The following is a 72,089-nucleotide window of genomic DNA, read 5'->3' as shown; positions in this document are numbered from 1 at the left end:
CTTCTGGAAATTCATTTTCCTATTCCTTTTCCCAACTGTAAGCTCCACATAAGCAGAGATATTGTATGTTTTATTCACCAATATACACCCAGTAATTAGCCCAGTGTCTGGCACCCAAGAAGTGAGAAACAAAATATCGATTAATTTGGCCGTCCCAGGGCAGGTAACATATTATCAGCTATTGACACTTTAGCTTAAATTAGACCATCCAGTTTAGTTCTGTCAATTGGTACTTTTCAGTTGTGTACAGAGAGTGAAGAGATTGTGATGGGAGCAAGAGAGAGTCAGGGGCAAGAATAAGCTTGGGGGGGTTCCATGGGGACCCATCTACAGGGCAGGCAGCTTTCCACAAAGACTAAAGATGGCATATGGTTATGGGTCACCCAGGAGCAGCCAAAGGAATAGAGACCTAGTCAAGAGACTATAAATGCATAGAAGAGGATGGAAACCAAGACTGGAGAGTCCGAGAGAAGCACAGGACACAAACAGGTGAGATCAGTGTGTCAGCTGTAGAAAAGGTGAAAGAGATGATGAGCACAGAAAACAGAAGAAAAGTACATCGTCAATTAACCGAAAATGTCCTCAACTAGGTTTATTGGTCTGTTCAGGCTGCCAAAACAAAATATCACACACTAGGTAGCTTAACAACACAAATTTATTCTCTCGCAGTTCTGGAGCTAGGAGTCTAAGATCAAGGTGTTGGCACACTTGGTTTATCCTGAAGTCTTTTGCCTTAGTTCTTAGATGGCCACCTTCTCCCATGGCCTTTTCTCTCTGTGAGCACATCCCTGGTGTCAGTATCTCATCTTGTGAAGCATACCAGGCCCACTGGACTAGGCGCCTAAGCCACTAGGGCCTCATTTAACCTTAATTACCTCCTTAAACTCCCTATCTCCAAACATAGTCACATTAGGAGTTGAGGCTTGCACATATGGATCGGGGCAGGAACGCAATTCAGCCCATAACACCAGGCTTGCTGTGCCATGCCTATATGGGAACAAGCTTTTACATCAGTGGTTCTTAAAGTGTGGTCTTCTGTCCAACAGCATCACATCACCTAGGGATTTTTTTGGAAAGGCACATTTCGGGGCCTGCCCCATATCTAATGAATCAGAAACTCAGGGTGGGGCCCAATAACCAGTTTCAACAAACCTTCCAGGTGATTCTGACACAGACTACTCCTGACCTAAAGTAAAACGCCAAATCAAAAGCAATGGCAAAATGAAATTGGTCCTACATCCTAGTGAATGTGATGTGATGGAAAAAGTACTGAAAAAAAAAAACTTCACAACCACCAAAGAAGGTAGGCAGAGAGGATAACCATGAAATCTGTTCTATGTATGATAAGGGGCACAGTTCCATAGCTGAATTACCCAAGGTCACACATCACTGCACCAGAGAGGAAGCATGAGGGCTCAGGTCTCCTGATTTAGTGCCAATCCAGTCAACACTTCCTACCGATCTCCTCTGATACATCAAGTTCTACAAATCACAATTAGCGGTCTCTCTAGGGTAGCTCTTTGGACAGTTTTGCGTGTGACCAAGCCCTACATATACATCAATTATCAACCAATCAAACTATTATCTTTTTCCTTTAAAAAGAAAAAGCTTATTTGTTTATTTTGGGACAGAGAGAGTGTGAGAGTGGGGGAGGGGCAGAGGGAGAAAGAGAGAGATTCCCACGCAGGCTCTCCACTGTTACTGGAGAACCCAATTATGGGCTCAAGTTCACAAACTATGAGATCATGACCTGAGCTGAAGTCTGATTGGTGCTTAACTGATGGAGCCACCCAGGTGCCCCCAAATTATTATCTTTTTCAAATGAAAATTTCTATTTAGCCATGACTTCATGATCAAAATAGTAAAGAATAAATACCACACAAGTCATTAAAATTAATTTAGGACTTCATGTTTATAGTTGAGAATTGGATGTAGAGAAATTTGAATACATCCATAGATCACTGTGGAGGAAATCAATAAACACAAATTTAGCCCCCCAAAGGTAGTACCAGAGCTATGGGGTGAGTTGTGAGAAAGAAGAGAGAAATAGTTGAAGACTGTTAGTCAGCACGTTAAGAAGATGTATTTAAATCTGATCCCCTTCTACTACGAACATCATTTGGCTTTTGCTTTCTTCTGAGAAAATCTCCCGCCTCCATCAGCCTGCTCCAGGAAGTTTGTGATATGCGAGAGCTGAATTTGAACCCTGGGAAAATAAACATTTGGGGAAGCCAAACATTGTCTTGAAAACTGGCAAGGTAAGAAAATTTGGGGGCAGTGCGAAAAAGAAAACCACTTCCTAACTGCTTCCAAGTCCTCCCCATTCGACACCTCTCTGCACGCCAGGGGTTGTGCTGGCTACATTCATAAAACAGAACACACTGCACAATACACTTCTGTGCCCAGAACTTTCACGGAGACTGAACACTCATCCCCTAAATTTCTGGTACTGACTTGCTGATTGACTTAAGGTAGAATAAATCTTCTATTTTTATATGTGTTGGTTTTAATAAATATACTTTAAGGTGGTAGTTATCAAACTTCGCTACATATTTAAATCAAGTGCAGAGCTTTTAATAATCCAAAGCCAAGGCTAGTCAAATCAGAGTGTCTGGGATGAGCTTGAGGGATTGGTATTATGTAAACTTTCTAGGTGATTCCAGTGCATAGCCAACATCTAGAGCCATTGCTTAAAAGTAATAATTAATTTTCTTCATCCCTCTCATGACAGTTATAAAAAAGCAACAAGAAAGGAATTTAATCTAAAAAGAAAAAATTAGAAAAATTCACTCTATAGAGAAAGAAACTAAGTAGTAATTATATCATTTTCAGTCTACACCAGATTAATGACTGTGTCAAATCCAACTTCTTTAATTAGTATAGCCCTCAGTGTTTTATTCTCTGGGTACTGGCTAGAATATAATCTAGAAAGAACAAAAGAAAAATTACAGAAATCTTTCCATGAGATGTGTCTCCCTGTTAGGAGGAGGGGCACTGATCAATTATACCTTACGTAGAAAAGTAAGCAGACCATGATGTAGCCAAAAGGATTTCCTATAGACACAGACTCTCCGTTGGGTTCGAAGTCTTCATTTTAATCATCAATCAGTTTTGATCATTCCTGAAAATACTGCTTTTTCTAGGTCAGTCAATAAGAAAAAAATAAGCAAACCAACCAACCTGATTAGTTTTATGGTCTCATTCCTTCTCATTCTCCTGAAGAAAGATCAGCATCAGGTTTCTAAATCTACAGGAGGTTATGCAGGGATAATTCTGGAATAAGAGGGGACACGGGGTGATATCATTGGAAGCAGGGAGAACTGAAGGAGATTTCTTGAGTTTCTTCTGCTCCCATACTGGAAAGGAAAATTGGAGGAGGAAGAGTTGGCAAGTCCTTCCACTCCTCATAGAGATGCTAGCAGGTGCCAGGACTTGCAATGGGGTAGATCAGGAATGCTGTGGAAGGCTTACAGGCTGCTGTGGCCATAGAGGTATGACTAAAGACCCAGTGCTTGGCCTTGACCCAGAGCAGCAGAGCTGCCCACCCTCTTAGACCATGTGGGCTTGGATACAACACAGTAAGAAGTGAGAGAGTCTCTTTCCAAGATCCTAAACCCCCTGTCTACCTAGACAAAAATAGGAATTTTTTTCTATTATCAGTGAAATGGAATTTGCTGGTAACCTGGTGGGAGGGGGTGTTACAGAAGATTAATCTTGACTTAGGGTTTTTAAAAAAATGTGAAACTTTTCATTCAAAATTGTAGAGTGAAATTCACACTACTGTCCTGGTATTTCAAAGACTGGCCTAGTCTCAAGAGTCAAAAGCTGTACCCATCTGAGCACATCTAAATTCCAGTTCCAAGATTAAATCACAGATGTAAAGGGAATGGACTTCTAAACAGCCAGAGCTTCCCACCTTTGGAGACATTGCCAGACTTTTCAGGATAGGCCTGAGACACAAAGGTTCATCTCCAAACCCAAGAATGCTGTATGTTCTTGGAACACATAATTTCACCTTCACCTCTGGCAGTGTCTCTGGGAACTAAAATGCACGGCAAAGCAGGGAACGTGGACATACCTTGATGTTTCCTCTCTACAAGCAGGTCTCGTTTATTCACCCAATAGACATTTACTGGGTATCTACTAGAGGTCAGGTGCTGGGGAATAAAACCGAGGGCTAAACTGGCTAAGGAAGTAGGATTTAACACAGACCTTCACATCTGTTACCTCTTTAATTCCCAGAAATGACAGCTAACAACATAAACCAAAGGGCAAAGAGCATCAAAGCTGAGGAACAGTCATGAAGATGTGGAAGCCAAAAAGCATATAGGGCAGTAGCGGACACTTGGGACCTTAGATAGCTGAAATCTATGCTAGCAAAAGGGGAAACTAAGAAGCAATGTGATTTGAACCACAGAACCCTAGAACAAATCAGGAATTGGCAGTACAAGCTACCTCTAAAAAGAAGAGCAAAAGTATGGCTGAAAATGACAAAATGGATTTAAATAATATTTAAGAAGCAGCTTGGCCAAAGACTAGAGCTTTACTCTCTGGAAAGGGTGCTTTTCTGGACTGGGGACATAGGACACCTGACAGTGGGTGGGGTTGTCACAGTGAGAATAGGAATTAGGTGAAAGTGTACTAAATGGCAAGATTCCCTCCCACCTCACATCCTCAATAGGCCTCATGGACCACCAGGAGCCAGACCCATGCCCCCTTGAGTAGAAGAGCACAGACAGTTTTCCAGGAAGAATCTGACCAGTCCAGAAAGGAGACCAGTAAGATCACCCAAACCCTGGAGACAAGCCCAACAGGTCATAAACCCTGACCTTGTAGTCAGAACTTCCAATCAACATCTGGATAGCCTCATTCTTAAATATGACCAATCAAATCTTTGGTTTTGGATATTTGAGATGCAAAGTAAATACATAGGGGGAAAAAAGTACTCAGAAGATACAACACAAAGTGAAGGTAATTTAAAAAGGAAGTTTGTCATTAATATCTCAGAGACATTAAGAGATTGAACTGATGATATAGAAACAAAAGGTAGTATTCTGAGAACTAAAAACAAAATTTTAATTAAAAATAAATGCAGAGAGAGTGCTCTTAAAAAATTTTAGGGGCACCTGGGTGGCTCAGTCAGTTGAGTGTCTAACTTCAGCTAAGGTCATGATCTCACAGTTCACGACTTCAAACCTTGCATCAAACTCTGTGCTGACAGCCAGAGCCTGCAGCTGCTTTGGGTTCTCTCTCTCTCTCTCTCTCTCTCTCTCTCTCTCTCTGCCCCTCCCCCACTCATACCGTCTGTCTCTCTCTTTCAAAAATAAATTTAAAAAACACTAAATTTTTTAAAAATGATAGTAGAAAATTTGCCTGGTAGAGATGAAAAATAAAATTCTGAAACTCTCCAAGAAATAGAATAAAATCAAAAGAAAGGAAATAGGAAAGACAAGATAACAACAACTAGAGCCCATGCAAATAATAAAAGTTCCAGAAAAGATAAACAGAATGAAGACAAATGCAAAAATTTTCCCACAAGAATATAAATTTGCATGTCATTTGCTACTCACAATAGGTTAATACAGACCCTAAACAAGACACAGCAATGTAAAATTTCCAAATGTAAGGTTTAAAGAGAAAATTATTTAGAATTTCAGGAAAAAAAAAGAACAGGAAATATACAAAACAGTGGGAATCATACTGATATCAGATTTCTCACTGGCAACACTGGGATCTCAAAGACGGTGACTGCCTTTAAAAACTAAGAGGGAAATATTTCCTTCCAGAATTCTATACCCTGAAAAGCTTTAATCAACCGATGTCTAAATTATTTTGTTACAGGAAACAACTGAAGGATGTGGTCCTACAAAATGGTAGAACAGACCATTGCCCCGCCCCCCTCAAAAATAAAGGACAAGTGAGTAGAAACCAACATGGACTCCAGGGAATGAGGCATCCTAAAAGGGCAAAGGGAACCTCCACAATGCTCGTGAAGGGAGGCCAAGCCTAGTACAGCCGGAGCAAGTGACCAGTCCAGGTTGGAATAAGACAATAGAAGCCATGTTTTCAGAAGGTTGGAATCAAAAAATATGAGGTAACTGTTTTGCAAAGATGGGAACTGGAGAAATGGTTAGAGTGGAACTCAAAGAGCTATACCCTTATTTCCCAGAAAAGAGAGTCAATAGAGAAAAATCTAAATGTAAAAATCAAGACATAGAAATGTAGGCATATTACCTAGAGATTTGGAATACTGCAAAAATGAAACAGCCCAGGCATGAAAGTGATTGCCTGCTCAAGGGGAAGGAGATAGCAAGGCAGGGAGATGTGGAGACAGGACACCTCTCTCTCTCTCTCTCTCTCTCTCTCTCTCTCTCTGTCTGTCTTAGAGGGTCCAGTTAGACTGACAGATGTTTTGGAAAATTCCACCCCTACCTCAGACATCTCTGTCCCTGTTTTTTTTCAGTGGTGCATTTGGTAGTACACACAATTATTCCTTGGCTTTATCACAGCAATCAGAAACAATCAATACATACTAACTATGATGGATTACTGTCAGTGAGGCACAGATACACGACATGCTGTGCTTTAAAATTAGATGTACATTACGTTTTGGGTGAGAAGCTAAAGCAGTAACCTCATGAATACGACTGAGAAACTCTGTGGTTCTAGACCTAATTTAAGAAGCATGTGGTATAACCTGGGGCAAATCATTCTTCTTGCTTGGAAAACAGAGTTCTAAAATAAGAATTATAATAATATTGACCCTGTTCCCAGGAAGGTTATTAGGATTAAGTTAGAAATAATTATGAAATGGCTTTGCGAATATTGCATTAGATCAGAATACCTAACCCCAGGCAACATATCTTTGCAGACGAAATAAAGTTGAAATGTCTTTGATTGTTCAACACGGCCATAAAACAGAATGGAATACAAACAAATTAGCAAATATTAAAGTTGTCCCTAATGAGTTCATTGGTATTAATTGGTTACATTGCTCATGACAGCCACACAAATCAACAAAATTTCAGTTGAATGTACCAGGTCACACGTCAAATCCAGACAATTTTTTAAACGATGGTTGATGGTTTTTGTCAAATAAATTAACATCAGTTTAGAAATTCAGGTAAATGAATAATGTATCAGACAGAGCCCTGGGAGAAAACACAGAATCCAATGCAGGTAGTTTAAGGAGCTTTCATTAGGGGTGCCTGGGTGGCTCAGTCGGTTAAGTGCCTGGCTTCGGCTCAAGTCAGGATCTCCCCTTGAATTTGAGCTCCACGTCAGGCTCTGTGCTGACAGCTGAAGCCTTCTTTGGATTCCGTGTCTCCCTCTCTCTCTGCCCCTCCCCTACTCATGCTCTGTCTTGCTCTTTCTCAAAAATAAACATTAAATTTTTTTTCTTAATTAAAAAAGAAATATCTCAACTTAAGAACATGATTCTGCTGGTTTTAAGGTTAATTATTTTGTGTTCCTGTATCCTAGTCATTGCTAGGGCTTATATTTAATACAAATAGTGCTAATATATTTGCTTCTGAAAATTAGCCCAATTATGCTCTAAGAAGTCTTGTTTAGTTTCCAAATACATCTAGTCTTGGCTCAACTCTATAAGATATGCCCTGCAGATTGCCATGCAAAGGCAGCACCACAGGGAATTACAAATCTGAATTGGCAGAAGTTTTATTATAATTAAAAATATTGAGTCAGATGTCCCTAGATACAGCATTTTGCTCAGTTACGAAGGATAAGATGCCATAGACTAATAATTGCCTTCTATCCAGTCATCCTACCCCCGTGTTAATGAATAGCTGCCGGGGGAACAGTCATTTGACTGAGAAGGGGACACAGAAGCCACCTCTCAGACTTCACTACGGCAGTAATTCATTCTACTTGTACAACTCCAGTGGGATGTGTGACCTTGAGGTGTGATCATTTTGGTGGCTTTCAACTTTTTTCCTTTACCATTGTTTTATTCTGCATTACACTGCATTTATTATTCACACGAGCCTCGGAACAAAGCTAACCTTCCTGCCACATCACCTTATTTTCTGTCATGCTCCCTTTCTGGCCACTTCTGCCCCAGAGTACTCTTGACAGAGCCTTTGTTACACAACCAGCCTACAGTGGAAACCTTGTCCTCTGGGCTTAACTTGGCACTGACTCACAAAGCGGAAGGAAAATCATATTTTGGAGTATAGACTTTAAAAAATCTGAACAATTCTGGGGGCCTTGGGTTGCTCAGTCAGTTGAGCATCTGGCTCTTGATTTTAGCTCAGGTCATGATCTCACAATTGTGGAATCAAGCCCCATATTGGGCTCTGTGCTGACAGCATGGAGCCTGCTTGGGATTCTCTCTCTCCCCCTCCTCTGCTCATGCTCCCTAGTTCAAAATAAATAAATAAACTAAAAAATAAAATAAGATCTGAACAATTCTGGTATATCCATGATACTGAAATAGTGTTTCAAAGGCAGCTTCATGCAAAACATGAAGTGATACTCAATTTAGTAATAATGGTCTGTGTTTTAGTTAATCAGTACTGTTGAACTATAACAGAAAAGATTTCATAATCACAGTAAGCCATAGTAGACTATAGGCTATAACTCTTGTAATGCTTAAAAATTTGAAATGGCCGGGGAGGGTGGTGGCGCCTGAGTGGCTCAATCAGCTAAGTGTCCAACTCTTGATTTCAGCTCAGGTCATGATCATGGTTTGTGAGTTCAAGCCCTGCATCAGGCTTGTGCTGAAAGATTCTCTTGGGATTCTCTCTCTCTTTCTGTCTCTGCCTCTCCCCTGCTCAGTTTCGTACACTCTCTCTTTCTCAAAAATAAATAAATAAAACATTTTTAAACACGTGAAATGTGGTTGTATGATAATGAAAGTCAGTCCCACATTTATTACAGACAAAATTATGTCCAGCATCTCCTGAGACATTTCCTTACAATACAGCTAATAGGACATGCCATTATTTTGCCTTTTTTTTCTTTATTATTTCCCTTATTCTGCTGCTGAGAACATGGCTGGAGCTCTTGGTACCATCTTGGATCATGAGGAGAAAGTTCCCACCTTGGGAATGGTGGGGTAGTGAACTTGAAGGAATCTGGGTTTCTAAAGACTTTGAGGACCAGCTCTGAACTTTCTACTTGGAGATCCCAATGTGAAAGAGAAATCGGCTTCTATTTTTATTAATCCATTACTGCTGTGGGTCTTTAATATTCACAAACACATTGCTAACTCATATAAACTCAGGTGATAACACTAATGATAGCTAACATTTATTGACCTTTTGCTTTATCAGATGCTATGCTAAGCACTTTATATGCACTATCATCTTTAATCTGCATAACACTCTTATGAGGCAGGTACTATTATTTTACAAAGGAGAAAACTAGAATTTGCGGCAATGGGATTAAAGCTCAAGCACCTGATTCAGTACCCATGCTTGAAACATTAACTGTGGTGAGAAATATCTTTGTGGGTTTGACTCATGGCTCCTCTATATAGTTCACCTATATCATTTCAAGCATTATTTTGTTCCATTTTTTGAGCCTTCCCTCCTTCCAAGTGCCCTACCTATTCAACACTTTATTTTTTTAATTAATTTTTTAATGTTTTTTAAAAAAAATTTTATAGGTGATAGAGATAGAGATAGAGGCAGGGAGAGGCAGAGATAGAGGGAGACACAGAATCTGAAGGAGGCTCCAGGCTTTGAGCTGTCAGTACACAGCCCGATGCAGGGCTCGAACTCATGAACCATGAGATCGTGACCTGAACCAGTTGGACGCTTAACCGACTGAGACAACCAGACACCCCTTAAACAAATACTTTAGTAGGTTACAATACTCTATGTTATCTAAGATTAAGGAAGGTATGAATGGCATTTATTCTGATAGAGAATATAGAGATAAGTAGGATATAGAAAAATGTCTTCAAGAATGATTCAGAAAGAAGGGATGTAGTCAGAGAATAATCTGCGGCCAGTAATGTCCCAATGCAATTGTCCACAACATAGAATTTAAAGTACTTTATAGGTCAGAAGCTAGGGAAAGAAAGAAAAAATCAGCTAAAAAATGCAGAAAGAGAAGAGTTTTGTCAAAGTTAACCAGAACAAACTTTGGTAGAGTAGACCACAACACCTTTGTTTCTTCATTATTATAATGAATTCATCATAATGTCGAGCCTGGGATAAATTTCTTTCAACCTCTTCCTGAATTTCTGAAAACTATTTGCAAAATTTTTTGGTTTCCACCAATGGTGTGTTTTTCCTCCATTCATGATTTTTAGTAAATATTTATTGGGTCCTTACAAAGTGCCAGGTATTGTGTCAGCTCAAAGATGAGTATGAAAATAAAGAAGACAGTGCTACTTCCCTCCTGTGGCTGGGGAGACAGACAAGGAGAAGGCAGTGTAGACTGGGGGTCCATAAAGAAGACATATGTGGCAGATGAGGCAGGAGAGACCTGCAGAGGGGCTAGAACTCAGTGGGCTATTCTTGCTGGCTGAGAGGTCTGGACACAACCAATGTCATGGAGAGACCCTGAAGGATTTTAGGCAGAGGATTAACAACAGTGTTGTTTTAAAACTCTGATTCCACACAAGAACATGAACGATGGATTATATGAGATTAGAATAGAGGCAGATTTTCTAGTGAGGAAGCTAAACTATAATAATCCAGAAGAAAGATGATTCGGGCCCAAGCCAAGGCAGTGAAATAGGATGAAAAAGGGACTGAATGCAGAGAGATCTCATAGAGCAAATGAACACGCTTAGTGTTTTAACAGATGAGAGAGTGGACTAGGGAAGGAGAGGAAGGAATCTATGAAGATTTTTGGATTTATGGCTTGCTGGGCTCATTCTGATATTTTACAGGTAACTGAGGAAGAAGATATAGCACCTACAAACTGTGGCTGCTGGGAGTTTTTGTTTCCCCCTTGCCCCTATCTCTTAGCAGCAGCTAAGAGATACAGAGTAAACCTCTGTTTACTCATCTGTAAAATAAGAATATTTTTCCCTTAGGATTTTAAATGGGAATTAAATAAGATAATACAAGAAAGGAACAAACAAAATTGGCCCTGGAACAAAAGAGGACCTATGTCAGTCAAGATTCAGTTCAGGAAAGAGAAACCACACAAGGTATATCAAGCATAAAGGTATCTAGCAAAGGAAACAAGATGCCGGCAAAATATTTACAAAGACTAGAGGAATGACTGACCCAGCCAATAAGCTTTAAGGTGCACCACTGCAACTACCATTGGGAAGTCAGAAAGCTGGTGTCATTGCTACCCAGAAACCAGGCGGCTGTAACAGCTGTCAACATCACAGATGTTGCACAACCACCAAACTAGTAATGAAATGTAAATCCCAGTCACTGAGCATATCTGCCAAGGGCCCCATGTCAATCACCACTGTATCTGGAGAGAATGGCTCTCCTTCACTTTCACCTCACCAACACATATAAGTGCATTTGTTTGGGAGGATATAAATTGCATCCAAAACTCTACATGCAATTCCTAGGTTTCTGGCTCCTCAAATATGAGGCAACGTATAGAAGATAGTGGAACTGAAAAAATGAGCCATAAATAATACCTGGCTCAGTTTGAGAATGACTGGCAATACTTATTCTTTAAATATCTGGTAAAACTCACCATGGAAGCCATCTGGTCCTGGGCTTTTCTTTGTTGGGAAATTTTTGATTACTGATTTAGCCTCTTCACTCATTATTAGTCTACTCAGATTTTCTATTACTTCATGACTCAGTCTTGATAGGTTGTACAAATGTTGGAATTTGTCCATTCTTCTAGGTTGTTCAGTCTGTTGGCATATAATTATTCTTAGTAATCTCTCACGATGCTTCTGTATTTTGCAGTATCCATTGTCTCCTCTTCCATTTATAATTTTATTTATTTATCTCCTGTTTCCTTCTTGGCAAATCTAGCAGAGGTTTGCCAATTTTGCTTATCTTTTCAAAAAACCAACTAATTATTAATCTTTGTTATTGTTTCTCTTTATTTACTTCTCTGATCTTTACTATCTCCTCTCTATTCACTTTGGGCTTAGTTTGTTCTTCTTTTTCTAGTTCCTTGAGGTATAAAATTAGGTTATTTATTTGAGATCCTTCTTTTTTGTAAATATAGGCAATTATCATTATAAACTTGTCTCTTAGAACTTCTTTAGTAGGATCTCATAAATTTTGGTATTTTATGTTTCCATTTTCATTTGTTTTCAGATTTTTTTAAACTTAATTTTTCATCTCTCCTTTGGCCCACTGGTTGTTCAGAAGTGTGTGGCTTAATTTCAACATATTTGTGACTTTTACAGGTTTTCTATTATTGATTTCTAGTTTCATACCATTGTGGTTATTAAAGATACTTGGTATGACTTCAATACTTTTAAATTTGCTAAGATTTGTTTTGTGACTTAATATGTGAACTAAACTGGAGAATGTTCCATATGTATTTGAGAAGAATGTGTATTCTGATGTTGTCAGATGGAATGTTCTCTCTATGTCTATTAGGTCCATTTGTACTAACATGTAGCTCAAATCAAATATTTCCTCATTGTTTTTCTATGTGGATGACCTGCCTGTTGTTGAAACTATGGCATTAAAGTTCTCCTATTGTATTGTTGTCTACTCTCCCTTTAGACCTGTTAGTATTTGCTTAATATGTCTAGGAGCTCCAATGCTGGGATCATATATATATTTATAATTGTATATGTGTTCAATTCACCAAGAGGGGAACCCTTTATCATCATGTAACAATTTTGTCTCTTGTACAGTTTTTGACTAAAAGCCTCTATTGATTTAAATAAGTATATAAAGACAAAGTATATGAATTTAAGTATATAAGTATAGCTACCCTTACCTTTTGGTTTTCATTTGCATGGAGTATCTCTCTCTATACCTTTACTTTGAGCCTATATGTGGCTTTAAAGCTGAATTGAGTTTCTTATAGGCAGCATGTAGTCGGGTCTATTTTTTTTTAATTATTATTCAGCCACTCTGTACCAGAGCAATTAGGCAAGTAAAAGAAATAAAGGTATCTAAACCACAAAGAAAGAAGTAAAATGATTTCTCTTTTACAGCTACTATAATATTAAATTTCAAAAATCCTAAAGATTCCATCCAAAAAACCATAAGAATTAAAACACAAATTCAGTAAAGTTGCAGGATATAAAATCAATATACAAAAATCAGTTGGCTTTCTATACACTAGCAATGAACCATTTGAAAAAGAATAAAAACAATACTATTTACAATAGAAGCAAAAACAATAAAATACTTAGAAATAATTTTTACTGAGGAAATCCATACACAGAAAACTATACGACATGGATTAAAGAAATTGAAGAAGACACAAATAAATGGATATGGAAAAATAACTTGTGTTCATGGGTTGACATAAAAACAGATACGTAGACCAATGGAACAGAAGCAAGACTCCAGAAATAAACCCAAGCATTTATAGTCAACTAATGTTTGATGAAGAAGATGAGAATACTCAATGGGGAAAAGATAGTTTCTTATATAAATGGTGTGGGGAAAACTGGATATCTACACTCAAAAAACGAAAACTGGGTGGGAGAAATGTGTGAAAGTTGTAAAACGGTACGGACTTCCAGTTATAAGACAAATAAGTTCTGGGGATGTAATGCATAGCAATGTGATTATAGATAACAATACTGTATTGCAATATAGACCTATATCAAATCATTATGTTGTACACCTTAAACAAATACAATGTCACATGTCAATTTTATCTCAATAAAGCCGGGGGGGAAAAGTGCTAACCAATGGTCAAACAAACAGACTAGAAAGCTTTCATTACTTTTATCAACATGGATGTCATTGTTTTCCTTGGCAGGTTAAGTGTCAATGACAGAAGCAAAATTATGTTTCTATGCTGTGAGGAATGGGTCTTTGGTTATGGACTCCTTCAAGAAGCATAGCCAGGGAGGAAAGAGACGGGACAGGGAAGAAAAAAGTGTGTTTAAAAAAATAGCTCTACATCACAAAATGAACTACTAAAATGTTAATATAAGTTCTTTTGCCTTCCAGCTATCTTTGGTACCTATGCTTCTGTGTAATGTATTCTAAAAATACTTCCTTAAGTCTGGGATGATGATCACCCAGCATTATAATGGCTCTTCTGGATAGTATCAGTCTCTTTCACTTTTATCATAGCTTGAATTCTTTATAATGAGCATAAATTGTTTAAACCATATAAAGTATCATTAGTCCCTAAAGAAAATAAATTTTCTACATACGTAGGGTGAGTTGGTACTTAGGCTCATTTTATACAAATGGTATTTTGTTGATAAAATCTAGGACAAGGAAACCCAATGTCTATGTAGGTATCAAACTTTTTCCTGGACTCAGGGTTTTTAAAGGTAATTATGTTATCAGAACATCTAAAGAGAAATACAGGATGAAGGAGATCAGAAATTAACCCTAAAACTTATTCCACATGGCTAGAATCTTACATTAAATACTAGCTTCACAATTTAAGATGTAGAATTTTAAGACAGAAGGAAATGAAGAGACCATAGTCCAGTATCTTAAATTATAAATGGAAACTGAGGCCCAGGAAGGAACTGGCCAAGACCACGCAACTGAAAGAATAGGAAGTCAGATCTTTGAATCTCTGAGACTCCACCCACTGGGTCAAAGGGCTCATGAGCGATGCAGAGAATTTGGAGAGCCTCAGAAAGGGCCAAGGACTGGAAAACAGGTGTAGAACAAAAGGCTGGAGAATTTGGGATTATTTAAATTGGAAAAGAAAAGACTGAAAGGTTGCTTAATAATTTCCCAGTACAAAAGGAACAATCATTTTTATCTCTTCTAATGAAATAGATGTTTTGTCCACACTTTGCCCATTCCAACTAAAATACTGCTTCCCTTTACTCCCCACTTACCCAAATATAACTCCCCCTCCCTCACTGTCATTAGAGGAGTCCTACTCTTTCTAAACCTTCCCCAGATGAACTTTATCCTCTCAGTCTCCTCCTTTAGCATTGATGGCTGGGATGGGACCACGAAGAGTGACATATGCATTGACATTATGGCCTGTTCCACTAGACTGTACCTTACCCCTTCTGAGATATCTATCCCAACCCTTCAATCTGTAACCCTCCTGACGTTTGTCATGGCCTAAGAAAACACTGAACTTACATTAGATAATAAATATTTTTGTAGAATGTAACTAACCATGTCATTATAATTATAATTTATGTTAAATATAAAATATATTTTTCTAATAGTAAATATTATTATTAAGTAGGATACAAACACTCTGACTACTACTTAAAAAAAAAAAGAAAGATATATCATCTATGTAGGAAATTTAAGGACCCGAACAACAAGGTTGCACAGATGAACTTCAATCCTTTTTCAAGTCTGAGCCTTATGACTCTGTCATTATCTACATTGAATTACAAAGTATATGTATCTCAAATAACTTCATCAAGAGATGAATGCAGAGATTCCAGCTCCCAGTAAAGTTGATTCAGACTACTGCAAAATCAAGGGTGCCTGGATGGCTCAGCTGGTTGAGTATCTTACTTCTGATTTCAGCTCAGGTCATGATCTCATGGTTCCCAGGATCAGGCCTCATGATGGGCTTTGTGCTGAGAGTGTAGAGTCTGTTTGCAATTCTCTCTCTCCTTCTCGTTCTGCCCCTTTCCCACCTGGGTGCATGGACTCGCAGGCATTTTCTCTTTCTCAAAATAATTAAACATCTAAAAAACCCCCACAAAAACCCCAAAATCAAACTGATGCATTACTCAATTGATATTTGTAATGACTTTCCATAACATATAAATAAAATAAATAAATCAACTGAATGATTCAATGATCATATGATGAGAATATTCTAATTCTACTCCAGTAATGAGAACCACATGCAAAAGCCACCTGTATTGTGACCTCAGCAGATAGAAAGAAAAAAATCACTTATAAGATACTGCATTCCTGCATATATTAGATGATTATTCTGAAGGATTTTTACTGTTGTTTTAACTAAAACCATGCTAATTTCATGTTTCCAAAGTTTTACTTTCACCATAAAACATATGCCTGGGACTTGCCCTTTAATTAGAATGTAAATCTATTAATATAATAAACATGGTATTTGGGATAATTAATTACTTGCTTTCCAGTAGAGCTCACTAAAATGTTGCCTCTAAAATGACCTTCCTAAGAGGCAGATCCCTTTAAAAAAATTAATGGGAGGGGAGCTTGGGTGGCTCAGTCGGTTAAGTGTCCAACTTCAGCTCAGGTCATGATCTCACGGTTTGTGGGTTCGGACTCTGTGTTGACAGCTAGCTCAGAGCCTGGAGCCTGCTTCAGATTCTGTGTCTCCCTCTCTCTCTGACCCTCCCATGCTTGTGCTGTCTCTCTCTGTCTCTCAAAAATAAATAAGAAACATTAAAGAAATTTTTAAAAAATTAATGGGAATCATGAATTAAGTTTGTGAAATTTGTACCATTTCCTTTTAGTAATAGCTACACTTTCCTATAGACAAAGATGGCATTTGGTGCCCTCTGGGATGTTTTCATGTCTAATAATATTAAATATAATATAATTTTAGAATAAGTAGAGCTTTGAAATGTCATTTAAAATATGACACAGCTTAATGAAAGGAAACAGTCAAATGGCCTTTGTCACTTCAACGTATTTCAGGCTTCTACTTTGCATGACTTAAGGTCACTTGAAAAACAGCCATGCTCTGCAGCAGGATTTGAGAGGTGGCCGTGGCTGGAACAGGAAATTCTCCTGACAGTGAAGCTAATGAAGCTGACCCTTCAGGGACCTCCCTTGGACAGTGCTGTGAGGGCCACAGCTGCTAGGCTACGCAGAAGGAAGCCCAAGCCAGCTTCTCATCAGGAAGCATTCCTATGTGCTCATTTTTGGTAAGCTGCCTAAAGAGATCTTTGAATCCTCAAGCCTTCTATAATTTGTTGTGATTTATTTTTCTCATTTTGACTTAGATCGCTTTTGTGACTTTGTGTATTTTTCCCCAAAGGGATCTCCAAATCATGTTTCAGGACCCACAAAACAGCAAAAAGGATTTCTTTGTAAAGAAAATTTGTTTTAAAGAATCTTTTCAGTCGACATTTTCTGAGTTTCATTACTTCACCAAGGCCCCCACTGGAATTTGTGTGAACGTTTGTAAACAAATAGTCTGCACAAATCATCCCTGGGATATCAGCAGTTAAACTCCAAGTGCCAAAGGCAACTGTGTTGCAGAGGCGAACAAAAGCCCTAATTTAGAAGTAGCAGCACAGACCCTCAGAACAATAGAAGGATCAGTGCAATAAGAATGACCCCTCAGACGTTAATTCCAACCTCTAGGCAGGGTACTTCCATAGGGTCTGCCTAAGGTTCTGACACATCAAGCAGAAGTGAGGGGGAAAAGCACGATCTACCTTGAAATGTGTCAGCACAAAGTGAACTCAGGGACACCGAAAATTCAGCAGCCAGTGCACACCATGATGAACAATGTAACACAGAGATTAAAACCAGTATGAGAAAAAAGATGTCAAAAAATCAGAGGGGCCTCTGAATACCATCTATCCTATGGACTCTATGCTGCTGAGCTAAAGGATCACAACTTGAACACGGATCCACCTCTGATGTGCTGATACTTGCCAATTGTCCTATAAGAGGCAGGCTAAACAGCACGCAATAAGAAAAAAAACTCTTACTTTTATTTTCATGATTTACTAGCATGTCTTGTCCTGTAGGAAATTCACCAACTATGACAAGGATATGGCAGTCCTGCACTGTAGTTAAGTTGGAGTATGTTATTTTTAAAAATAAATTATATTTTATTATTTTTATTTTTGAAAGAGAGAGTACATGTGTGACTACAAGCAGGGGAGGGTCAGGACGGGAGAGGGGGAGAGAGAGAGAGAGAGAGAGAGAGAGAGAGAGAGAGAATCTTAAGCAGGCTCCATGCCCAGCGGAGAGCCCCACTAGTGGCTGGATCCCACAAATTGTGATAACATGACCTGAGCTGAAATCAAGGGTCAGCCACTTAACTGAGTCACCCAGATGCCCCCAGCATAAATTATTTTAAAGTATTTTCTATCATCTGCATGAAACAAACTTTCAATATTTAAAATAAGCTTGTTTTCTAAAAATTTTCACAAAACCAAAAAGTCAGAACACCATCTTTCCAAAGAAAAAAATCACAAGTGCTCACTATAATAGTTAAAAGGCATTGGTAGTGAGGGATCTTGGGAGTAGGGATGGGGGAGTGAGAATGTGAAGGGGTGGGGAAGGTATGGAGATGGGAGGTAAAGATCAAGGTTAAATCTACTGAGAAGACTTTTTCAGGAGAAATTGCCTTCTAGCCAATGCCTTAGAGGACAGTGGTACTCCTTGTAAAGGCCAAGAATGCTAAGGGCTCTGAGACACTTTGAGGGCATTAAAAAACTCAAAACTATTTTTATAATAATACTAAGACATTATTTGCCTTTTTCCTTCTGTTGTTTTGCATCAGTGGCGCAAAAGCAATAGTGCGTAGAACTCTTGGTGGCTTAACATGATGCAAGGTGGTAGCCCCAAACTGTAATTAGCAAAATGTACCAGTTTAATGTTACATTATTGTACTGGTATAATATACATTGTACTTCACTGCCGCTCACCGGCAGGGGGGAAAAACAGAAAAGAGTTTCACTTTAAATATCTGTTACAGGCAACACAAATTACCAATTTTATTAAATATCATTCCTTTAATGTATATCATTTTAATATTCTGTTTAATTAAAGGGGAAGTATACAAAAAGCACTTTTTGGGAGGGAGGGTGTCTAGGTAGCTCAAATTTCTTGTCTGACTCTTGATCTCTCTCCCCCTCTGCTCTGCTGTACTCTTTATTTCTCTCTCTCTCAACATAAAGAAATAAACTTAAAAAAAAAAAAAACACAACTATTTCCTCTTGAAGGAGTATGTAAGCCAAAGAGTTTGAAGGGCAAGTAACAGTGTAGTCATTCCTTCCAAACACCCTTAAGTCCTCTGTCCTCTCCTGGCTTCGCACTCATCAGGCTAAGTCTAACCCTGGTTCAAGCCAACTACTTACCAATTCCAGACCAGCACTTAGGCCGCTGTCGCTGAAGAGAAGCCATGCTGACTGGTTTCACATTCAGTCCATGATCACAACACTCTGGAGGATGCACTGCACTGCCTAACAGTCCTACTAGTCTGGCATGTTCAAGTTCCCACTTTCAAACAACTATTTCACTCCTTTTCTTTCCTTGACATTCCTATCTCACTGCCTCCACATCTCAAATAGAAGCTTATAACTTTACCTCATGGCTCCTTGAGAAAATGGTTCAAATAAAATCAGATCTTTCTCATCTTCTCTCCAACAAACTTCATTTGTACCCCTGCTTTGCCTCCCCACTTATCACTATGGTGATGTCGCTCCCGCAGAAGTCTACATTCCCCGATGCTCTGGGCCCTGTCCTCTCTCAGCTCTTTGAAGATATGGTCCCTGATGTGACCTCCTCTTATGTGTATCATCAGCAATACCTCTTTATATCACATCAGACCCATCAACTTAATAACATGCTTTCATATATCCTGTCTTAAAAAACCCTCCTTACACTTGAGACCTCTGTATTACCCTCCCCATCTCTCCACTTTGCTTCATATATGAACTTCTGAAAAGTTTTCTATGTTGCCATTTCACTTCCCTACCTTATATTCTCCACCCAATCCATTCCAAACAGACTCTTTTCACACCACTCTGTGGCGGCATTTCATTAAGGGTAATGATAGTTTCCATGCTACAAAATCCAATGGCTACTTCTTTCTTCTTATCTCCTAGATCCATTCATCACTTCTTCCTACTTGACCTCTAATTCTGGAGTTCTCCCAGGTTTAGTGTTAATTCCTCTCTCCAGCCAACAGACACCTTCTTTAGGTACTTTACCTCGTGGTTAAAATACCACTGTTATGCTAACGGTTTTCTAATCTACATATCGAACTTGATTTCCTTCCAGAAAGCCCTACTTGGCATCTTCATTTTGATATCCAACAGGTATCTTCAATCTAAATTGGAGAACATAAAACTTTGGATTTCTTTTTTTTTTAATGTTTATTTATTTTGAGAGAGAGAAGGAGTGGGGGAGAGGCAGAGAGAGAGAGAGAAAGAGAGAAAGGAAGAGTGAATCCCAAGCAGGCTCCACACTGTCAGCACACAGCCTGATGCAGGGCTTGATCCTACAAACCATGAGATCAAGACTTCAGCCAAAATCAAGAGCCAGATGCTTAATTGACTGAACCACTCAGGTGCCCCAAGGATTTCTAGTATCTCTATATCCGACTCTCAATCCCATACCTATTTTCTGCCTTATATTCAGTCCTACTTAATGGCATGATCATTCACTTAGTTCTTAAACCAAATTAAACCAAAATTGAGCAGTTACCCTTGATACCTCTGTTTTTCTTAATACTTATGTCTAATCTATCAAAAAAAATCTATCTTCTAAATCTTCAAAATATATCCATACTGATTGTGTTGAGAGTTGCTTTATGGTTTATTAAGTGGCTAGTTTTTGAAAATGGTTCATAGATACTTAAGAAGAATATGTATTCTCATTGGTGGGAGTTCATAAGTTTAAGCTTATTAATTGTATTTTCAAGTAAAATCTTCTATATCTTTACTAAATTTTTTGTCTTGATCAGTTTTTGAGATGAGTTTTAAAATCCTTGAATGGTAGATTGTCTTAAGATAAATCCAATAATTTTAACCATTGTATATTTGAGACCTGACTGTTAAGTGCACATAATTTATTTGTCTATTTATTTATTTAAAAAATTTTTTTAATGTTTATTTATTATTGAGACAGAGAGAAACAGAGCATGAATGAGGGAGACACAGAGAAAAAGGGAAACACAGAATCCGAAGCCAGCTCCAGGTTCTGAGCTGTTAGCACAAAGCCCCGAGGCAGGGCTCAAATCCACAAACCATGAGATCATGACCTGAGCCGAAGTCAGATGCTTAACTGCCTAAGCCACCCAGGGGCACCAAGTACACATAATTTAGAAGTGTCTATCAGTCAGTGAATTTTAACTGTGTATCATTTTATAGTATCTCTTCTTATCTATAAACAATAGTTTTTCCTTAAAGTATTTTCTCTAATATTAATGTATCTGCATCAGGACTGGTTTAATAAACTTTCTTCTATTCTTTTGCTTTGGATGATTCTATATCCTTTTGATGTGGGGAACAAAGGGAAAAGGAAATGTAAATAAAATTAAATTTCCTTATAACCTACAGCCCATTGAAAAATACTTGAGGCAGGTAGAGTATAACATTCCTCCAGGAACTCTCAACTGTTTCAATATTAATGCTTTGCTAGAGGGAAGAACAACCTTAGCTTGATAATAGCTTGGCCTGTGAGTCTTCTTTAGCTTATGAAAATCCTTTTGGAAACTTCCCTTGTCTTTACCTCCCCCATCTCACAAGTAATAATTAATTGCTCATCACAATCCTAGTGCAGCTCTTTCTGCTCACGGGTCCTGTACCATACTTTAATAAAACTGCCTTTTTGTACCCAAGACATCTCAAGAATCCTTTCTTGGCTGTCTACTACAGACCTCAACACTTCAAACTACATCACTAATATTTAAGATATTCCTCTTGTAACATCTCTTGTCTAGTTGACAATCTTTGCCTTTCAACTGTAGAGTTTAGCACATTTACATTTAATATGACTACTGGTATATGACTACTGGTATATTATTGCTATCACCTAATCATTTGTGTGTGTGTGTGTGTGTGTGTGTGTGTGTGTGTGTGTAGTTAATGTTACTTGTTTTTTCTCCTTGACTTCATTTGGAATGATTTTTTTTTAATGACAATTTTTCTCAATCACTGTTTGGAAGATATACTGGTACTCTCAATTTCTATCCTCTCAGAGATTACTCTTAAAATCTTAAGCTAGATATTTAACTGAAAGTCTAAAACTATGCAATATACTTAGTCTTCGCCTAATATCTTAGATAACTTGTGTTTTGATAGCTACCCTATCCTATATTTATTGTTTTTTTTTCTATTTTAGTTTTATGTTTAAAACTCTGTTAACATATTTCTTCATGGCTTATATGTATATGTATATATATTTTTTCAAAGTTTATTTATTTTGAGAGAAGGAATGTGAGCAGGGGAGGTGCTGAAAGAGAAGAGGAGAGAGAATCCCAAGAAGGCCCTGCACTGTCAGCACTGAGCCTGACAAGGAGCTTTATCCCATGAACCATGAAATCATGACTTGAGCTAAAATCAAGAGTTGGACACTTAAATGACTGAGCCAGCCAGGCACTCCTACCTTAAGAAGAATTTTGAATTCTATGTATCCTTCACATATCTTTTAAGGTAACATTTAAATTTCAAATTTATGTTGAAATATGCTATATAGTACTTTTGGACACATAATATATATATATATTTTATAACAGTTTATTGTCAAATTGGTTTCCATATAACACCCAGTGCTTCTCCCCACAAGTGTCCCCCACCATGACCATCACCCCTTCCCTCCCTCACACATAATATATTTTGATATACCACTTTTTAGAAAATGTAACTGCCAGAGCCTATTGGTAATGGTATAACAGAATACTACAGACCAGGTGGCTTAAAAACAACAGTATTTATTTCCCACACTTATGGAAGCCAGGAAGTCCGAGATCAGGGCATTGGTGGCTTCAGTGTTTGGTGGGAACCCACTTCCTGGTTCAGAGATGGCCATCTACTTGCTGTGTCCTCACACAGGGGAAGGACAAGGGGACGATCTGTCCTCTTTTATAAGGACACTAATTTCACTCATTAAGCTCCACACTCAAGACCTAATCACTTCTCAAAGGCCCCACCTTTTAATGTCATTACACTGAGAACTAAATTTCAGCTTATGAATTTTAAAAGAATGAAAACATTCAATTTATAGCTGTAACAAATGAATTTTAGTACTATATAAATTTGGTATCCACTATCATTAAAAATACATTTAAAACTGCTTCCTAAATTGAAATTTTATACCATTTTCCTCCTATGTGAACTTATACTTCCAGTATACTTACTCTCCCTGACAACTGAATTTTATAACATATTTTTGTATTCACAAGTTTTTTATTTATCACCTTCACACATTTCTCTGCAACAAACATGTATATAAACTGAATTTTAATGTAATTTTTATATTTTCTTTGAGCATAAGGCTCTCAGTGTTGAAATTTTTCTTCCAGATTAGTTACCATTATATTTATTATTAATATACAAAGAACTAAAATAATTTTCATATATTAGAAACTTTTAACAAAAACATAAATATATTTTAAACTTTGATAAGTAACTATTAAACATAAAAACTAACATTTTATTGAAAGTTCTTCTGTTTAAGGCAAATGAGGAGACTTTTTGCCAATTAATTTTCATCCATAAGTAAATGTTACTTATTTCTAGATTAAGTGATGGGAAATATAGGCCATTAATTATATTTTTATTTTCCATTGTTATACATATATACTAAGAAACTTTGTTCTCATAACTAAGTAGATAGAAAGGGAAGAATTTTAAAGCAATGCCACTCAACTCCTTGAACTCCTTCTGAGGAAAAGCAAAAAAAAAAAAAAAAAAAAAAAAGTCATATAAAGACAAATCATAAAAAACAAAATTATCATCAGACAACTCAATTTATTGTAAGCAAAGAACTGGAAATTTCCTAACTTGCAAAAGGGTTTTTATATCTGGTTATTAGAATCATTTTCCCCCCTCAATTTCTGGGAAGTACACCAAAACAGCTTGCCAAGACTTATCTGAATATAAATTATACTTGCTGTTTTTTCACATAGAGGAATTTTGTTTAATCCAAAATATTCAGAAAGAAATTTTAAAAAGTGAATATTATTAATTTACACCTTTGTCTATACTATATGTTTGATGAAATGCTATCTAACCATGCTTTTTTCATTAAATTTCTTATTTTGAGGTAACTGTGGCTACAACCTGAAGTTGTAAAAAATAATACAACAAGTTCTCCCCTGTCCTTTGTTTGGTTCTCCTCTAATCACATGATTTAAATATGCTTTCATCAGCACCTCCAAGCTGTAAATTTAGCTCATTCAGTACATGGAGAAAGTCTTTCACACAATCCAACTGACAGAGCCAGTACTCAATGCCAAATCAAGCAGCAGAATCAGAATTAGTTCTTTCCAGAAAGAAGTTGACTTCATTTTAAAATAATGCCATATATGTATTTTTAGGATATTATTAAAATATGAGAGAAAACTGCAGCATGTTTTGTCAACTAGATTACTTGTTTTTACAGATAAGACTTAAATGATGTAGAATTAATATAATTATTTTATTATCATTTCCTAATCAGCTATAATAAAAACAAGACAATAATAATAGTTTCTCAATATTTATTTTGTAATAATGCAGTGTAATAACTAGCTGAAATGGTAAGTTTTTCATGACATGAGAAATGTGATAAAAACACATGGCCCTTTTTTAGTAAGTGAACTGTGCACATGTGTTAAGCTTTGGTTTTAGTCCTTTTGGAATGTTTAATGGAAAATTAATATAAAATCAGAAATAGCTCTATTAATTTTATTAGACACAGTTATCTTAAATATAAATTCAGACCTTTCCTCTGAATACCTAATATCTAATATCTCACGAGTCCAGCAGCCAAAATACAGTATTATTTTTTGTTAATAGGAGATAGAAATTATTTAACATTTTATAAGATGAAACAAGATTAATATTAACTGTAACTGGAACACATATTTCATGATTTGGTGAAAAATTTATTTTTAACTATCTTATAGGAAAACCCACATGAGCTTATAGCACAATTTTTTCACCTTAAATATCTTGAATAATCAGTCATCTTAAAAAGCTTTCCACTGATATTTATAAGAATCGACATCATGAACCTATTTTACTTGAGCAGTTCAAAGGTTCCTTTTGTCTTAGTAAATAAAAAGTCCTAGAAATGGGGGAAAGAGTTGCCTTACAGGGGAAAGACCTGACAAACACTACCTGAGCAGGTGATCAAGGTCAGCATCAACAGTGGGAAGTCATGTTGATTATACACACTGTGGATATAATGTGATGAAATGGCACTTTACCTTTACAGCCTTCCTCCCCAATCCCTATATTCCAGTTTAATTATGAGAAAAACCTCAGACAAATCCCAACTGAGAGACATTCTACACAATAGCTGACCAGTTTCCTCAAAACTGTTAAGACATCAAAGCCAAGAAAGAAACTGCCATAACTCAGAGACAAGTAAGAAGACATGATGGTGAAATGTACTGTGGGATCCAGCAACAGAAAAATAATATTAGGAAAACTAAAGAAATCTGAATAAAATGTGGGTTTTAGTTAATAATACTGTATCAATATTGGATCATTAGTTGTAAAAATATACCATAATTATGTAAGATGTTAAAAACACGGGAAACGGTATTGGTATATTTAAGAACTCTGTACTATCTTTGCAATTTTTCTGTAAATCTAAAATTGTTCAAAAATGTAAAAACTTTACTTCTTAAAAAAGCACTAGGGATAAGTATCTTGAATACCTAAGGTAAAAAAAAATAAGTATATGAAAAGTGTAAGTGTATGTGTTTAATTCAGCATCTTCCCCCTTGCTTTGCTCTGATATAATTCTTCCTCCAGAAGAATAGCAGACCAGAGGTAAAAGTGGCAGAATCATTAAACAAAAGTTGTTAATACTACCACCCCATTTCTATTCAATATCTAAATTCGGGACACCCCAACATGGCATATTATTTATACTTACACTGTTTATAAGACCATGTTTCCCCTTAACCAAAATACACAGAAGACAGAAAACAGGAAAATCTTAAGTGTTTTAAATATTTTTTTAACTTTCTCAAAATTAATGTTTTGACTTATTATTTTATTTGGTACCCTGAGGTTTTACCAGTTGAACACATCCTAGTAAGATTTGGGATTAGTGAGGTATAGGCCTTTCTCATGTGTAGCAGGAGAAGGAATATTATAAATACCTGTGAGTTCTCAGGTATATTTAAGAAAAATAACCAATTTTTGATTGTTTCAATCAATCAAAAACTAATCAATTAGGAAATTTAAGAAAAATCATCAATACAAAGGTTGATCATTTCCTTAAAACTGTCTCTGAACAAGCCTTTCCTTTGGGAAATCTGCCTGTACTTTATGGGCACCTCGTCTGAAGACCGCTGGAATGACGAACTGTGGAACCCCAAACGCATGGGGAAGGAGATGTGGACACGAGCATGAGTATCAATGGAGAAAAGCAGTAGGTCCACTGGTTTAGAAAGATTGTTAGAGTCGGAGTGGAATTCCTGGCAAGGTTGGAAAAGGAAAACATATAGAACAAGAGCAAGAAGATGAGAAACAAAATTTGCTTTAAAAGAAAGAAAGAGGAGCACCTGGGTGACTCAGTCGGGTGAGCCTCTGACTCTTGATCTCAGCTCAGGCCATGATCTTACAGTTCATAAGTCTGACCCCATATTGGGCTCCATGCTGACACTATGGAGCCTGTTTGGGATTCTCTTTCTCCTTTTCTCTCTGCCCCTCCCCCGCTAATGCACACAAACACTCTCTCTCTCTCTCTCTCTCTCAACGTAAATAAATAAATAAATGTTAAAAAGACAGAGAGAGAAAGAAAGAGAGGGGAAACAATAGGAAAATCAAGCCAAGAGGTTCTGCATGCCATTTGAATGGGGGAAAGTACCAGGACAGCCAGCATGTTCTGTAAGGTCTTTTTTTTCAGACATCCTCATGATGACCAAGTCCACTCCTGCTCAAGTCTACCTTGTTCATCACTGTGTACAAGTTCCTGGCACATGAGAAATGCTCAGTAATTATTTGTCAACTAATTGAATTGATTTAGGAAGTTTATACTGCAAGGCACAATTCAGGGAAATTTTTCTCTACCTATCTGCCTTGTATATCAGTGCTAGAAGTGGAAATAAGATGACCATATTTATAGTTTAATAGCACCATTTTCCAAAACATATTAATTACATGTACTTTGTAGAGAACTACCTCCTTGAGCTTTTCTAAAAGACGTTTTTAACATGTGGAAAAAATAGTTAACTCTGCATTAGTAATCTATTGAGTCCGCTGCTCTTCCCTCCCCTTTTCCTGAGGGGCTAATGGAAGTCTTCTGCTTTATAATTCTGTACACGAAATACTCTGTTCATATTTAGTGTAGGGAAAAAAAATCAAGGTCCAATTCTGTTTTCTTCTTTTCTTGACTTTAGAACACATTTGCTCAAGATGCATATTTTCTCTGGCTACTGATTACTGATTCATTTTCACCTGGATGTCGAGGGAGGCGGTGCCGCACACCAGCTCTCCACCTGACAGTCAATGCCATTCACACACAACTCTCTTGATAAGAATTGCTCTGAGTAAAGCCACAAAATAAGGCAAAGGATATAGCAGATGTATTTAGCTCAGAAACATTTCAGTAACAATCTTCTATTTTCTTACAGATGATCAACTCTAGAACTGTTAAGCTAGACCATTGTTTGTATTTTTTTTAAATTTTTAATGTTTATTTATCATTGAGAGACAGAGAGATAGGGCATGAGCAGGGAGGGGCAGAGAGAGGGGGAGAAACTGAACCCAAGGCAGGCTCCAGGCTCTGAGCTGTCAGCACAGAGCCTGACATGGGGCTTGAACTCATAAACGTGAGATTATGATCTGAGCCAAAGTTAGATGCTCAACTGACTGAGCCACCCAGCTGCCCCCTTGTATTTTTTTAAGTAGGCTCTACACCCAACATGGGGCTTGAACTCACCCTGAGATCAAGAGTTGCATGCTCCACCAACCGAGGCAGCCAGGTACCCCAGACTGCTGGATTTTTAACTGTTTTTCCACAAAAGCAAATATATTTTGGTCATGCTGAAGGTTCCTGCCCAAGTAGATATTCCAAATAGTATTTGAGGGTTACACTTAGAAATCGATAGCAAAACTATCTTCCAAGGCACTGAAAATTCCCAGTGCTAGATATTATGGGGTAGAATTCAGCCTAAATATTTCACACACCTTTAACTCTTCCCCAACTCAATGCCTTCCTTCCCCCAATTTCTTGCTAATTCCTTCAAAGTTAGCTTTTCTATCTTAATACCTCCAGTTGCCATTTTGCTGTTATGAAATTCTAATCCACGTCAAGGAAAACCCATCTTTGAGAAGTACCTAAGTGGCACATTATGAACTGCAAAGCTCCCACAGAGCAATTTAAAATGATGAATATCCTTTTCAAACATCCTTTTCAAAATTGCACATGGACTTCAGCCAGTCACAAGACAGAGATGTGGAGGATGCATTCAACTCCCCATCTGTTCTTCACATTGCTCATCATTGGTTTATAACCCACAGTAAGTCATTTGGCCACACAAACAGAGCTGACGGGCAAGTGCAACACCCAGCAGCTGAGGTGTAAACCCCATGAAAAGATGTGTCTGTGGCATTAGTATTTTTTTCCTCCCTGCACCCTGATATGATGCATTGCCATTCCAAATACAGTTCTACCCACTATTCTCAGAAAAACAAACAAACCAACCAACCCTGGGGTACATTTTAGGCTTTGAGGAAATAAAGCTCTTTAGGGATAACTTCAGACTTCTGCTTTCATTAAAGCAGCTTCGACACATTTTCTCTCCCTTCAAACACAGCAGCAAGTGTAAATTCCTTCCTTCCTGTGTCATGTCCTATTAACAGAATCCCTTTTTTTTCTTTCTAGACTGTGTACCAGTCACTGACTAGGTGAGACATAAAGATATTTCCTTTTTCACAGGCCATGAAAGGGCACTGTGTGTTGCAAGAGATAAAACAAAGGCCACGGATTCATTTAAGTAACTTCAAGGTATAATTAACGTTGGCGTAGTTTCTGAGCATTATCTCAAAGCAGTTATATGCGATAGCCATCCTCCTCTGCCACTTCAGCCCGGCCCCATCTCCTATAAGAGCTGAAGGGCAACAAAAATCATTCAAGGTCATACTGTGGAACTGACAGAAGGCAGACTATGAGGTGGGATATTTGGTGTTAGTGTCCACCTTGTTGCACGGCTGCCACTGTCCCTTCACATTGGCTGCCACCAGGAGCTTCCTATATATGGAATATTTGGGGAATATTCCATAGGACAGTCCTTCAGAATGTTCCAGGGACTTCTCACTGCCATTTTCTATTACCTCCTCTCTACCCTTCCTTCCCTGTGCCCGATCTTTCTGCTCTATACCTAGCTTCCCCCCTAAATATCAGACCCCTAAAAGTTCAAATTTAAGAACTAACTCATATGATCTGCTCAGATGCTAATGGCTAATACAGAGAGAAATAAATCTGGCTTTTCACTCCTACAGGAAATGACAGTACATTTTAAACAGGGGCTTCTAATAAACCATTAATTTGAAGCCTAGAGAAAGGTTCTCCTGCTGGAAATTTCAAGTAAAATAGGAAAAAAGAAAATAGATTTTTGGAAAGGAGGGTCGGTGACTTCTGAGATATGTTTTTTGACTATTGTTTCCTGGGTCCTAGCCCTATCATGCCTGGAATCTCTGGAACCCTCTAGAGGATAGCGTCTTATCCTGGTTACTTCAAGTAAGGTTGTTACTGTAAGGATACATATCACAATAAAAGCAACTGGAATTTTAAAGGACCCCAGAAATAGCCAGGGTTAATTGGCTTCACAGAAATGGAAATGTAGTTTGGAAATTGGAAAATAGTTCAGGATCCAAGGCAAATCCAAGGCCTGGGGTAACTTGGAGTCCCACTGAGAGCAGGGGTTCATCTACTCCCTCACCATCATGGGGACTCAGCTCCTCTTAGCTTCTGTCTCCTTGCTGCTCTGAGCCAACCACCTCTTCCTCTCCTCTGCATGTATGTAGATTTCTGCTAACTCACTACTTTTCCTTATTCATAACTTCTGCTTACTCATAATTTCAGCCTACACACGGTCCTTGCTATCTCATAGTCCAAGGGTTGTGTTGTTAACTTCTGCTCTGGATTCCAATTGACCAACTCTAATACTTCCAGTTTGAATGTCCTAGCAGGAGAAGTTACCTGAGCCAGTTAATTAGCATTCTTCTTATTGAGGTGAAGCCTTTATACCAAGCTTTGGCCAAAGTATTCTCAGTAGCTAAGAGAATCAAGTTGGCTGGTTGAAGTAAAAAAAGGAATTTAATGAAGGGATACTGGATCAGAAAGATGCTCAGAGAATGAATAGATGGACAGAAACAGGGAGGCTGAGCACCCAGAATCCCAACCACTCATTCCTACAAATCAGACAAGTGGGAACACTGATGCCATCACTGAACAGTAGGAGCCACAACTTGTAACAGACACCTAGGCACTGGAGACCCGATGTCACTGCTTGTCCCTCTTCCCCTGCTGGCACTGGGAACTGAGTGTTGTTGCAATCACTGCCACAAAGAGCTCTTCTTATCTCAGCTCCTTTGTAGGACCAGTTCCCAATTCTATCTCTGAGTAAGGTACATTTGATGGACCCAGTCTAGGTCACATGCTCTCGCCGTAGCTGCATTGGGGGTTGGGATGGAGATGGAGATGAGAATGTGTATATGGCTTTTTTGGCTTCACCAACTAAGCCCATCCCCTCTGCCCAGGAGACAGAACATGGCTCCTCGCTTAGCAGAGGACTATAGGTAGGGCAGGCATTTTGATTGGCTGGTCCAAGACAACCTCATAACTGAAAAAGTAAAGGAAATTCTTTCATGTGCACCATTGGCTTGATGCCCCCACACAGCACACTCAGATTCAGTGTAGGTATTTATATGTCTGTCTGCCTGATTGGACCATAAGCATTTTAGGGCAGAGACTGTCTTCTTTATTTTTATCTCCCCAGTGCCTGGGGCACTGCTTGGCGTATCTTATAGCAGATGCTCCAAAAGTGTCTGTTGAATTTAATAGTACTTGTGATCCAGGAATTTCTCCATAGCATTAGATAACATAAATTTCTCCATGTTTTTGGGAAGACTTTAACTTAACAAACCCAAAAACAAAAAAACAAACCAAGGACTTATGAATACAACATGAAAATGCAACAGAAGTAAGAAATTTTATGACCTACCCTCTTCTCAGAGTTACCTCAGTTCCTCTACAGGGCAAAGAGCTCTGAGATTGGGGAATGTGAAAACTGCTTGAAAGAAGAGAGGTTAAGGCATGAGAGACAGGATAGAGTTTGAGGAGGGAACATCAAAAGTGGGCAGAGAGGAAGGAATCAAACAAAGGGAGCAGAGAATTAGTCTAGGGAATATCAGAAATAGAACACAAGCCCTCCTAGAAGGAAATTCGAGACTAGACAAAGTAATTCTGAATGTTGCTTCGATGACACCATCAAGTAGGAATGACAGGCAGTATTTTTATGCACTTATTACATGCAAGACAATAGCTAGGAACGGTGTGTGTGTGTGTGTGTGTGTGTGTGTGTGTGTGCACGCGCGCGCGCACGCACGCGTTTAAGCTTCACAACAACCTATGAGAGTGGGTACTATTATTTCTATTTTATACATAAGGAAAATGAAGACTCAGAGAGATTAAGTGATTGGCTTAATCAGACAGATTATAGGTGACAGCATCAGAAGTTAATGATTCTCTGCCCGATTCCAAATTCCACACTTAAAAAAAACAACAGCAACCAAAACAAAACCAACCCATCCATCCCTGAGTAAGACAGAAAAGGATCAGAGGGACAGGTGGGATGATCATGCTCACTAAAAACTAGGACTGTGTCTCCAGACTGGCTGTGAACTCCCAGTAACTTGAGTGGTGACTGACCTACTTTTGAAGACTTTCTATGTAAACAAATCTGACAATTAACATTTTTGAGATCTTTTATATATATAATTAAAAAATAATAAAGACAAAAGGAACTTTACCTCTTTTTTTTTTCAGAGTTTGTGGTCATTTGCTTCAGGCCATTAAGTTCAGGAAATGTCAAGAAAAACCTTACAGATTATGTATTTATTACTTCTTTGTTTTGAAACACAATCTGTATATAAAAACCAAAGATTTCTTGGATATTACTACTTACGATGAGGCTAAGTAAAAATCTAAGGTGAAACTCTGAAGGATAGACGGATGTAACAGAACTTATGGGGGTGCCAGGTGAATGGGTCAAACTTAAAATACAAAGGGAAGTTTGGGAGAGAATCAGATCTCTGAATCTGCTCTTTTCCATACAGCTCATCACACCTCCCTGCATTTTACATGATACAAAAGATTCACATAGAAATGATGAACACAAACTCACAATTCCCCTGAGGAGGAAGAGGGAGCCAAAGAGCCTTTACCCAAGTACCAAGGGGGCCTCAGAGTCCGTCTCTATCTAGAGAACCATTAAACATGGGCACAAGCCAACATAATCCCAGGAGGAGGACACTGGTAGGTAGGAGCAACTGTGCACGTTTAAATGGTCACCAAGACTTGCGCATCATCCGTCTATATTGATTTGCATGATTCATTTTCCTAGCCACAGGTGGACTCGGCTCAGGGTGAGTGCAGCAGGACAGGAGGGGGCAGGGGCCAGAGGCAAAGGAGCCATACCGACACTTCACAGGGGCTCGGCCCTTCACCGGGGAAATAGGTCAGGGCCAACTGGATTGCTGAACGTCAGAGCAGAAGAGACCTGTGACATCTTAAATGATCAGTTGAAGTAACAGTTTCACAATAGAAAAACAGTAGACGATCACGAGGCTGATTGGTAACCGAAGTTAGTCTTGTCAGTGAAAGGCTCCCTTCTCAGAGTTCTTTTAAGGTCTATGACTCTCTCTAAACCAGTTACCCGGTAGGGAATTTTATGGTTGCCGGTTTCCCTGGCAGTGATGGAGACTGCAATCCTGTCATTTCATCTGACGGTTTGGCAGAGGATTCAGAGGGGAAAGAAGAGAAAGGCACGGAAGGAGAGTCGCGTGGGGCGAAGCCCAACACAGGGTGGGGTGATGCCCTCACGCAGCTCAGAGCTGGCCTTACTGTGATGGACTGAGGCTCCTGGTTTGGAGTGGGGGCTGCGCGAGACTCATGACAGTAAGAAACTTGGCCGAAAGTAGATGCTTTCGCCTGCTGAGAAGTCTCTGAGGGCACCCAAAGAAACTGCACGTTCCCAAACCCCCCAAAAGTTAAGGGCACCACACCTGCCTTCCCCAGATGGGGCTCCCAGTGCGAACGCCTCCACGTCCTCCAGGATTTTCCAACGCTAGCTCAAGCTCCTCCCTCGCCGGAGCCGGGCTGCTGTCCTCTAGCCAAGCGCCAGCCAGAGCAGCGGCTGGGGGGCGGCGGGGAGTGGGCCCGGCCCGCCGTCATTGGTTGTGCGGACCGCAGGGGCGGAGGGAGACCCGAGGCCCCGCCGACTCGGCGGCCGGGCTTCACTCCAGCTGCGCCCGCCGCCCGCCGGTGCGCTCCGGCAGGTCGCCGCACGCTGCGCCCCACATCCCCGCGGACGGCTTCGCGGGCGCAGATCGCAGAGACCCGGGGGCTTTCGAGGAGCTTGGCGCGGCCCTCGTCCCAGCCGGGGAGGTCGGAGCGTCCGGACCCGCAGGTCAGTGAGAGGCTCCCGACGCTGCCCGCGCGCGGAGGCAGCGGAGTGGGGAGCCGCAGACGCGCGGGGTGCCGAGCGCTGCAGGAGCGCTAGCCCTCGGCGGGGAGCGCCCTGACTCCTCGCCTGGGGCGGCCTGGAGTTGGCTGAGCTTCCGCTCCCTCCCGAGCCGGCTCCCGGACTCTCCCTGGCTCCCAGAGATTTGGCTCCTTCTCTGGACACCCCCAAACTATCCCTTTTGTGGCTAGCCGTGTCTTTTATGGCCCCCAGCAACCTCCGCAGGTCGTCTTTCCAGATTCTCGGGATGACCCTGTTGGGCGACGTAATGCCCATGGCCCCGGGAGGACCTGCTTCTGTCCCGGACCCAGAGAACGGGAGGACCTGCCCTCGTATGCGCTGCTGCCAAAATTGATTCCTCCGTGCAAGTGTAGACAGTTCTACACTTTGCAGAACGTGTTTGTAGGGGCACTGTTTGCTTTTGCCTTTATGGTACGTGCGGTCATTTCTGGTTGTTTTCGCCTCTGGATTTCCAGGGTCATCCGTCCATTCCACCACTCGCCACACGCACATTGCCCGCTTTGCATCTTACTGTGTTTCACCCATCTTGGGTGGCTTCAAATCCGGGGAAGTTTTATCTGGGACTGAACACTTGCGTTCCCCAGCGGTGGCTTCTGAGTTCCCGAAAAACCTAGTAGAAAGCCGCACCAGCTACTTTCCCTTTTCCCGGGTCTGCTGAGATGCTGGAATCCTGTGTTTCCCTGTCGAGGTGCGTGGATTACGGGCAAATGTAATTCTAAATGATTTAGGAGAGAGGTGTGTGATGTGCCCCACTCCGGGTAGCAGAAGGATCCATTCATTCGCAGAAACGTCTTGTTGAGGACCAGGTTTGTGGCTGTACCTGCGCGCTTGCCACCGCTGGACGCCTGGGGCTCGCCAGGCTTGGGTTGGCGTCAGACTCCAGGGGCAGTGGTCTTCTGCCTGTTAAATTTCCTTCGGATTTTTTTTTTTTCCCAACGAAAGCGTGTACTTAGGTGGTTCTTTGTGGTGGATAATAGGATCCTATGGTTCTGGACATTCTCAAAGCCATCGCTTTTGGTCCAGTTCACACTGTAGGTGCAAAGGGCGAAAACCGCAGCGGTCACGTCCTGGGGCCAACCCGAGGGGCCACTCCTCAAGATGTTTCTCCTCAGGAGCTTTACATTTTCTAAATTCATTGTCAGACAACAGCCATCAACAGAAAAAAAAATCAAGATAAGTGATACTGTTTTCTTAAAAGGTTTATCTCTTTAATGCAGTCTTGCTGCCCAATGCAGCCCCCTTATTAAAAAAAAAAGTATTTAATTAGCTTAAAGTATGCAACTAGTCTGTTTTTAGCTTATTTGTACTCTAGCTCCTACAGAGTTTTAAATCTATTTCGTGACTAAAATGCTTCATTTCGCTAAGTACAGAGGCGTCTTCTCCCCCTACCCACCCATCCCACATGTACACACTTTAGGATGAGCACCTACTTGATCCCTTAATGCACATCGCTTTTTGCAGTGTGTATTAGTGAGTCCACCTCATAGCCAAGTTGCACTGCTACCACTCCCACAGGGCACGTCCTTCAAAAGCCGGGCACTGTGGGGATGGAGAACCATCTGCCAGCCTCCGAAGTATTCTGGGAAAATGGTGCTCCAGAAAATGGGTGGGATATTACATTTCTGTGTTTTGATTTGGAGGCTTATCATTTATTGGGGTTATATATTTATTATTTTTGATTCTTCTACATAAGGCAGAGTGCTCCGAAGAGCTCGACACATGTTCCTGGTTCTCATCAAAGAAGATTCATGTAAGGTAAGATCCATTCCATTTTCCCTGCTGTTAGTACAATTCAACAGATTTTACTGGATGTCTATGATGTGCACAAGCCTGTCGGGTTAAGAGATAAATAATGGTGTGATGACATGTGGCATCAAATCCATCAGAAGGTTTATTTGCAGTTTTCCTATGACTTTTTTTTAATGAGGGCAGATGAAGGATGGAAGTTGATTGTTAAGAATGATTAATCATACTAATCACTAAGTAATGTGGAGTCATACACTTATTCTTTACTTTTAAGTTTATTTATTTTTATTTTGAGAGACACAGGGCACACATGTGCACATGAATAGGTAGGGGCAGAGAGAGAATCCAAGCAGGCTATACACTGTCAGTGCAGAGCCCAACATGAGGCTCAAACTCATGAACCATGAGGTCATGACTGGAGCCAAAATCAAGAGTCGGACACTTAAGCTACTGAGCCACCCAGGAGCCCCATTTATTCTGGGAATGAAAGATGATCCCATCACAAGCAAAACTCTCTGATTTGGTCTCTATGTATATCTAGTCTCAGCCCATTTGATAATATCCCTTCTTCTCCTTGCACTTGTATGTTAATATCCTCTTTTTTTTAAGTTGTAGACTTTAAGCATTTTAATATTTAATTTATTAAGGATAAGCAAAACTCAAAATTATAATTGATTTTTTTTTATTTTGCTCATTTGGGCTTTTATACGATCTGAAGAGAAACCAGAGTATTCATTTGGGTTTTTAAAATAGTAATTTAAGAACCTGGAAAAATACATTCCTAAAAGGCCCTGGACGTCAGGTGCTGTGTAAGTCCCACTTGCCTAGCTCTTGTAACCCACGAGCCATTCAGTAAACATCTGGTAAATGAAACCAGAACCCAAAAAGTTGTGTTGCAGAAGAATGCCATTTTCTTCAAATAGACATGTATGGAGCATGTCTACTACATTGATATTACTACATCAATATAAAGCATCACAGGCTTAACTTTTATTATTATTCCTAGTGACAACTAAAAAAAAAAAGCCTTTCAACTTAGTTAATGGAATAGGGAACATAACAAAGAGGCAGCTCAAACTAAGTGCATGAGTTAGCAGGACTCCTTTTAGCCAACAGATGTACCTAGAGAAATCAAGCCAGAGGCATAGGAGCAAAAGTCTGCAATACGTACACATGTGGACCAGCCTTTGATTTAGAATGCAGGAAGTCTATCTGTGCATTCACTGACCATTTCAGATACAGGACAGCAGGCTAATGAGCCAGGTTCCGGGACCCATTTATTTCTGATTCTGTTTTATGGCAGGTGTGTCTATGGTATGTAGTGTTTGGAGTTGCTCAGCCTCAAGACACAGTATGCCTCCTTCAGGAGTTCCTTATATATTGGATCCCTTCTCATGTTCACATTTGGAACCAAGAAATTATCACTGTGTAGTCTAATAAGTTTTTTGGCAACAACAAAAAACATTAAAAAATGGAGATTCTGAATAGTCAAGAGCCATATACAATGTAATAGTATCTCTAAGCATGAAATGGCACAATCCAGCCAAAACAAAACAGAGCCAATATTCCAGAGCTCTGAATTTATATCAGGAACAGGATAGGCTGTCATTAATATTTCCTGAATTTCTAACTTTTGAATTCTTACTTATTAAGTTATATTAAGATGGGAAATCAGTCACCTAGATTTATAATATGCATTATGGGCTTGACTGTTAATGTTGTTGATATTTTTGACTGATAGTGTTATAGACAATAGTGAATGGGTCTGGAAATTATAAGTAATACTTGTTAAACAGGATAACTTAAAGTAACAGACCCGTGGATAATTTTTGATGGGAAACAAAAGGATAGGTGGCTGTTAGATCCTATGTCAAATTCAGAAAGACATGAAGATGACTTACACCACACTAAGACAATTCATTCAACATATAAATTTGTTCCTCAGGGAAAGTCAAGTAGCAGTTTTCCTGATTAATGTGCCACAGTGGTCTGGTAATGATCAGAAGTGCCTGGTAATCTATTAACTATTATCCATTAGACTGGTTTGGTTCTTAATCACTTTCAATTTCCCCTGTGACCAGGATTATAGCAGAGGGATCTACTCTTGTTTTTTCTTAAATAAGACATTCACAGTATCCCATAAAATGCAACTGTAATACAAAAAACAGTTAAGCCCTACTGGGTAGACTGACTTTTTTGTCTCAGCCTGAGAGTCTTAAACTTTCAAAGAAAAGGTACATATGAAGGATTTCAAAGGTTGTGTTAAGTACATGCAATACAAAAAAGGTGGAGGAGAAGGAGGAGGAGGAGGAAAATGAGGCGGAGTGGGGGGGAGGGAAAAAGAAAGGGGAGGAGAAAGAGTTCTGGGCTTAAAAACCAGTTGCCTTTTCACTGCATATGCTATCATTAACTTTCATTTCTATTTTTTCTAAATGAAAACATCTTTATTGTTTTTTTCCCGATTTTAAAACAATATATTTTCTGTGTACCAAGACTCACATTCATGCACAAAATAGGATGTAACCAAACATACCCACATTACCTGGGCTAACAAAAAATGTTAATAACTTGGTGCATAACCTCTTGTTTAGTGTAGTTTACTTTTGCAGGCCTCTGATATTGTGTATCTGTGCCTGGTAGTAGTAGCCGTGCAAGTAGTTATTTTGTGAAAATGGAATCATACTATAGCACTATTCTGAAGCTTACTTTTTGACTTAGCCATACATGCCCAGCATCTTTCCAGGTTAGAAAATGTAGTCCTTTTTATTATTTGAGTCCTCCATTGCATGAGTCTTTCATCATTTATTTAACCAATCCTTGACTCTTGGACATCATGGTAGCTACAGAATACATCTTTGTTCATGCACCTTTTAAGTTTGGCTAACTTTATCCCATGGGGTAAATTGTCCGAATGTATCATTTATAGTTAGCCTATAATGCCATATATTTTTGGATGAAATGCGAAGCACTCAAATAATTCATCCAACAAGCCTGGCACATTTTCTGCCCCTAAAAAAACATTCTTGGGCACCTGGGGGGCTCAGTCAGTTAGCATCCGACTTTCTCACAGGTCATGATCTTGCAGTTCAGGAGTATAAGCCCCGTGTTGGACTCTGTGCTGATCAGCTCAGAGCCGGGAGCCTGCTTCAGATTCTGCCTCCCTCTCTCTGCCCCCCACCCCGCATTGGTTCCCCCTCTCTCTCTCTCTCTCTCTCTCTCTCTCTCTCTCTCTCAAAAATAAATATTTTAAAAGTTTATAAAAAATACAAAAACATTTTTATTGATGTTTGACATTCATATAGAGAAGTACTCAATGTGAGTATTCATGTGCTCAATATAAAAACACCCATGTAAATAGAACCCAGGTTAAAAAATATATATTTACTAATACTCTCTTTGATGACCTTCATATACCTTGGCAACTTGTCATTCTAACAATTCCTCATGAGAAACTCCTTAGTGAGCTTGTGGATCTCACCTTCCATGTGTGAAGTGCAAGGTTATGGGCACTGTGCCTTTTAGACTGACGGAGGAATACTGACAGATTTTCAGACCTTCAGAAAGACTACTTGCCAACGAAGTTGGTCTGGTTCACTGAAGTGAGTTTCCCAGATCTTTCCTTCTGTCTCCTGTCTCTTTATTATCCTGATCATTTTTGGTCTCAGGTTTGGACCTGCATGGCATATATTTTGATTCAAATAATGAAATAACCTCTGGATGACAAAAGAAACCGAGTAACATGTTTTTCATCTAATTTCTTCTTGTTGGCCATCCAGCTCAGCTCTGAGTATAGAGTGGATTTGGAACCAGAAAAGGATCCTAGGCTCCTAATTTGTGGTTTCAGCCACCAGCTATCTCCTTCTGTCATCCTTTTTCATAAACAATTACCTTCAAAATGTAATTTACTTAACTTTTGGAGACCTTGGCTTCCTGATTTATAAGGACTTCTAGTTACCTAATCCTATGAAAAATGCTTTCCTGCTGTGGTTGCTTATTTACTTTTTGTTTTGGTATTGTTTGATTTTTTAATAGAGAAAAATTAATATCGAGAGAGATCACAAGGAAAGAAGGAATAACTTAATATACAATAAATGTCTTACGTCAGTTCCAGAATGAATGAAAAGGGGAAAAAATGCTTCTTTTCGGCTCATGTGTTTTTATCCTTTTTATTATTTTGCCAAGAAACTGAGGTCTGGATTAGTTTCCTAGCATAATACTGCTTAGGATATCACTGCTCATATCCCCATGACTATGATCTAGATGGAATGCTACTCAGAGTATGGTCCGTGCATCAGTGCCGGCTCTTGAATTGTTACTCACTCACCATGAGATATGAAACTTGCGCTAGAATATAAAGCAAATAAGGCACTAAGCACACTTTTTAGTTTAGCTTTCTCCTTCCCTCCCTTCCATCTTCCCTCTCTCCCTCCTTTTCTCTCTCTCCCCCTTCCTTCCTCTTTCTTCCTTTCCTTTCCTGTCCTGTCCTGTCCTGTCCTGTCCTATCCTGTCCTATTCTATCCTGTCCTATCCTTTCTTTTCCTTCTTTCTTTCAGTAGCAGGACATCTTGGATTCAGGAAGCAGTGCTTTATAAGTTCCTCATCTCAAATGACTCATAATTACATATTCCTGATGGAGGCAAGTGGCTACCTCAAGTAGCAGTGATCTCCAGTGTGGGGATTTGTAGTTAAATTGAGAAATTTATAAAAATGAAAACATTTTCCCTTTATGTGCTGATTTTCTGTTGAATTTTGTTTTGTTCTGTTTTGGCTTTTAGGTTCTTTTGGGGGGGTTGGAGGGAGGTGAGTTAATTTTTGAGAGAGAATGACTAACAGAATACCACAGTTTTGATGTTCCTGAATGTAGTAAATTAAAATTATCTTCCTCTGTGGTGATCAGAAAGTGGGTATTGCCCTTGACCCTTTTCATCTCCACAGATGAGTACAATGCCAAGGGTTATGATTGTAAGGGACTTAGTAATTTCCAAAGGATGGGGTTATCATGAAGTTTAACAGAAAGAACACTTTAAATTAAAAACAACATGTTTTTTTACATTTTTATATCCAGTCAGGTCTTCACTGACTCACTATGGTAAACTCTCATGATTTTTATTGTGCTCTTCAAAATACATTCATTATAATCCCTTGTTTATGTTCATGTAATGAACTTCGCTTTCCTTGGTTATCTTGGTGGATACTTGATTAAATAAAATTTTTGTTGAAAAAGTATACTCAGAGTTTGCTCTGGAACTTTAAACTATAAATTTTATTTCCATAACTAAAATACTTAGGGTGTGTTCAGCATTATTCTTTACTATTTGAGTAGTTACCCTTTGAGTATTTGATATGATTCCATACAAAACCATTCATTCATACAATAAATATTATTGCACTTCCAAAAAATAGAACAAAAATGGAATATCTCTCCAAGAAGCTTCAAGTTTCTTCATTCCCTCACTCTTTTATTCATGCAACCATCCTAAAAATGCTTATTGAGCATCTTTATTCAAGACACTGTACTGGCTCATGGTTATAAAATTAGTGAAATGGTATCCTCTATGTAGGAATTCATAATCTATTGAAGTTTTAGACAAACAGGTAAACAGACAATAATAAGAATAATAAAATGTAAGAAATGCTAGTGCAAAAAGGTATAGAAATTATCAGCGGAATGCAGAGAAAGGAGCCAGAAATTTGCATAGAGAAAGTAGGTGGGGATTAATAGCATGAGTGAATAACTGGATGAGACAGAGGAAGGAAGGCTTGAGAAGAGTCTTGAAGAATGAACAAACTGGGTTTGGGGTAGAGTTAGGGAAAAGACATGTCCAAATATAAGGATTATATGCATATAATGCTTCTATAAGCATATAATTGCATATGCATTTTTTAAAATGTGGGAAATCAAGAACAGTTTGATATACCTGGATCACCATTCTTAGGAACAATGGAAAAAATGAGGCTAGAAAAGTAGAACGTAGCCTGATAAAAAGAAACATATGATATAGCACAGGTAATATAGGAAAGGTCTTTTAGATTTGTTACTCAAGGTGGTCACTATAAAAATTGTATGAGTAATAGACTCATGCATATAATAGTAATATTTTATCAACTTCCTGTACATAGTTAACAAGTTTTTGTTGAATGAATAAATGAATGCACCAAGAATATGTTAATTTTTCTTAACCAAAGGCAATACCACTGCCCCATTACTTGTATAATGAATTGGGTTTTTTCCCCATTAGGAGTAATGAGTTAGTCTTAATATCTTTACTATATCTTACTCGTTCCCACTTGAAACCATTTATTTAAGTTATAGCTGGTCAGGACTATCCTTCACAGTATCACCTGATCATGCTTCAGATTGTTAGGGAATATGTTTTTGGCTGTACCAGTAGCTAATTCTCATCCCTTTAAACCTTACTCTTGCATGAAATTAAAGTTCACCAAAACATCCTCTACAATCTTCTGGCTCACCAGTGCTATAAGGGGGTTTTAACTGTTATATAGACAATTCATGCAACTCTAAATTATATTCATATTCAGAATTTGACTTCTTTATAGTTAATTTCTTGAATACCCAGCATAACCTCTGCTGCCGCAGTATAGTGAGATCTTCCTTTAGTCAGTAGAAGGAAGATAATGGCTTAAAACAACAAGTGCCAAGGGGCACCTGGGTGGCTTAGGAGGTTAAGCATCCAACTCAGTTTCAGCTCAGATCATGATCTCACAGTTCATGAGTTTGAGTCCTGCCTTGGGCTCTGTGCTGCCAGGGCAGAACCTGCTTGGGATTCTCTCTCTCTCCCTCTCTTTCTGCCCCTCCCAACTTGCACTGTCTCTGTCTCTCTCAAAATGAATAAACTTTAAAAAAATGTTTAAAAAACACAGAAAACAACAAGTGCATTTATTGTTAACACTAAGTATTAATATGGCTAACAAGGGGTGAAGGCACTCACCCAGTTCACCAGGGACAGAGCTGTCCCGTACTTAAACAATTACTGCAGCAAAGGAAAGGGATGTGGCAAATCTCATACTGGGCCTTCCATTTTCTACCTAGAAGTGACATGTCACTTTTTCCAAATCTTGTTGGCCCAAACAAGTTATCTGGCCACCCTAAATTCAGAGGGGATGGAACATGCAGTCCTACAACATGCCTGGAAGGAGAAGGAACATCAGAAACCTGTGAATAGCATGAAGGACCACAGGTCTTGAAAGTATCCCTCTTATACCCTCAGGCCCCCTGGAGAGAAGGAATGTAGTGAACACAGCATTTGGAGACACAGGGATACAGATTTGAAGTTCAGCCCTGCCTCTAAGTGCCTGGGTGACCTTGGGCAAGCTTATAAATTCTCTTATCCTTATTTTTCTCATCTGTTAAAGAGGGGTGAGGAATGATAATGACTACCTTAAAGAGCTGTGAAGATGAGAGAAAATACACATGCACGATGCCTGTGTACACATGAGCACACATACAAAATTAGTATATGCTTTTATTTAATAAATACTGGCTGCTGTCGTTCATAGTGTTTTTGCTGTTCTCCCAAACTGGTATGATGAATGTTCTTTTTCCTACATGACATGCTGGGTATACCTTCTTCTGCCTATCATATTCTGGAACCATGTATATTCCCATTCCACAATTACTAGGGGATGCTCCCCCCACTCTCTTTCTATCCCCTCTACTTCCTCAACTCTTCTAGCATGATATGCCCCCTGCATTCCAGTGCACACCTTTGGGATAAAACAGAATTAAGACTAGATACAAGAGTAGTGAGGGGCACCTGGGTGGCTCAGTCAGTTAAAGAGTCTGGCTCTTTCAGCTCACATCATGATCTCATGGGCCATAAGATCAAGCCCCACATCAGGCTCTGTGCTCACAGCAAGGAGCCTGCTTGGGACTCTTGCTCTCCTTATCTCTCTCTGCCCCTCTACTGGTCAGTTGCATGGTCCCTCTCTCTCAAAATAAATAAATGAACAAGGAAAAAAAATAGTGAGTGATGTGTGAACATGTGCTTCTGACCAAAGCTATTCCTACAACTAAATAAAACACACAGAGTCTATAACCTTACAAGTAGAGAGTTCTACCCTGATAAAGGAAAAAGTCAGTTAAATCTCATATAAGAGATGCTCCCGCTTCCCTGGAATAAAATAATATTTATTTATATTTTTAAAAGAATATATAACTATTTTGGTGGTCTGTTATCTAAGTAATTCCTAATTATTTTTCAATCTCACCTCCTTATATTTTTAAGTTAAAACACAAAATAATTCCTAATTATTTTTCAATTTCTCCCCCTTTTACATTTTTCAAGTTAAAAACACAATCTGGGAGAATTTGAGCCTACACTTGTTTATTGCTTGCCTGTTGTCTTTGACAGATTCTTGAGTCGTTATCTAAAATCACAACAGGCTGCTAAGGACTTGATTTCCTCCTACACTTGATAGCCTGCCATATCATTTTGTTCCATGTTACAAGGAACATGTTGACATTCTCTTTGTTAGCCAGACTTTTGAGTTCACTGCACCACCTGAGACAAAGAGAGAGAGAGAGACAGAAAAAGAGAGAGATAGAGAGCATTAAGGCAAGCACTGCTCTTTGGTGCACACCAAGGATTAGCAGGACCACGGGAAATACTATGTGGGAACATGCTTTCTTAATGAAAGATATGATGTCCTCTTTTCTGTCCTCTGCCATCCCTGGTGTACCTGGAAATTCAGGTAGATGAGTAATTTCAGAGCCATAAGTGAGCACTGTGTCTCCTAAGATCTGACTCATCTGGTACTCATCATTTTAAGGCACTTACCTATATTCGCAGTCATATGATTGGTGATGACTGGTAAAAGCACTATTAATATTAGTGCCCTCTATTTTTTCATTTGTAGCTGCATTTTGCAATGACAAATGATGATTTAATCAGTCATGCCTATGTAATGAAGCCTCCATGAAAACCCAGAAAGACAGGGCATAGAGAGCTTCCCAGTAGGCGAACACTTGGACGTGCTGACAGAGTGGCACTCAGCACGGAACTCTGTGCCTTTTCCCCATACCTTGCCCTGTTCATCGCCTGCTGCTGTCTGTTTCTGAGTTACATCCTTTTACAATAAACTGCTAACCTAATAAGTAAAATGTTTCTCTGACTTCAGTGAGCTGCTCTAGCAAATTAGTTGAAGCTGAGGGGGGGGGGTTGGGAACCTCTGATTTATCACCATTCAGAAACACATGTGATAAGTTGGGGCTTAGGACTGGTGTCAGAAATGTCTATGTTGCGGAGGAGGGTGTTGTAGGACAGAAACCTCAACCTGTGGACTCTGACGCTATCTCCTGATACTGTTGCAACTGGGTTGAATTATTGGACACTCAGCCAGTATTCCTAGAATTGCTTGTTGTTGTGGAGAACAGCTCCCCAGTTCTGTCTCACACACTGGAATTGGTACCAGATCCTATTTAGCCTGAAACTAATATAATGTTATATGTCAATTATATCTCAATTAAAAAAAAAAAACTATTCTTTCTTGACTCAAGATGCCTTCAGAGTCCCTACTATCTTTGGGCATTTAAATTGTAGGAGAGATGTGTATATGTCCATGGCTGCTTGTGAAGATGACCAATGATGTAAGATGAACGAACATAATCAGATTCCATGATTCTGGAGGTCCAGATTGCCATTCAGACCAGTGGGTGATGGCAGGAGTGAAGTCATGAATAAGGCTGGCTGGAGAGTCACCATTCCTGGTCTGTAGGCCACACCTCCCAGCACTGTGAATCCAGTTTCTCCGGCATATTAAATTTTCTCTTACTCCTCCTCTCATGCTTCACCTCCAGTAACCATGGATTAGTGGTCATAATGAGCTGATGGCAGCAGCAAATATGTGAGCTTTTCCAATGCCATTTGGAAGATTCCTTTGAAGAGTCAGGCTTCTATCATCGTATTTTTTTAAAAGCTCCTAATATTTTAGCTGACTTACTGAATATTATACCAAGCATATTTTCTTAATCTTGGGGACAAGTCATTTTCCCCCCAACTTGTATGTTGAGAAATTCCAAATCTACTGAAAAGTTGTAAGAATAATAACAATGCACACCAATATATTCTTTAGACTAAACCTATTGTGAACATTTCTACATATATGTTTTATCATATTTATTTCCATATATGTATATAAATGTGTGTGCTTGTTTTTTGGGGTTTGTATTGTTTTGTTTGTTTTTTGGCTGAAACAGCTGAGTGTTATTTGCTGACATTAGGACACTTTATGGCTACAAACTTTAACATGCATTTCAACAGAATATTCTCCTATATCACTTAGGAAATTTAATATTTATATAACACAGTTATCTAATGTGCAGTCTATGTTTAAATTTCCCCAGTTGTCCTAATAATGTCCTTTATAACAAACCATTTTTTCTTCTAATTGGCCCAAGGATCTTGCATTACATCAGGGGATGGATCTTGCCTATTTCTTTTTCTGAATATTCATCTGACTCCTAAATAATGTAATATGGCCAAAACTGGCTGCATCCAAAACAGCCTGCCTAAGCTGCCAATTACTAATCATTCTTTCTAAATACCCATTTTACTGTGGAAAGTGTCATCATACTTAGACTGTCAGCCATAGAGGACTGGGAAAAATGGGAGAACTTATTTAGCAAAAATCTTATGTCTATATTATCCTAAATCCTGGGCTAATATCCAGAAGGGATGGGCAATTTACACACTATGTAATCAACTAAGGTTCTATTTGTAGTTATATTATGAGGGACAATGGCTCACTAATTCAAGTAAATGCTGTGCCTTGATTAAAAATGTCATCACATAGAAGAGTCTGGGAGCTTGTGACTTAAAATGTAAGACCTAAAACATTTATATACATTTGTAATATTCTATTTTTAAGGAGTAGACTATAAAGCACCTTAGTTTAAACAAATTCATGACTATAGTTGTCAATAAAGATAGATATGAATAGTGGCTTGCTTAATTAATTGGGTAATACTGAAGTGCTTTTCAGATAACCTCTGTCATCACTTTTTTTCCTTCTAATTGTACCTGTACATGTGATTTTTATGGGTGGGGGGTTGGTTTTAGTCTTTGGAATATTCTTAAGTGCAAAACCAGAGAACTAGATACATTATATAATTTATATTCCTCTCTTCCCCTGCTTCAATTATCAAGTTATTTTAAGTAGAGATGAAGTTTGGGGGTTAATTTATGGAGAGAATGAAATATTTACTGTATATCCATTCCTAAAAAATGGAAAGTTTATGAGATGATGAGAATTTACAAGAAAATGTATATAAAACAATAGGCATTTACAGAAAGAGGCAAACCTAAAAGTCCTCATTAAACACATTAGCTTGGATGCCTGTCTATGGGAGATGGAAGGAAATGAAGGAGGAATCAAGATAAAGAAGAATCAATGAAGATAATAAGCTATAAACTGAGCAGCACAGACACAAACAAAAGGACTGGTAAGGAGTAATACAATGTCATGGTTTCCCAATTATAGTGAGTAGTCCATGGCTGCCCACTTGTGAGGAATCTGCTTATAGACTTAGAGTGGACTTCTTCATTAAATGACTATTGAAAAACCAAATCTCCAGGCTTTTCCCTATTCCTTTACAGCAGTTTTAGAGGAACCCACCATTCCCTGGAGCCTGAGAGAGTAGACTGGCGATACCTAGTGGTCTACTACATATAAAGGTTTAAAGAAAATTCTAACAATCACAAAAATTAGGTTTACAGGAACAAACTTTCCCAGTGTCTATAAGGGGACTGTTATGAGAAATTCATGATTTAAAAAAATGTATTAGATCTAAGTTATTTTAACTGCACAGGGAGAATGAGAGACAATGGAAAAGGAGAAAACAACATTCCATTTTTCTACCAGGAGATAATTTAATGAGGAATTTTTTACATGTGTCCAATCTTATTAAAAATAATAAGGTTTTTAAGTATACTAATGCTATGATTTAACCAATTCTAGCTGCTCCAATTCTAGCCGTTTTTCTTAATACACTTCTAAAATACTGGAAATGATCAGATCCAAGTGGATGGAGAGAGCTGACTTGAAAGCCCTTACTAAAAATACTCTAACATCTTGAAAGGCCAGTCTTGCTTCCTACCTTCTTTCTTCCCACTGATTGATTTCAACCTTGCCTATGATCCTCAAGTCATTATTTCTTTGGCTATTTGCTTTTCCTTTAAATCAAGTATTTAAGCACAGTATTTAAGACCTTTCCTCCCTCTCCCTGGAAGACTTTCATTGTTCTGCTACTTCCCAACAGCCTGCTTCCTTCAGCCTTCAGGTTGTTGCTTTTCTCATTCTGATTTGGATGGATTGTGTTAGCCTAGATGGGTCCAATATCCCCGGAGGGTAGGACTGAGCCCTTACTGGTCTCTTCTACACACCATAAAAGAATCATGAAAATGCTATGCCTAGACCCAGTTTTGTATTTAACCTGTTTTTTTTTAACCAGAAAATTATGCATTTAAACTACTTTATTCTAAAAGAGTGATATTCTTAAATCTTTATTTTTTACAAAGGCAGTGTTTTGGTCATTCAATCTTCACATGGAATATAAATATAGCAAAAATTTATTAAGAAGAATACTTTGATTTCTCCAGAGAAGCAGAGCTATCTAAATGCAAGGGAGGTCATATCTCTAATTACATTTTAGGTTGTCTCAGATGGATGGTCAGCCATGTTGATATCCTCTTTTGAAATACTTTCTTGTATATGTGTTTTTTTTAACTTCAGTCTACACTATTTTGTATGTCAAGAAAGGTATATTCTGAATATTTTGTGAATTATATTTTATGTGGATAACTAATTTTTAAATAATTAGTACAAAATAATTGATCTAACATAAAAGCATTCTGAGTATAATTTAAATATTTTGCTAAGGAAATATTTTACTGGGCCTGAGGGTACTCTAGATAGACAAAAGTCATCACCAAGATAGAGAGAAATAGGAGACTAGTCTGGATCTAAAAGAATTTAATGACCTATCCTAGAAATTGATTTTTTTTAAGTATTTTAAGATAAATTTTTAGCTGATACTAAGCTATTACTTTGTAATTTTAAAAATTTTCACAAGAATACTATGAAAAATCTCTGACTCCATATCCTGAATATTCATTTGAATAGTAGATAAAGAAAACTTAATTTTAATCTTTTGTCTTACATTATTAGTCCAGATCCATGAATTGCAGTGTATTATTCAGAATCTTCATCTTCTATATTTCTTCTCACAGGATGGTCTTTGAATTCAATATTTACTTATCAGTTTATTTTATCACTTGGTTTTATTTTTTATTGGGCGGTTACAGGGAATCTTAGAATTCACGTATCACTGAACCCTCCTAAGTATTTTACTGATAAGTAAGAGCAGTTCTCAGACAAATATATGGATGGCTGAATCATCTTTGAATAATTATAGCACATAAGATAATAAACTTTATTTTCATTATCCCAAGTCCAGGGGTATTTGCAACTGCAAGTGACAACTGACATTTAGAGAAGAGTGAGTGGGGAGGATGTGTGTCAGCACGAACCTTCTCTCATCTAGCATGACCTAAAAGGCCACCAGCCAAAGAGAAAGCGTAAGAGAGATGGTTGGGGTGCCTGGGTGGCTCAGTCAGTTAAGTGTCTGACTTCAGCTCAGGTCATGATCTCATGGTTCATGGGTTTGAGCCCTGCATTGGGCTCTGTGCTGACAGCTCAGAGCCTGGAGCCTGCTTTGGATTCTGTCTCCCTCTCTCTCTGTCCCTCCCCTGTTCACACTCTGTCTCTCAAAAATAAATAAATATAAAAAAAAGTTTTTCAAAACAAAAAGAGAGAAGATAGTCATCCAAATAGTAAAGGAATGGCGCGAGAAAGCATATTGTTTTCTATGTAGAACTAAAACCACCCTTGCTTACATGTGATAAGGTCCCTCCTAGATTTTGGAAATGATAGTTCCTATGTGTTCTATAAAGAGATCCAATATATCATTACATTACAATATGAAATTTTACATTTGTAGACAGAAATAAGCATTTTACCATATCATGTTAATAACTTAATAACTTATCAAATCTATCAGATCGTTACTAATGGTTTGGGAGGACAGCCTTTTGGAGAATGTCATAGCAGGACTTGAAAATGCTGAAAAGCTGATTTGAACATCCTAACAGCCAGGGCACTCTTTATGTCTGTAAGGCAACAAAGCAGCTTATCCTAGTTTTACACACACACACACACACACACACACACAACTTTCAAATAGTTGTTATTCACATGGAAGTGTATTGGAATAAAGGTCAGAAACTCAGCAATCACTGTGCCAGATTTGAGGCTGACTGTAGGCTGTTTTGTAAACCATTATGTTGTAGAAGTCAAGGCATGGCATCAGCTCTACCATATGCTGGCCATCAGAGGTCTTGGCCCTGCTTGCGTGTGCAGACTCAGAGATGGGCTAGCTTCTTTTCCTTTTACCAGGCATGAAGTACACATCAGAGACTATGCTTTTGTTCTTCTACAACTTTACACTCTCCATAATGACCCCATGGGAAGGAAAGCTTCCACTCTTCCAGAGGACTCACAGAGGCATGGTGCTGAGTGTCCGGGAACCAGGGACCCCCAGGTCTGCCCTATCTCTACTGTCTCTCCATCTCTCCACCCCACTGTGCTCATGGTGACATTACACGTCCGCTGTGCCTCACTTCAGTAGGTGACTGCCTTTTGCAGATTTCTCCCCAGTACAGGTTTTTATTCTAAGAGACAAAGGGAAAGCTGGCTGACTGTGAACCAAAACATTTACACAAACCTTCATTTATAAGGTTGTGATCCAGCTGTTTCATTTTCATTTCTCAAATATCACTTTTTGAGGATGGCTCAGAAAAAAAAAAAAACCATGATAATGCCCATGTGGCTTTAGGTGCCACTTGAAATGAGAGGACTCTGCTGCTGCCCTGAGACAGGTCAAGGCTATGCATTTAAGATGAAGTCTCTCTCTTCTTTTCTTTAAACCTAATCTGTTTGGGAGAAACGGCCCAAGGAGCATCATCTTGAAACACTTGTTTGATTTCATTTTCACAGTGCCACCTTTGGTCTCATTCACACAGTCACAAGGCCTGAACATGTACAAGCTGCTTCATCCTGGACATTTCTACACAGATTGTCAAAACATTCACCAGAGAGAAAGAAGATTTGCCAACTTTTTAAAACTTCAATAAGAAAATGAGAATAGATGCCATCAAAATTAAAACGATCTCCCTAACAGTGCGAATACTTGGTGGTTTCAGAGTAGGACAGTGAAATGAAATTTGCATACCTGTCATTTAAAATTAAGGAGTCTTCTGGAAATGATATTAAATCTGAAATTTGAGAAGAGAATATTTAAAGGAAAAGGTATATAATTGTGAAGTGTCAGACAATGGCAGCAACTTTCATTTGTTCACTTCTTACCATTCTTCCAAGACCACTTGGAAGATCAGATGCTTTCCCCAAATCTTCGTAGCCTCATTTCCTGTAAACCATTCCATAGATAGTTAAGGCTCACAGGGGCCCTTTTGTCTAAAAGTAGAAGATCTTCTTGGTGTGAAAAGTATTCTTGGAATATCCACAAAGTAAAGAGATAACCTTTGTTTTAACAAGTGGTCTGGCAGCCAGCTGTGAGCTTGGCCACTGAACTGCTGATATCCTAGTGACATTGTCTGTCCCTCCAGCCCACCCCCCAGAAAATGACAGATTTGGGTAGCACAGGTGGCTTTAGAAAAATCAGCCAATTCCGGCTGAATCCTTGACCTGCACTTATCGGACTCTGAAAGCTCCTCTAGACTTTCTAAGCATTCATTCTAAAGGAACTATCTAGGAACTATCTATCTACTAGGACTTTACGTGGGATGGCCTTTATAATTATCTAAATATGCTTACGGGAATGTTATCACATCCTCGCTCAGGGCCTCTTGGTGAGGCAGGAAAGGTGAGTATTACTATACCAACAGGAAAACTGAAACAGGGAGCTTGCCCAGAGTAAGTGGCAGATAGGAGCTAATGATGCAGCTCTTGATCATTTTTCTCTTCCCAACACAATTGAGAAAACTAAGAACACAGTTCAAGCGTGGGGTCTAGCCCCTAGTCTGTCACTGTCTAGCTGTGTACCCTGAGTAAATCATGTCTTTGTGGCTCAGTTTACTCATCTAAGAAGTAAGTATAATAATTCCTGCTCTACCAAGTAGCTGTGAGGAACACAGACACTACATAGCCCCCGTCTTCACCCATGCTAGGAAAATAGGATGTAAAATCCGTACGACTCAAATGACAGGAAAATTGAGACCAGATGGTATAAGGAGTGAGGATGGGCAGAAACCCAAAGTCCTGGCTTATCTTCTAAAGAGATGTTTCTTTTGTCAGATCAATTAGCTTCGTTGTCTCTCAGTTTCCTCAGCTAGACTTAGGAGGTCTTTCCAGAACACTAGGAATATTTCTTCCTATTCATTCAGCCCATAAGGTTTCCATCCTAGTTTTCTTTCCTAATCATCGTGCTGCCTCTGAGACTCTATTTTCCCTAAAGATGAATGGCTAGGACATTTATATGCTATAAAAAGGCAAGGGATTGCCAAATCAGTGTGACACATTTGAGTCCCACTGTGACTCTCTCTCTTTTTTAAGGATCATTAGGAGCCTGTAGCAGCCTAATGGAATTAAAATCACCAAGCAAAGTATAATAAGGAGTAGAAATCAAATTATTTTAGGAACTACTAAGACACTGTATGTGGCCTACTCAGAGAAACTCACTAAGATCATTAGCCTGCATGACACCCAGCAGGAACAATCTTCTCTGAGGTGTCCCCTCCTTCCCAGGGATCATTAATGCTGCTCAGCTCTGGCCACAGTGGCCATTGTCAGCCCCTCAAAGAATTGGCCACTTAATTAGATCTGGAATACAGCAGGGAAAGGCAAGTTTTCAAGATGAGATGCAGGGCAGGGTTTAGGAAAAGGGAAAGCCAGGGGCAGAGTGGATCTTTTCACATTAGCATTTGACTATATCTGACAGGAGGAAGTTTAGAAATTTACAACAAAGGGATCTAATGCCACAGAGAGCTAGGAAGAGCATCTTTTCTGGACTTGAAGAGTCATCTGCCCAGAGGGATTGCTGCATTCCTCCCCCACGTGGACTTAGTAGGCTGGTGGCCGAGGCAGAAACCGGCCGTAACTTTTCCAGTCACAGAGCACCCACACTTGGAGCCTGGGGAATCATGTGGTCTCCTGCTTGCGACCTATCAGTCTGTTTTGCTTCTGTATTCTTCACAAGGACCACGTTAGGAGGGAGAACGTGGTGAAGGGCATACTCTGCCCTCCCAGCTGAGAGAAAATCATTCCTTCTCCACCCCCAATCACAAACTCATTTTGTCCCAACCTTTACCGTTCACAGAGTGCTCCCATGCCTGTTTTCTTGGTAACACGGTGAGGGGATGGGACAGGAGCTATACATTTTACAGATGGGAAAGTGACGCTCAGAGTGTAGAGGCAATCTGCTCAACTTCCCAAAGGTAAGAGGGAATCCAGGCCTCAAAACTAAGTCTCTTGACAGCAAATCTTGTACTTTCTGCCACTCAGAGGGAATCCAACCTTCTTTATTCTAAGTTAATCTGAAGTTTTCATTCAGTGCTAAAGTGTGCACTAGAGCATACACAGGTAGATTGAAAAGCAAAGAAATATGAAGAGATGGCCCCTCATTTCAAGGAGATGAATTTGTATAAACAAATCAGAAAATTATAAGTATTCAACAAAAAGCAAACTTACATGCACGGTGTGATTCTCCAAAGTGTAGGAGAGACCAATCCTGGCCGGGAAGGTGATAGTGGGCTAGGGGTGTGCAGAGTTAATTTTCTGGAGAAGGGAGGTTTGGCACTGACTTTCTGGGTCCAATTCTCAGAGCATCCACTTGGAGCATCATTGAAATCACAGCAGATGGAACACATCAGAAATGTATTTTCCTTTTTATTTATTTTAGTTCCTTGGAGAATTCTGGTACCTAGGGTACTGTGGAGGTAAACTGAAATAAAAGTTTATTTTTGTATCATCATTTGTTATCTCATGACATAAATATTACCTGTTTCTGGAGGAGTAATTTCATTCCCTTCCTTTCTTGAAAGGAAAACTAAAAATAAGACCGAAATGTGATATTTTCTGAATAATGCATTCAGTTGTTCTTTTTTGTTGTTTGTCTGTCTGTTTTTGCAGTGCCAATGGACACCTGATCCCCTGGCTGCCTTCGTCTGAAAACAAGAAGTTTTGTTGTGCTGACTTGCCTGCCTGCAATCTTTGCTGATGCTATCATAAAAAACAAAATGCTGATTCTGTCCGTTTTAACCCCTGTGTGAAACTGACTTTTAACATTCTTGCACATTCTTTAACCCTCCATGAAACATGTCTGAACCTGACTCTTCATCTGTATTTTCCGGTAACGTGGAGAATGGAACTTTCCTTGAGCTCTTTCCTACATCCCTGTCCACATCGGTGGACCCTTCCTCAGGCCACCTGTCAAATGTCTACATCTATGTGTCCATATTCCTCAGCCTTTTAGCATTTCTGCTTCTGCTTTTAATCATTGCCCTCCAGAGGCTCAAAAATATCATCTCCTCCAGCTCCTCCTACCCAGAGTACCCGAGCGATGCTGGTAGTTCTTTCACCAATTTGGAAGTCTGTAGTATTTCCTCTCAAAGGTCCACTTTCTCAAACCTTTCCTCATGAGGAAAACAGAAGAATTCTTGAATGCCGCAGCAGCCTCCATTTTCCTTTGCGGGAAGTGTCACATGTCACATATTTCTTTCTTCATGAAAGAAATAATCCCTTTCTTTTCCAACCAAGGAGACCTGTTTCTCCTCCTTCACCCCTCATTTCTACTTCCATTCATGATGCTTTTCATTTGTGAATGTAGGAGTTGATGCTGACTCAGAGAAATGTGTGCAAACCTTGAGGGGCAGAATTGCACACAGACCACCTGACAAATCCAGAGCGGACTTCTTCAAGGTGGATCGGTCATTTCACTCTGCTGGACACCAGAGGCAGAAATCACACGAGACGGCCTCACCGTGGGTGCTGGATATGGACTCTCGCACTTCATTTCTCTTACAAAACCGTGACCAACCAAGCCAGCAGGAAATGGCAAAATTAAGTCTGAGCTATTTAGAAGACATTTTTCATATATAAAAGATAAAGTGGGAACATCAAATTAAAAAAAATCAATTTAATGTATAACATTCCTAAAACCGGAGGCAAAATATGCTAAATGTTTTTTCACTTTAACAAATGAAAATCACATTTACTGATGAATTAAGTCATTATGGAAAAGTTGTGGAAGAGTTTAACTTTTACTAGCAAGACAAATATGTGTTATGATGCAGTCTATAATGTATTTTTGCTTCTTGGTTTTTTTCCTTTTCTACTTGTGTTATAGTCATAATATCCCTACTGTTGTAGAATTCTTTGTGATAATTGCTGTTATTAAGAGAAACACCCTGAGACACTAAGAATTTTTATTTTATAGCTATACTTTCCATTAGTGGAAATTAAGCATATGGAAAAATATTCATTTAGTTCTGTTTTCTGCAGTAATAACTCCTAGCAGTAATGTAAGCATGTTCCTTTATTCAGTTTCATAGTCTTTACAATTTTAGTGCAGAATTCTGCTAAGGCTCCCAGATGTCAGATGTTTGTTCACCCACATTAGATTGCAAAACTTGAGGGACTAAATTGCTACTTCACATATTATTATATACTCTGTGAATGTTACATGTCTCTGATAATTAGTTGTTCCACGTTAACATAACACTTTGCATTAGAACCCCAGGATGTGGGTTTTTATTAAAAATTATAGCCGTTCAAGTTGCATAGCTACTGAGAACTTAGTGATCCTGGGAGCGGACATACTCTGATCACCCAAGCACTCAACTGGGGGGCTTTGTCAATGAAGTGCGGCTTACATGTGAGCACAGACTTAGAATATGGAAGAAATCAAGCTCCCTCTAAAAACAAAGCAAATAAACTACAGCTTCTGTAGAGTAAGAACTTTAATTTAATTTTAAAAATAAAAAATGGCCCACAGCATAAACATTGAACTTGGTCAGCCTACGGAGCCCACTGCATCAGCAAGCCCTGTCTTCCCTTGGCACCTGGATCATGTCTTGTTAAAAACACTTTCTAATCTTCAGTACTGGAGCCTCAATACACCCTTTGGATTGATTGTGCAGGCGACACCATCTAGTAACTCAAATGGGATAAAGAACCTACCATTTTTACAGTAGATCTTTGTCATTCCAAAATGCTGAGACAAATGAGGACTGGTAATGAGGATCTGAAGGTTGCTTTTTTTTTTTAATCCATAAGCTTCACTTAAATCAGACCACACTGAACTATTTATATAAAAAACGTTCCCAGACACCGTAAGACCTGCACAGAACTGATGTTATAAAATGTGTAATTAGTGAAACCTTTGTGTCAGCTGCCGTTTGAAGCGTGGCCGTGTGTTACAGTATTACCATGTTCACTGCTGGACTAGAAGAATGCCATTACTTTACATCATTTTCAGCAGTCTCTGAGTGTGTGTGTGTGTGTGTGTGTGTGTGTGTGTGTGTGTACTTTAGATCATTATCTGTGGTCTCTGAGTATGTGTGTGTATGTGTACTTTAGATCATTATCAGTGGTCTCTGAGTGTGGGTGTGGGTGTGTACTTTAGATCACTTTCAGTGGTCCCTAAGTGTGTGTGTGTGTGTGTGTACTTTAGGTCATTATCAATGGTCTCTGAGTATGTGTGTGTATGTGTATTTTAGATCATTATCAGTGGTCTCTGAGTGAGTATGTGTGTGTGTACTTTACATCGTTATCAGCGGTCTCTGAGTATGTGTGTACTTTAGATCATTATCAGTGGTTTCTGAGTGTGTGTGTGTGTGTGTGTGTGTACTAATGTATATGTATTTTTTCACCCACTCCCAATAAAAAGTTGTGTGAAAGCTACAGGATTACAGAGGCATCTGTGTTATCACTTTTGCTTTTGATTAATTTTGTGCTATTTTGATTATTGAGGAAGAAAGGATATGGATCAAGTGATTTTAAAAAAATAAAGGAACAAGTTTGCCACACAATAGGATAATCTGAATACATCTTTTCTAAGAGGTAACTTTATATCTTTCCTTCTGAAAGAGATACAAAGGCTTCTGAAAGTAAAACTGCTTTAAGAAAACATTTGCAGGTAACCCCCCTCACCCCCTGCTGCAATGGTTCTTGCTCTCCAGGTTAAGTAATTAGAAGCAACATTCATAAATATGTATTAGGACTTGTCAAGCTTGCCACAATAACAGATTGCACAATTTGAGATGAATTTGTGTTGTCTAAGAAGTTCAGAAAGGTTGGAAGACTGGTTTATAAATAAAGAAGTAGAGCCCACTGAAAGCCTGGTTCTTCTCTTACTGTTTTCAGTGAGGTGGTCCACAGTCTTCCCTCCTAGGGAGGCTTTTCCATCACTCTTTGTCTGCACATCCTCTCTGAAGCAGGGTCAGTAATGAGTGACCCCGATCTCGGCCTCTTCCCACCCCTGCGAGAGTCCCCTACTCTTGAGGAAGTGAGTCACACACTTCTCTCATCAGAAGATTCACCTGGACTCTTGGAAAGTACCCTGGTTTCCAGGCTGAAGTCCAGACGTCAGTAGTGGAGCTGGAAAACTGGTATATGTAACAAGGGCCCTGTGATGCTTGTGATCAGTGTGACACATCGTGGCAAAGGTAGGGTCATACCTCTTGCTCTATATTTGTGGAGGTCAAGAGGTCTCACCTCTCATCCATGGCCTGAGCCAACTGCTGTATCTCCAAGCTAAGTTCCCCTCCTCTGCACAGCTTACAGCATCCCACCCCAAACCTACTCACTTTCCTGCCAGAGTCTGAACCCCAGGCCACCCTCCTCAGTGGAAAGCTGTGGCCATCATACTGGGCTCAGTGCAAGAGGGACATGAGGAAGGTCACATACCTTCTTCTCTACACCACCACTTCCATAAGACCATGTGCATATAACAGACAAAGGTAGATGACTGGGGGCTGACGGGATTTATAAAATGAGAGAAAATATTTTACATTGTATTAGTATACTAGACTATTCTCACAATCCAAAGGAATACAATGACACAAGTTAAAAATAAAACATTCTCAAGGAGAAACTCCAGTTTCTAGAATTGGCTATGCCTCATGTTTGCCTTCCCTACTGGAGAGGTGGCCATTGCAAGCTAGGTCCCACTCCGCTTTGGAAAGTCCCCTGGGATCCATCCCCATTGGTGCAACACATAGACCCAAGGCTCCAGTACCACAAGGTTGTATGTGGAGGGGTGTGGTGGGTGCTGGAGGGAAGGCTGTGAGGGAAGAGTGGAAGGGAGGCTCTCATCCTCCCAGGACCAGCTCTCCTCAGAATCTCTCCATCTGTGAGAGAACAGCTGTGCTTCTCTTTCTTCCTAGTTATCCAGTGGGCAGCTCTTAGACTCCCACATGCCTCTGTGTGTGCACAGACTCACACGCAGAGACTCACACACACATACTTTCTTCCACACCCACAGTCCTATGAACAAACAGCATATCTCAATGCAAACATCAGTTTTTAAAGCCTGTTAACCTCAATTTAACCCTGCCTTCAATGTCAAGCAGAGTACAGCAGTGCCCCATGTCCATCCTTTTACTTCAAAACTGTGTCTATACATCCACCTTTTTAAAAGACAGAATTACTAGTAATACTCCTTTTTATTGCAACAAAGCTCACTGACCCCTGTAGTCACACTTGACTATATGAAGACTCATCAAACCATTTCAAGTACTGACTGCTGTATACTCAGATAAGAGCCATTCTGAAGTAGGATCTTTGTCACCCCAAACACTGTAAGGAGATATAAGTCCCTTGTCACTCGACATAGCAAGTAGATATAGTTCCTGCCCTCATGAAGCTTACAACCTACTGAGAAAGACACAAAACAAATGAATAAAAAATATGCATAATTACAACTGCAATTAGCACTATGTAGAGAATAAAATGGTAAAATGATAGACAACAAGGGGAAATCACTTAAGATGGTGGTCAGAGACAGCCTTTTTGATGAGATCTTATGTAAGTACTCAAGTGTGTTGGGAAGAATATTCTCTCAAAAGAAGTAGCATGTATAAAGGCCCTATGGCAGGACAGGTCTTAGCTCATGGGCATAGAGCAGTCAGAGTGTTGTGGTGCAGAGGAGGAAGTTGAAGGTGGGCCAGGGTAGATTATATTGGGCCTGGTGGGTTATAGTAAGAGTTTGGGTTTTATTCTGAGTGCAGTGGGAATCTGCAGAAGGATTTTAAGCAGAGCTGTTAACTAACTTTACATTTAAGAAATATTACACTAGCTGTTTTGTGGAAAATAGACTAGAGATGGACAAAAAGCCTTATTCAGATCCAACCTGGGTGGGGTATGCGAGTGGGTGGAGAGTTGTTCTTCCAGCTACAAATATCATATCTGTTCATCTTCTAGCCATGGAAACGGTCTTAGCTTAGAATTAGTGTTAGCTCACAACTCCCTTCCCCCTCCTCCTCCACCATACACTCATCTCCCTCCCGCCTTCCATCTCTCTGTCTTTTCTATACACACACACACGTGCGCACACACACATTCCTACCACTTCCCTCCTCTCCTTACTTGTCCACATTTGACCCTCGCTTACATTCTTTCGATCATTTTTAGTCCACGGTAACTCTTATTCCAGTATCTTCAACATGATGTGTGACCAATGTTCCAATAAAATGGTTAATTTTCTAATAGTAGTCTAAAGTGGAAGCATTAAATCATCTAAAATTTTGCTCCTTTCAAAATTCCATTCCTGAAAAAGCTATCATTCTTTATGCACTATATGGCTTATCCCTTACAATTCTAGCCTCTCACGGATAGTTGACATTTTTGGATAGTGTCTCCTCAGTCATCTGCCTGCCCTGTTTAAGTAAGTCCATGCACCACAGAACTCAGGGTGTGTATTCAGAGTTCTGTTCAACTCCCTAAGTCCTAAATATTACCTCTGTGACCACAGGCAACCTTCCTGAGCCTCCAGATCTTGGTAACCTAAAGAGAATAGTTATTTCCTTAGAGGTTATGAGGATAAGTTGAAACTATATGTACACAGTCTAATACTACATTGATTTTTAGTTGGTAATATTACATATGCAAATAGCAAGCAAACATCACTTAGAACTTTTGATCCCTGAAGGTTCAACTTTTCCCTTTTTTTTTCTGCTTACCATCTACTCTCCTTGCCTTCATGAATTCAATCCGTCTTCCAGTCTTCTTTATGTGGCCACTACTGTATTGCTTTCACCTACCCCTATCTAAGTCTCCTCGTGACCTCAGTGAAGACCCATAAAGGGAAGGAGTTGCATGGCAGTTTCCCTCAACATCTTTACTTATTCAGACTTTCCCCTTCCCAAGGACTGTGCATGTTAGAGACAGAGTAATGTGTCATAATGTAAACAATAATGCTGTAGAGACAGATCAAGAACCAAGACTGCTGGTGAGTACCATCTGTTTTATGAAGCATAATTAATAAGCTGGAGGGATTTGGGGTAGTAATCAAATGAATGATTTAGGAAAATCAGATTGGGATGAGCCAAGCAACACCAAGGGCTCTGTGCATTTGCCCAAATCATCCAGCGTTGGCCTGGTTCACCAGTACCTCTGGACTCCCAGAATGAGTCGCTCAGCTGCACAGCATATTGTTGGTTCCCAAACTGCCTTTGTTTCCTTATCTTTAGTCTTTGTGCCGCTTATCTCTTGCCTTCAAAAACACAAACTTACTGAATAATTTTTGCACACTGCTACTTCTGGATTACTACCTTTCACAGAAATAATTTCTAGTTTATTTTTATAATAAAATATCCACTCAGGAGCGCCTGGGTGGCTCAGTGTGTTGGCCATCTGACTTCAGCTCAGGTCACAATCTTCTGGTTTATGAATTCAAGCCCTGCATCAGGATCTGTGCTGACAGCTCAGAGCCTGAAGCCTGCTTCATATGCTGTGTCTCTCTTTCTCTCTGCCCCTCCCCTGCTCATGTTCTCTGTCTCTTTCAAAAATAAAATAAACATTAAAATCCACTTGACCCCAGAGCTGTAGTAATTCTGATAATTCAGAAGATAATTCAAGATCTCCCAGTGACCCAAACATATTATAAGCATTATTTTTGTGGTCTACATGCATAAATGCCAGTCCAGAGGGAATTCTGGTTAATATAATGCCAGATTCATTTACTATAATATCAGGCATAATAATATTTAAAGCATCTAGACATGTCTCCCACTAGTAATAAAAGCAAACTGGTTTAGCTCAAGTCCATTATTCAAACATGAATACTACTACTAATAAATAATATTAATTGCAAACACTTATATAGTCATTGTGTGTGAGATAATTATTTTAGTGCATTATGTGTTCATTCATAAAACTCCATAAAATAGGTACCATTACTATTTCCATTTTACAGATGAGGAAACTGAGGAAGGTCACAAAACTAGTGAGTGGCAGAATCAGGGCTTGAACTAAAAAAAAATCAGGCTTTAAGTTCTACAACTTATTATGCTTACTCCTCTCTTCCTTTCATTCAGAAATAGTTATTTTTAATAGAAATATTTGGGAAACTGTTTACTCACAAAGGCAGGTTGAGTAACAAATAAATAATCAAATGTTAAACTTTATAATATGTCCCAGATCAGTATAATATGCACTTGCTAAAAGTGGAGAAAAGATCATAGGCTATTGCTTTCCTCCCTACCGCTGACACCAGTCCCACACAGTCCTGTTTGTCACTGACATGCCTGAGGCTGGCTCTGGAGATGCTGAGCAAGGGCCCTGCTTCTGGAGCCTGGACACAAAGCTACCTCAGCTCCATGGGCAGCCTGGAAGCACGGGGACGTACATGCAAGATGCAGAGGGAAACCCTCCTTGTGGTCGATTCATTTCTGATGAAAAGAAGGGGTGTTCATTCATCTAGCAAATATTTATTGATCATCTATTATCTATTCCAGGCATGGTTTTTTGATCTTGGGATTCAAGAGTAAACAAAACAAAAACTCTTCTAGAAGTTGACATCTCTAGAGGGTAGAGAGTAAAAAAATAAATAAGTAAAATAGATAATAGGTTTGATAATAGAAGAAAAACAAAGTAGGAAAAGGGGATATAAAGAACTGAAAGTTTAGAGAGGGGTAGAAAGAATGAATTTTCTGAGAAGATGCTATTTGAGTTGCAAAGGGGATTTTTTGTGTGCCCTTCCCCTACCAAATTATAACCCAAAAGATGTTCATCTGAAGATTACAGAGTTAAAATGATTGAATGTATCCCCATTATTTCAATCGCTCAGAGTCAGCCAACATAAAGCCATAAACCAAAGCTTTCACAGATTTACATGGTGGAAAAAGGAACAGAAAAAAAAACTCATATTTCTCACACATTGAATTGACCTCTTGCTCTGTCTTCCATCCACTGATGTGGTCTCCATGCTCTGCTTACTCACACAGAGGATATATGCATGAAAACAACTTGTTGGAGAGTTGAAAATGATATTAACCACTTGCTTTTGCTATCTAATTCCAAATTATTTTCATTTAATAGAAATGAATGCACACTTGGGTGTCATGCCAACCCAGCCTCAGCTAATTGGCTAGAAGTGGGAACAAACTGCTATTAGAACTTACTAGCCATAAAATTAGCTCTAATGAAAGTAAATATAAGGTACAGCAGACACACAAAGAAGGAAGTCTGTTCCCAAGTGCAGAATGCAAGAGCCAGCTGTTTGCTATATGGAATTCTGAAGAAAGCATTCTAGTAGCAACATCAAGTCCAAAGGCATGGAGGTCTGAGAGGACTTAGGATGTTTGAGGAACCACATGGCGTCCATGTTGTTAGCACATAACACATAGGCAGGAAGGCAGACCACCACAGGACCACCTTTCAAATGTCTCATCCCTCCATTCTGGTGCAACATCTTAATTCTTGGTGTCTGAACAGGATTTCAGAGCCTGTACCTAGATACCCACTGGGTCACTATTACAGGGCTGAGAGAATCTAAAATCCAAGATCAAAGACAAAGAGTTTGCATGAGGAGGTCACCTTTCCATCTTATCCCAAACATCTCCATCTCTGAGGGTCTGAGGAATAGCCTCTTGCTGATGACCCTGGGACAACAAAATTGCTAGTTATAGCTCTTCCAGGGAATGGTGGGAGACAACCCTAGACAGCCAGGGCTTAAACCTAATGCCACATTAGGTTCCGGCATTATTCTATAGCTGGGGATTGCTCCTGAGCACTCCAAACCAGAGAAATGACATGATCATATGCTCCACACGTTTATTTTAAAGTTGGAATAATAATAGATTTGAAAGTGCTTTGCAAACCTTAAAGTCTTATTTCCCCCCTAGTTTTCGGCACATAGGATGACTTAGTAACATTCGGAGAATTAATGAGGGAGTGAAAGACAGACCAACCATGCAGAAACAAATTCCCTCTGCTCCCAGAACAGCTTTAGAGCCCTTAAGCCTTTGAGGAGAACTGATCCCCAGTGATTTCATGGGCTCCATCTAAAAACTTGACGGAAATGACTTGAATTGGAAGGCTTCTAAGGATTTTTCCAACGTTCTATTTCATCAAATATTCTCTTGCTTAGAAAAGTGAGCGGAAAGAAGTCAGACTGAAAGATACGTAACCACAGCTTGGATCACTGAGTTTTTGAATTGAGAAGTTTTGATAAAGCAGGGCATACCATATGCCATGAACATGTTCATGAGGACACAAGGAAAGTAGGAATAAGCCAAAGAACCAAATAAATTGCTGAACAGTGAGAAGGATCCTATTCAATGGTTCAGTAAACCCAGTATTTATGAGGCTTTAAACTTTCCTTTCTTTCCATACTATTGCAGCTCTCAATCAGCCGTTCCATATAAATATCAAAGTATTTCTAGCTTATTTGTACTCTTTGCTTCAGTGACCATGCAGGCAATTTATCCTACACTGTTTCCAAGGCTGAATGAAATCCACAGTTCTGCCTCAATTCCTTTCTCCCTTTAGAGATTTTGCTGCCTCCTGGTTTGGGTTCCTTCCAATTTGCGAGAATAATGGATTTCACCACATTCTCTCTCCCCCTCCCTTCTGATGCTATCCTTCATTAACTCTAAAGTTTCCTCTTCTCCCAGGATTCCACCGGCTTCCTCACCTTTCCCCAGGGACAAACAGCCTTCTCACTTAGGGACTTGTCTACCTTGTGCTCAGAACTAGCAACATCTGCTAGCTTGTTCTTCTGCACCCTGGACTACTTAAAACTGTCCTGACTAGTAATCCCAGCAAAACTAAGGTCCGGGGACATGTATGCTCCAATCTATGAAAAGCTTCTCTGTAAGAGCTGATGTACAATTACACTTCCATGAGAAAGCAATGAAGGAGGAAACTGACTTATGAAATCAGTACTCATGTTCCAGTCATCATGAGCTCACTGTCTCATCATAAACAACAACAACAACAACATTTAAAATGATCAGATTTGCTTTGGTGATGGAATGACTTTTTCTTACTCTTCATACTACTTCTGTTCTAAAGTATAACTAAAATATGTAATAATACTTCCCTCTAATTTTAATAGAACTCTTTTCTTCCTACATTAATGCCACATTCAGTGTCTCAAATTCGACACAACAGTTTAGTGAAAGAATGTCATCATATATGAAGAATAGCGTTTTTAAAAGTGCTCATTTAATTGTAATACACCCTGTTATTCTCTGGATGGGCCTCCCTTGTCCTAACTTGACTCGGGAGGGAGAGAGCAAGTAGAAAAAATGGCATCTCAAACACACAAAATCCTGACCATCAGACCCACTGAGATCTTGAATTCAGCCACCTCTCCTCTCCCTTCATCCCACTGTTCTCTTTCAGGCCACTTTTCTCCAATCCTTCTCGGGTCTTCCAGCTTTCCCTCTCACTCTCCTCCAATCTATTCTACAATCTGCAGACAAAGTCATCCTAAGAAAATGCAAATATGATCCATCACTTACCGTCATTAAGTGACTTTCCATTAAACTCAGAATAAAGATACACTTTCTACTTCAGGCATGGCCCTTCAGTTCCTTATTGCTTACTATCCCAGCCTTCTCTTTGGGCCCTCAGTCCTGCCCACATGCTCCACCCACCTCAATAGGAAAGGAAAGACATACAGTCTCAATCTATCAATTTCTGTCTCTGTCTCTCTCTTTCTCTGTCCCTTCCCAGATCTTAGCACAGATGTTTGTGCATATAATAAATATATATATATATTTGTATATATATATACACACACTTTACCTGTTTACTTAGATATCAGGTCCTCCAGGGGACTTCTGTGACCCTCCCAGGAGGAGTCAGCCATCTGCTATGGGTTTTGCACTGCTCCTTGTTCCCTTGTTGGGGGACTACACAGCACTCATCACTGTGTTGGTTCATATGTCTCCCCTCACACATGATACACAGAGTCCTTGCAGGCAAAGCTGCAAGTTATCCTCACAGCCCTGGGCCTGGCACCTAAGATACCTTCAGTAGAGGGTCCACAAATAAATAAGTGATAATCTAAGAAAACAGAATTAAATTTTCCTCATGTGCATTAATATTTCCATATAGGATTCACTGAGAGTAAAAAAAAAACAAATGAAATTCCTTTTTAAGTGTTTTTTAGGGGTGCCTGGGTGGCTCAGTCAGTTAAGTGTCTGGCTCCTGATTTCAGTTCAGGTCATGATCTCCTGATAATGAGATTAAGCCCCTATCAGGCTCCACACTGAGTGTGGAGCTTCTCTTGCACTCTCTCTCCTTCTGCCCCCTCCCCTGCTTACACTCTCTCAGAAGAAAATTTTATAAGCTATATAATAGTTCATAAAACCAGTGAAAACAAGAAAAAAAATCTCAGTTTAAATGGCTTTTCCAAGTCATTTAACTGCATAAAGCCTTTTTTTCAGTGTTTACATGTTCCTGATCTGTGAGCTGCCCAAGGCAGGACCTATTCCTTTTAGTTTCTTTTGAGACTAGAGAACTATTATACACTCCACTCCATGCCTTGCTGTAGATTGTGTGTGCCCCCAACTGTCACTAATTCTCTTGGATCGTACTTGCCCTTTGTCAGAGGGACCTCTATAAATCGCCAGCTTCCGACCTGCCTTCTTAGACGACCACTCAAAGCAGATGAAAACAATTAACCACTCCATACCACACAACAACTGAGTAAAGAAAACGCTGAATAGACAGATCTCTATATAATCAGAAAATACCTGTTTATTAAGCTGCAAGTATCTAGAATCATTTTTTCTTTGCAGCACAAAGTCACAATTCAGCCACACTTGTCCACATTGTCATAGTGAATGCTAAAATACAACAAATAATTCCTTGTGAGGGAAGTAAGATTTTAGTTCTCAGTGCTCTGATTTTTCTCCACAGGAAAATGATATTTTACCAAAAATAATTTATACCTTGGCATCTGAAGTAATGCAAATTGATGAAAATATAAGAGTCTGTTAAAATTAAGGATATGAAATCCTTTGGCTCACACACTATGCAGATTGAGAACTTTGGTGAACGTTAGAAATGCAGGCTGCACATTGTGTTCTTGAGACATTTATATAGGTCGTACAGGTGGTCTGTTCCCAATACATGAGCACACACACCCTAACTAAAACCTTTAATGAATATTTGCTGCAATGACCATATAGAGTTTATTCTAAATTTGAACTTCTTTGTACTTCCGACAGTAGGAATGCAGAAGGCTGAAAGACTGGCAGCCTCAAAGATTTTTAAAAACCCAGAATTAGAAGGTCTATTTTTTAAGGTCCTTGTTATATAGGTTCTGTGATTCACCAATCAATTACTTCTCATCAAAAATAAGGATGGTACAGACCTGTCCTTAGGTTGCTCATGGTCTGATGAAAAGAGGAGAGGAAAAAAGAAAAAGAAGAAACAAACATATATTGAGTGTCTGTTATGGGTCAGATACTATATAAAATGTTATGTACAATTTCATTTAATTTCCATGATAGCTCCATGAGATTGGATTATTAGCTCTGTCTGTCACAGAAAGAGATGTTCAGAGAGCTCTTCTTTCCAACATTATCCTGCTGGGAACTTGCTGCAGAGCAATGTCGTAAGAGCAAGAGAAGCCAGAGAAGGAGGCAGGTTCGTCTGAGTGGATAATACTACCAGCTGACACAAGAAATAAGAGAGTGGGAAGGAGAGCTGCATGGTTAGATGTAAAGAATTTGGAGATGCCCATTTTGATGTCTTTGTTCCTGAGGCGTCAGCTAGAAATATGGGTCTGGAGTTCAGGGGAATTCAGAGCTAAAGCCATGAATGAGATCCTTAGGGATTATGTACAGATTCCATAGAGAAAAGGCTGGGGACTGAACTTTGGGCTTCAAAACAAAACAAAACAACAATAACAACAAAAACACTATTTAAGGAGAGAATTCACCAAAAAGGCTATAATGGAATTGTAGGAAATGCAAAAACATGAACAGGAGAATACAGTGTCATAAAATAAGGACTATAAAGTAGAAGCAGATGTTAAAGCAGGGCTGCATAGATGTTTATGTCTTATTTGGTTGGGGAGGGGGTTGCTGGTTGAGTTATGGGCTGAGGAGGAGCCTGCTGAGGTGGAGACAGGGAAGATGGAATAGAAAGGAGGTAACTTGTTGACTTGCAAAGTGGCCCCATACCAGAAGGACAGGAGAAGACCAAAGAAAAAGGCAAACTATGCCAGGGTGGTGGGTAGCAGCTTTCATAAGCAATAAGAAGTAAGGGAACTTATAAAGCTTTTTATAGAGGCTGCAGATGAGTAGATCTCCCACCTGCCTGCAGAATCTTAAAAGTTTATACAGAGGCCGTAGCTGGGTTCAGTCACATATATACCATCCAGATGGTTTCAGTAACACCTTACTATCTCAAGGTTGTGTCCTTTAGGCAGCTTCTAGTACAGGGAAGGCAAGTAGAATGCACACTCCATGGACAGGCAAAGAAGTTAGGGTTCTGGGTCCAACTCTCAGGTCAACCAAAGGTCACATCCTCCTCATGATGACCTTCTCCCACTGGGTGGCACACTCCAGACCTAGCAGAGGGCTGTGTACAAAGTCTTAGAAATGTTTTTAATGACTGAAAGAAGTATTTAATTAATTAATACTTGGAGGACCCCAGAGAAGATGGGGGAAAATGAGATCCAGAGTGCAGATGATTGGAGATGAGCCCTGGACATCACATTTTCCTTTGAAACTGGCATCACCAATGATAAATATGGTGGTTGAATAGAGGAGACACTCAAATGTTTATGGATAAATGGAAGGAAATTATATTAAGGGTGCTATCAAAATATAGTTCATCAGTGTTCCTTAATTTCAGTTAGAAAATTCTATTTTAAAAGTCTATTGATCAAAAAATTTTGGTAATCAAAAACAATTTTGTAATAGGCATGCTAAAATGGCCTTCTCTTGATTTTTCAACAAGAGTGACACAAGCCTTTCACTGTCGATAGTTTAATACTATGCTTAAAAAAGGAAATTGGTTATTGAGCATTGTAGAAATTATTTTTAAATATAACGACTATTCTCATGCTGCTATAATATAGGATATGCTCACGGATTTTAAAAAAAAGATGAGATGCATAAAAATAAGAATGAAATGTAGAAATCTGCTCTTTTAAGTTGGTGTTTATCCAATTAGTAAGGGCAGAAGCCATAGGAAGAAAAGATGTTAAAAAAAAAAATAAAAAATATAACCATACAGGTCTGCAATCCTATGGCTACGTCAATAGAAATGTAAATGTATAGAGAATTTAGATACTACTTAGCAGGGTTTATCTTTTCTATTTATGTCCTTTAAATGCTATCTGAGACAGCACTGGGACCATGGCCCCCAGGTAAGAGCAGATTCTTCAACATGCAGCTCTGTCACAAAAATGCCAGCCACCTCCTTTCCCTATGGATTTGAATTTTGTTCTCTACCTTAGAAAGTCAGCATTTCCACACCTACTGACTTCTATGCTCCCTCTATAGGTTTCCACTGAGAGGAATACAAAGCCAAGTGTTTTCAAATGATGTAGGTGTAGAACACCGGAGAATCATGTTATCTTCCCAAACTGTTCAGTGGATAAACTTCTTTAGTTACTCTCCAAGATTCCTAATGAGACACCAATTTTTCTTCAATGCCTCCCAACCACTACTAATGTCTGCAAGAGGTGATATTTGGATAATGAAAGGTGGTAAACTAATTTCCTTTCCTCCCCATTCCCATTGTCACCACATGGTCAACTGGAATTGAGTAACTGCAGTAACTTCAAAACCTGGCTACTATCTACAGACTGCTTTCTCTCATGTGTTTATTCTCTACCACGCTGCCAGAGCAATCTTGCAAAAACACACACACAAGCTACCATGTTGAGGCCCTGTTGAAGAACCTACAATGGGTCCTATTGTCTGCCATGTTAAATCTTAATTCCTTTGTGCAGTTTTTAAGATCTTCAAAATTTGGCTCCACTCCTACTTATACTACTTATACTCCTGCACTCCAAGGCACCTTCCTCTTGAACAGAACTATCTTTCTGTTCAAGGCTATTCTCATCTCAGACCCATGCCTCTCCTGCCCTGTCCCCATTTCCCTACTGTTGGAAAGCTTTCATTCCTCCTCCATCCCCCTCCCAACTCCTTCTCCATCCCTCCAAGACCAGGGTAAGCCCTATACCTTCCAGAGAGCTCTCCAACTCTTCCAGTCCCTGTTGGACACTCTTCCTGTGTGTGGAAGACAAAGTCAATACTAGGTAATATTTGGAAAAGTGATGGTACACTTAATTGTTCTTTGCTGGGACTTCTTTGGAATATATCTTACATTTCTTTCTATATTCCCTACATAATCTAGGGGAGGGCAAAGCAAGTAGTAGACCTAAATACTTACTAGGCCTTGACCGTAGAGTATGCACCTGTCCTTTAGTTCTGGAGGCCACAGTAGTTTACCTCTGGTTGTATGTCAGCAGCTGGAGAACTAGTTACAGACATTTTTACTATAAACCCAGTTCTCACATTACATCCTTAGTAAATGCGAGTCTATAACTGGATGAGTCAGAAACTTCTATAACTTCATACGATGTTAACCAAAATGAAATGTTTTCCTCTGACTCGTTTTCACCACTTTCTCAGAGAGATACAGTTGGTTTGGAATCAGAGCTCTATATTAAGTGTGATAAGAAGCTAAAGAGAAGAAATGATGTGGGAACTCATGGCTATGGAAACTTTCAGCTTTGGTTATCCCCAACTCTTTTTCTTTTAATTTTTTAAATGTTTTATTTATTTTTGAGAGAGGGAGAAACAGCGTGAGCAGGGGAGGGTCAGAGAGAGGGAGACAGGATCCAAAGACAGGCTCCAGGCTCTGAGCTGTCAGCACAGAGCCCAACGCGGGGCTCAGACCCACGAACCATGAGATCATGACCTGAGCTGAAGTCAGACGTTCAACCAACTGAGCCACCCAGGCGCCCCATCTCCAACTCTTTTATGTCATCTGCTAGTCTGGGCTTAGTTCATGTGGCCATATTGCTTGCAAGCCTTTTCCATGACTTTGAATGACACCATTTCAGGCTACTGATGTTTAGTGCCTGTCTTAATACTTTTGATTCATTTAGAAAATATATGGCTGGTGTGAAATAAAATGAAGCCTGGATTCTTGGTTGAACTCTTAAAGTCCTGTTCATCAGATGCTTTAAGAAGACGAGGCCTTTCCTAGACTCTCCTCAATCTGTTTCCTCAATCATCTCAAATATTAGAATTAGCTTCCCACTGGATTGTTATTTTAAATGGTAATTACATATTAACAGAAGAACCAGAATAAATAGCATTTATATTTTTGGTTTTCTGTGATTATTTATGTCTCTGCTTTCAGAATGAAATCACTTCCTTCCTGACTAATCAGAAGGCTGAATTTAGGTAACAGAGTATAGCTATGGACCTAAGCTATATTTCTGAAAAGAAAAAATAATTTCATAGCTGACTATGCATGTCTTAGTTGAAGGCCATCCTACATCCCCTGGCAACTACATATTCATTCTTCAGGACCCAGTTCAAAATGTCTTTCTCTCTCTGAAGCCTTCTCTAGCTTCCCCAGAAAAAGTCTGGCATCCCTCCTTCATATTCCAATGGCACATCTTTTTTAATTCCTTGAAGTCACAAATATTTACTGAGCACCTACTTTCTATTACTCAGTCTCTTATACCCTTGCCATGAGTTTATCAGTTTCGCCCATCTGTCTCCCCCTCCCACTCAACCTCCAGAGGGTGAGTACTATATGTTACTCATTTTCCTACCCTCTGCACAATGCTTGCACACAGAATATGCGCACTGGGGTGATTTACACCATAAACTACACCCGAGGGAAAGGATGGGAAGATGGAGTTTAGGCCGGAAAGTCTGAGTTGTCAACAAAAATCATCTATATAGCTCTTGAATTTGCCTCCTGCTGCCTTCCTATTACCACAGCCTCTGACTTTTTCAGGCATTCCTAGTTTCTTGCCTGAATTTACTGATGACCTCTCAATTGGTCTCCCTAATTCCACAGTATTCTTTTCTTCCATTATCTCTTCTAATCCATCTTTGACATAACGTTTAGCCTGATCTTTCTAAAAATAAATACTTGTTTGCCTAACATCCTTTCAGTACTTAAAAATCTTTCAGTGATCATACACACACATACACACAGGCACATGCATACATTGCCTTCAGTTTGAAATTCAGTGCCTTGTTATGTTCAACTCCATCCATGGTCCAGTTCCTCCTTTTTCTTCACTGTTACTCCTCCACTCACACCCTCTTTTCTAATTATACTAAACTACTGGAAGCTCTCTGAAAGTTCTAAACCATCTCATTTTTATGCACTGGCATATGATGCTTCTTTTTCCTGAACTGAAATCTTTCATATCCTTTATCTTACTCAATGCACTCTAAGTTTCAGGTTATATCTAAGGTGGTATGTTCATCTGAGATGCTTTCCTTAACCATCCCCCCACATCCCAACTGGATTAGGTGTCCAATGCACGAACTCCAGTACCACTTGTACATTCCCCTAACACAGAATATCTCACAGTGGTACAACATTTACATACCAACAAATATGTGCACTGTGAAATGGATTATGTAAATTTAAAGATACAGTAAAACCTTGGGGAGCCTGGGTGGCTCAGTCGGTTAAGCATCCAACTTCGGCTCAGGGCATGATCTCACAGTTTGTGGGTTCAAGCCCCGCATCAGGCTCTGTGCTGAATGCTTGCTCAGAGCCTGGAGCCTGCTTTGGATTTTGTCTCCTTCTCTCTCTGCCCCTCCCTGCTCATGCTCTGTCTCACTCTGTCTCTCAAAAATAAATAAATGTAAAAAATTTTTTAAATACAGTAAAATGTTAAAAAATAAGTAAACTTAAGAAAAAAAGATGTGAAATATATTTTAGAGAAAGAATCAATAGGGCCTGATGATAGGCATATATGTGCTGGGGGGCGGGGGTTGGGGAAGAATCAAAGATGACTCCAACATGTCAGAGGGAACGAGGGAATGTCACAGCCCATTCATTTTCACCCTTGGCTGTGACCCCTGAAGCCTTCTTGAGTTTCTTAGAACTCAGAGGTCTTGAGAAAAAGCCTATCAAAGGCC

General features: G+C 39.3%; 1 protein-coding gene across 1 annotated transcript; it reads left to right on the top strand.

Annotated features, from left to right (window-relative positions):
• The first annotated feature begins 33,402 nt into the window (after positions 1 to 33,402).
• Positions 33,403 to 56,399, top strand: SERTM1 (serine rich and transmembrane domain containing 1). Its single transcript, XM_029938616.1, has 3 exons — positions 33,403 to 33,576; positions 35,345 to 35,406; positions 53,620 to 56,399. The coding sequence occupies exon 3, from the start codon at positions 53,806 to 53,808 to the stop codon at positions 54,127 to 54,129; it is 324 nt and encodes a 107-aa protein (XP_029794476.1). The 5' UTR covers positions 33,403 to 33,576; positions 35,345 to 35,406; positions 53,620 to 53,805; the 3' UTR covers positions 54,130 to 56,399.
• The last annotated feature ends 15,690 nt before the right edge of the window (positions 56,400 to 72,089 follow it).

Source organism: Suricata suricatta, chromosome 4 (genome assembly GCF_006229205.1).
Source record: "Suricata suricatta isolate VVHF042 chromosome 4, meerkat_22Aug2017_6uvM2_HiC, whole genome shotgun sequence".
Taxonomy (NCBI): domain Eukaryota; kingdom Metazoa; phylum Chordata; class Mammalia; order Carnivora; family Herpestidae; genus Suricata; species Suricata suricatta.
Note: the sequence above shows the minus strand (reverse complement) of the source record. Positions and strands in the feature narration are given on the sequence as shown.

Excerpts from the sequence above, each read along its gene's own strand:
- SERTM1 (XM_029938616.1), top strand. The coding sequence starts at position 53,806 with ATGTCTGAACCTGACTCTTCATCTGTATTTTCCGGTAACGTGGAGAAT.